Raw genomic sequence first — 72,089 nt, forward strand, 5'->3', positions numbered from 1 at the left:
GAGTAAGCAATTACTGCCCAGAAACAAAGGTATTATGAAATAATCTTCAAATCTCCCTTCCTTGAAGATTCATTTCTAAAATAACTTCCCAATGACACTTGTCCTTCAAAACTCAGAAGAAACCACAAGCTCAACTCTGAATGTGATCTTCAATTACATATTTCTTATTATTTCAATCACCTGTTTTAAGTTTCAATCATATAAGCTGATTGCGTTGCAAGCAGAGTCAAGGAACACTTGTAGAATCAAAAACGCATAAGTGGTATAAACGGGCCATGTAGATTTTTCTCTTCCCTTACCAGAGATACAACCATATCAGAAATGTCTCCTCTGCTAGAAATCCTCCTGGGAAAATGGCTAGGAAGCTCACCAAAGTTCACACCTTGTTCACCAGAAGCTTTGCATAGAGGAGTCCCATCTTTTCTTTTCAGCACCTGCTACCTAGTCCAGGGGAAAGAAAGTGCTGAAGGGACAATTCCCACAGCATCAGGTCATTTCAGTAAATGCTTCCAGAAACACAGCACCCACCTCCTCTCTGCTACAAACACCCATTCACAAAATCCGAGAGAACTACAAGTCGTCCCTGATTCCTCGGAAATGTAGTTAGACTGATGTTGAAACACACCCTCCTTCCCTTCAGTGTATAATTATTTGTGGGTGGAGAGCCACCACGGAGGGTAATAGAAGAGGAAAGAGAAAAGGGGGAAAAAAAAAAGTAAAAGCAGGCTCTGTTTGACCTGACTTCTAAAAATCTTTCTGTTCATCTCTCGTCCCCCCTCTCTCATTTTTCTAATCCAGAGAATGATGGAGTTACAAGGCAAGGAAATGAATCCGGAAACAGAGATACGACGCTTGCCTAGAAATTATTTGGGTGAATTATTTAAAGTTAAATACTCCTGGTCCTAGGAAGCCAGCATAATTCATATTTAAAGGAGGTTATCTTTTCTCGATCATGACATAAACAGTTTCCTCCAAGGCTTAAAAAACCCGGTTCCAGAGCGCGTTCTTGCTGTCCTCTAAACTGCAGACTGAGGAGAGGTGGAAAGCGCTGATAACCCGTGCAAGTGCAAAGACTCTCACGCCTGTGGCCAAGTTCCCACCGGCCAGAGCTCTTCCCTCCTAGCCCTCATCATTCGTGACTCTGCAAGACACAAGGACTCAGACGCGTGTGAGTGCGTGTGAGCGAGACAGGCGAGAGGAGAGTGCGCTTTCCACATGTGGAACCCTGCGCCTCCCTCTCATAGCTTGCATCCATTCACATGCATGCGGTGGTTAAATATTTGATCAAAGGTGGAATAGTTATACTGATCGGTTGTATTTTTAATAGAGGGTCCGTACATTGCAAGTGTGAAGAGATTCTGAGGATGGTCCCTGTGCCTCTAACCCTTTCTACTCTTCCCTCCCCCGTCTCCACTCCCCCCCAAAAAGGGAAAGCTTGCAGCAGATTGTAGAAGGATTTGAGTCTGCAGCTCAGAGAAGGGGATTAGGGCCAGAGCGGTGCAAGTTAAATTGTGCTGCAAATAAAAAATGGGCGGATTGGTCTCTAGATTCAGAGGCTGGTACCACCTTCCTTTCTAAAATAAAATCTCTCTGGCATGAAGTCACCGCCTATTTCACATCCGGTTTGCCCTGGGACGTATTACTACTGTCTTGGTAAAGAAAAATCTTTTGTTGTATAGCTGCAGATTGGAATATTGGGAAGCAAATTCGGGTGTGAAATCTTCAGCAGAGGAGCACGCAGAGTCCATGATGGCTCAGCCCGCTCAGACCGAGTGAGTGAGCGGCGGAGCGAGGACGCCTCTCCGCTGCCGGCGCGCCCGGACTCGCGGACTCGCGCCGGCTCCCAGCTCTCCACGATTTTCTCTCGCAGACTTTTCCCGGGTCTGGAGCGATCCTGTGCCCAGAGGGGGCCCGAGGTAAGTGCGGCTTCGGACCGCAGCACGCAGGGCTTTGAACGTGCCTTTTCCTTGCTGGAGAGACCAGAATGCAATAGGGAAAAGAGAAAGGGAACAGGACAAGAACCTGATCCCACAGCAGGTAGACACAACGAATGTTTTTCTATCAGGGTTAAAACCGCAGCGGTCTAGGAGCATTATCGTCATTATTATTATTTTCTCCGTCTTTCTTTTCTTTCCTTCCTTTGGGGGGCAGATTTGAATGTATTCCGCGGGGTGGGTGGTGACATGTTGTTTTGGTCTCTCTTTTTTTTTTTTTTGGCAAAAGGGAGCTGAGGTGAAGTGGGGAGGGGCGTTGGGGGTGGGGGGCATCCTCTAAAGTTAAGACGCTGGTATAGAAAACCTGTCTCAACGTTGCATATCTTAGGGAAGGCACTCTCCTTCTGGGTGCAAAAAAAAAAAAAAAAAAAAAAAAAAAGCCTCTTTTCTCCTTTCCGGTGGACGCTGCTGAAATGCCCTCTGGTGTAGGGGTCTCTCCCATTCTGAACACGAAGAAAAAAAAACTCAAGTTCTCATTTGATGTGAGTGGCATGGGATATGGGTGTTTGGAGTGTATGTTTGATGAGGTGAGGTTGAAGGTGGAAAAGGGTTACGAGACAGCTTAGCGTTTCTCTTAAACTATTATGTTTGTATTTGCAAGAAACTTTCTTACTCAACAACTCAAGTGCCATGATAGGTTTGTTTTCCTCTTTTTAAAATGTCAGAGGAGGACAGAAAGCAATGGTATCTTGCTTTGGGGTTTTGTTTTGTTTCATTTATTCCTTTGGGAATTACCCTTTTTTTATAAAGATCAACAAATATTAATAGGGTAGGGGAAGTTGTTTTTCCTTCATAACAGATGTTGAAGATTAATAAAAGATTAATATAATTATGCAATTTAGATGCAATATTTTAACATGAGGATATTTATCCAATATTCCTCGTCCTATTCAACTCTTCTATGTTAAAAGCAGTCACTAATTTAGGGAAAAACTGTGAATCTCACAGTTCTTATCTCTAGATCTAGACTGTCCACTGTAAGCACCTTAATTATGTTTCATTGCTTACATTGCCATTTGGAATGATTTTTACTGATATAAATGATTCCAGAGAGTGCGGAAAGCATTTGTGTATATGTATTTAAAGGCATACCACATTAAACTATAGAATGTCTCATGAAAAATATGCTTTAAAAGACTTGCAGTCCATTAATCACTGAGGGATTCAGGGAAGTGCTAACAAATTTTACCTTGAATATTCTCATAACTGGAATCAATTATAGCACATTCAAATAAAGTGTTACCATATCTTCTCCTTCTCCAGGTAGTGTACTTATTTTTAAAAACTAACTGCACAAATAGATAATTTTAAAAATTCTCTAAGCTTTCCAGACTCCTCCATCCCTCCAGCATCCCACTACCTAAGTCTAAATTCAACAACCAGACGGTGATTGATTGCACTTTACCTAAGAGGGAAAAAAGATTCCCTTATTCATGCAAAGCAAAGCACTCCAGTTTCCATCTGTTTGAGATGAAACATTTTCTAGCAGCAATCCAGCAGAATCCAAGAGGGCTTAAAAGATATGTGTAGGCATGTTTGTGTGCATTTATGTGAGTGTGGTTTGTGTGTGAGAGACCAGCACATGGACTGACTATAAAGTGTGTCCTTTAGCCCCACAGAAGCATTAGTGAGCATATTTAACAAGGCAATCACAGGCAGAGAATTACAAGCACGACTTCAGGATTCAATAGCACATCTCATGATTTTTTTTTTTTAAGATAAATAGCAGTTGCTTCTGAAATCAAGGTGTATCCAGAACCCCAAGATGAATTCAGTTATCAAAGCATAATAACCTACCCCATCACAGCCCCCGAACAGGCTCTCTCCATTGTAGACACCAGCTGAAGATATTTAATGCACAGTGCAGTTGTGGGAACTCAAATCAGAAAGGTCAAATTTATCAGATGATAAACAAGAGGACAGTAATTCAAACTATACTGGAAATATAAAGCCTAGAGAAAAAAACAACTCACAATTGTATGTTGAGCAATCTTATCACCTGAGAGCATTTCAACTTGTATTCTTTTACAGGAGAAATTAAGACACTGATATTTCTGAATGGAGAAATGGAAGGGAAAGTGGAGAATGGATGGTCCAGGTTTCCATTGCTTCCAATGAGGTGTCATATCCCAGTGAGGTCATTTCCTGACTTCAAAGCATTTATCTGAACTGCCTCAGTCAGCCCTAGTGGTTATAACCTGATGTTTCTTGCAAGAGACATTGATCTCTACTTGTTCTACTTTTCAGCTGCACAAGCCCGCAATGAAGAAAAGTCCGGGTCTCTCTGATTACCTTTGGGCCTGGACCCTCTTTCTGACCACACTGACTGGAAGAAGGTGGGGACCCTTTATTTTAAATCTGCATGAGAATTTCTGTAACTTTTCATTTATTCTTTCAGAGTGAAGAAAATTAACCTTGGATAAATTCATGACTAAGGGGATTAAAAAAACTTAACTGCAATAAAATTCCCGCTAATAAAGTAGAACAGTATGAAAAAATAATCATCTTATTTGCATGTTAGTTAGAATACACTTAACACGCTTTTGGTAAGGAATGTGTTAATTCACCATTTAATTCTTAAATTGAACTTTTCACTGCTCAGTTGTAACTGAACAAAACATGCAGTTTCCTAATTCATAAAAAAGTTACCCCAATTAATATCTGCATACTATGTAAGTTGGTTTTCCAACAAGAAAATTTCTAACTAGTTGCAAAGATCATAGAGTAACTTCTGACTATGTGCAAGTAGAAACTTTAGAATAATATTTTTAATTTGAATGTTATATGTTTTTATAAATGCATGTGCATTTTGCTTTGAAACTATTACTTATAACTAATAGAAGTAGAGTATACAAGACACATTTAAGAACGGTAGATAAAACTGAACTTCTCTATTTAAGTTTACTGTGGAGACAAGTTATGAGAAAAATGTAATAATGTGATTAACTATATTCAAAATATTAGTTAATGATCCCATCAAGTTTATAGATACATTATAATAGCAGAGATATAAATGACCAAGTATTTCAGATTCTCCTTTATCTGCTTTTATATTTCTAGTATAATCTATTCCTGTGGCCAAAGTAAATATCTAAGATTCTCCATAATGTAACGAAAAGTAAACCCTTACAAGTTAAGGCAAAGAGATGGAATAGTCTGGAAATGTAAGGATTTAGGAGGATTTTTTTCAATTGAGAAGTTGTCCATTTTTAATGTTTGTTATTGTGCATGGTGAATAATGACTGCCAGATGAACAGGAAATGCATTATTGTCAGATACTCTTAATCTGAGGAGTAAAAGGTTCCTCACTGCTTTTGAAAAATTATATGAAGTGTTACTATTGTGATGACCTGTAGATGGAGTTAGTGCACAGTGTTTTATTATATAGTGGCTCATACGGAATCAAAATCAAGTACTGTAACTGACATTTCTCTACAAATTATAAATTATATATTCAGTTTAGGAGACATTACATTGGCATGAGTGTTTAATAGCAAATAAATAATCTTGATCTTTATCTTAGGCTTATTCTCTGACAATTACATAGTAAATGAGAATTAAAGATGAAGCATAACCTGATTATGAAAATCACATAAAAGAATGATTATCATTCCAGTTGGCAGAGCAGAAATGGTTTGCTGGGAGGGAGGGAAAAGACTCTTTTGGCATTTGTATTCCAATGCAAACAACTGGTGAGAACAACATTTATAAAATCAAACCAGGGGGAGAAAAGCCTTTCCTGAATTTGATATATGCTATAAAAACAAAGGAAATGCAGGTAAAGGTAACAGACCACTCCATTTTGGGGGAACCATATTCACAATCTAATATGCTCTGTCATGTCACTTCATCTCATCATTTCTCCCTTCTTATTTTAGTGCTTCTTCCTTAGAATACTTGATCAGGCCCTATTTACAACTCCAAGTGTGCTAGCATTTCTTTTCCACCTTTATCAAGATGACCTTCTAGTATCCTTGAAAGATGCATGCATGGCAGTAGGTTTTGTGACAATGAGTTTTTAAAAATAATTGCCTTCAGAAAACTATTTTTGCTTTACTGCTGTCATCTGCTAGTGAGACATCCTGGAAGACACAGAGCTTGTTGAAAATTTGATTTCGGAAACCAGGGAGATCTTTCATTTTGCCAAAAGAGAGGAAACCCTCAATCTGCATGGTATTAATATTGAATTTATGATACTGTAAAACTGTTTCAAAGAGGTACATTTAATATATTTCATATTCATGAATAGATTTTCATTATAATAGCTTATTAAAATTTTATCAGAAAAGTTTTGCATTTTACCAATATAACATTAATTACCTAAACAATAGTGTTTCTTTTTTAATTGATACTTGATTATATTTCTTGCTTTTGTCAAATAAGTGAATCCTGGTTTCAACTGTTACTATATTTCTTAGATTAATCAGTAATATAAACACACAAGTGAGAAGCCAAAAGCATATTACGTAGAAAGTATGAGAGTGATATTTTTATGTCAGTTTTTTAGTTTACACTCTACATTCATTTTTTTCTCAAGTTCAGAGCTATCAATGAAATGTCTCAGTAAGTGTGATCTATCCTAAAATAGAATCCTCTTCTCCCAAAGGATTTTGGAAGTGTCATCTTAACCATTACATAAAATATGACTTAAGGAGCATAGATAATAATGTGATTGATATAATAAATATACAATATTTGAACTGTGGTTATTACATGATCAAAATTCAAAGACTAGTAATGATAAGGGGTTAAAAACTAGATATTCATATAGAAAGAATTAAACAGGAATAATTACTCTGATATAGAAGAATGAAAATAATGTTTTAGACTAAAAGTTAAAGAAAACTAGATTCTAGTTCAAACTCTGCTCACAAATAGCTGTGCTGTCTTAAAACAGTAATCTTGCATTATTGCTTAGTAAAACCATAAATTTAGAATATTGGACCTTACCTTTTCCAGGGTATATTTTACTTCTAAGACCAATAAGGACAAAAATTCAATTAATTAGAGGTTTGAATAGACAAATTATAAAAAGTTTTGGTTTATTGGTTCATAACCCTTAATGGAAATAGAAATTACACACTGATGTGAACAAATAATTATCATAAGTAACAAGTTCTATCTATTTTTTTCATTTAAACACCTGAAAGAACATCAAAAACCACAAAAGAAACATAGGAAGTGGATGAAGGAAGGCATGTTGGTAGATGCAATTTTAGGATTATTCTACATATTCAATGAAAACAAAGCTAATAATTACTTTGGTAGTTCATAAATACATTTTTTTAATTTGGGAAGAAGTTTCCCAGATTTCGGTTTTTCAGTAGTGTGCATTAATGTTCTTGCTTCACCAGAGAACACATGCATTACAACTTTGTACACACACAGAATTATAAATGTAAAGAGACAACTCATGTCGTATAATTTTCCTTCCATAGTTAGAAATATTAGAATATAGAGCATATCATCTATGAGAACAAATATGAGAAAATGTTAATTAAGCTATGATTTTTCTTTTTTTTTTACTTTATCAGAAGGAATTTTCAAATTAAGACTCAATAGAAAGGAATTTGAAAAAACTGCAGAAGGCTTTATTTGGAAAAAGGTTTTAGTCAAAATGTATAATTTAGCTATTGCCTCTGATATTTCAGCTATGGACAACCCTCATTACAAGATGAACTTAAAGACAACACCACTGTCTTCACCAGGATTTTGGACCGACTCCTAGATGGTTATGACAATCGCCTGAGACCGGGATTAGGAGGTGAGTAGCATTATTGTGTTTTATTTTAGAGAACAATATTAAGCCTTTACTATTAAAACATTGTTTCCCTCTACATGGTAAAATAAGAAGAATGACAGCATGTAGTGTAATGACTCATCCTATTCTCAATAGATTGCCCAATGCTAATTCAATTTTCCATGGTCATCCCATGCACATACCCAAACATGATAAAAGGCAATTCAAACTTCTTATAATGTCATGAAAGTAATGTTACATTTACTTGACATTCATAATCGTTTGCAAGTATGATTTGATTTTACAAGGGAGAAAGGCAGGTAATATTCTTCCTTCCAGCCCAAAGACTGCATTGCTATTTCATTCCACATTGCTTTGTTTGCATTGGATTCAACTAGAATATCTCTGAATCTGTTGCTGTAAACATTTCTTGTGGAATATTACAGACTGATCCACTATTTCATGTTAGATTAACCCCATCTCTGGGACGAAAGGTGAATGAGATAGATGGTAGTATTTTTTATCACGGTGCATTTAAACTTAAACTGTAATTTTCTGTAGTAAAAATGTATTTTTCTTTGTATACCAGTTAATTGGTTTACTAATGAATTTCTACTCAGGAAGAAGATAGCACTTAATAACACAATATTTATAACAATAAAAGCAAATAGTACAAGACATTACACACTTATTTAAATAGCCTTTGAATAAGATAGCCAACCTATTTTATTTAGTTAAGCAAAGAATAATAAAGTCAAAACAAAATATTGATCTCAGAGTAAAACAAATGAGGCAAAGAAATGAATTATTGTTCAAAGTCACATAAGAAACTAAGGTTAGAATCTATGACTCCAAACTATAGTTTATGCTGTACTTTATCCAGAGCATTTGTTGAAACTATGTAATAGAAATATTTAAATTACTATGAAATGGCAGTTTTAAGAAATTCATCTCTTCTCCATCTAGACAGCAAAGATATGCAAAGAATAAGAAGCTTAAGAATTCAGTTTGTGATTTTAAAACAGAATGGTAACATGGATTTAGAATCTTCATTTTAATACTTTAGGTAGTGTGATCACAAGGCTACGGGTCGTAGGTCTGCTTTGAGACCGCCAAATGCCATTAGTGTCTCAGAGGTTTAAGGGAAACTCCTTTGTCAAAGGCGCAATTCAGAAATATGTCAAAGGTCTTACCAGGTGTCCCTTCCTATCAATCTCAAGCATTCATTCTAGGACATGCTATACAAATTCCCCCAGGTTTGTTGTATTCCACTTGGTTTCCCCTTACTAAGTTCTTTGAAAAAGTATTAAGGAATAAAATGTATCGGTCACAAAATAGAGTGCATAAATATGTGTGTGCTGTATTAACGTAAAATCTGTGTATATCTAAACATCTAGAGCAGTTTCAGGAAAATTGTTCTTAGTTTATCAAATTTGAAGTAAATTGCAAAGACCACAGGTAGGGGAGGAACGGATAAAAAGAGTCAGAATAGTGATAATAACGTTTACGAATGGGCATGCATCTGATTTGTTTACTTATTCATCTTCCTTCTCCATATCAATCCATAGAAAGTCTGCAGAGTTTTATAATATATCTAGAAAATCTTATCCTCATTCTAGTTTAGGAAATTGCATTTAATACTTTAGCATGTGAATATGAGTATCCTCTTTTAAGTTCTGTGCATAGTTTTAAGTCTGTTAAACAATTTTACACACACACACACACACACATACACCTTCTTTAATAATCAGCTATGTGGTCATATTGTTATTTGGAGTACAGGTAACACACCCATGACTGCTCATTTAAATTTAATTATGTATAATAACTTCAATAAATGTATATGTTAATTCTTTAATCAAATATAGTATAAGCAGGAAGCATTTCACCTACTCCTCATATGCATACCTAAGTCTTGGAGAGCCACAAACCTCGAAGATACATAATACAGACTCAGAATGAGTTTAAAAGCTACTCTTTCAAGACTCAGGATAATAGTGAATTTATTATACAGAAACAACTACATTAATTCAGGCAGCAATTTTCATGGAATCTAATATATTATCTACTTAACCCCCTCAGAATAACAGATAGTTATGTAAAGAACAGAGTAGTGGTAGGCTAAATATAGATAAGATATATTCTTTTTAATTGAAGTGAATATAATGTCCTCTACCATAGTAAAGGATTCAAGGGCTCAGGAAAAAGTTTTAAAATGGGTCTGCTTTATTCTTTTTAAAGAGGATTTTCTGATATTTGTGATTTCTGGAAATGGTGATTTTGAGGTTATGATAGACATGAAAACAAATTTTAAAGTAGCCTAAATAATTTCCTTTATTTCTATTTTATCTGTCATCCTAGAACATACTGCAATTAAATCTGATGGATTTGAGATTTATGAAAAAGTTTTAACACTATCTTAATTTTTGTCATTTTTTGGAGTGCGTTTTCAGTTTTAAGGGATATAATGGGATGTGTTTATTACCTATCTCATTTACCTGTTTAAGTACATTTTAAGAATGTTTATCTGTCTTTAGAAAAATACATCCTTAAATATTAAACACAGTTTTTAGATATTTTATAAAGATAATGAGCTACAGAATTAGAGAAAAATGTTAAAATCATGCATGATTTTTGGATGCTATAAATTGAAATTATCTATTACATACATTTCTACAGAATTATTTAATTCTATGTCTTTACCATAGATTTCTGGTAAGCTAAGTTTAACATGCATTCTAGTAGCTCTCCATTGTAAAAATCAAGTTTTTACATGATTCATTTGCTTTTCAATGCAAAAACTATGTAGAGGCAATACTTGAAAGATTATCATTAGCTTATAAAGGGGGTAAAAATTTCCTCATAGTGGGTTCATGATTGCAGCTGGAATAATCTTTTCTTGCAAGAGAAAGGAGCCCACTGTCTCATTATGATAAAAGTCTGGTTTTATAAAAATAACAACATTGTGCAGAAGGCAGGGATATTTTGTTCTGAATGTCTTGATAAAATATAGAAATGTGATAAGCTAAGACTTGAGACTGATGTAAGAAACTCTAGTACGTGCAGTTTCATCATGACCTGTCTTTTAGAAACACACACAGCATCCAAAGGTGTAACACCACTCTTTGGAAATGTACACCTTAGATCCAAAAATTAAAAAACAAATTTAAGGACAACATAAAAAATTATATCCTGGAAGTCTATCTCAATTTAAAAAAGATAACACTAAAAAGGATAGTGTGTGGAATTCTATAATATCCTCTATTCAGGGACATAAAGAGAAAAACGTTTGGCAAATTCATATTTTAAGTACAAAATTAAGGAAGGAAGCTTTAAATAGACTTGAAGTGAAATAATCTGTAGCCAGAAAATAGAAATCAAAATTTTCAGTGATTGTTGAGTTCATTCTCATCTAATATTGCCTTCCTTGAGGGCATGGTGTAGAGGGCTCCTTCTTCCTTGCAACCAGGGACCAAAGAATGTTTTTGAAAGGCTCTTGCCTAAAGCATGGTTACCACAGAAGAATAAAATGGTTGAGGAAGGAGAGGAGGTAAAATCCAGAAAAAAGAAAAAAAAAAAGAAAGGCAAGATAAGAAAGGAAAGGTTAGAGCAGAAAGGAGAGCAAGAGGGTATTGAAAGAGGGTATTGAAAATAAGGAGAAAGAATAGAGGAAAGTGAGAGAGCTGGAGAAGGCAGAGGAGAACAACTAGAGAAGCTGGTACGGGAGAGGCATCTGGGTTACGAGGCTGGCTAGGCTCAGGTGTTCCTTGATTAATCAAGATTCCTTTTTCATTTTAAATCAAGACAAACCAAACACCTTCTGAGGAAATCTGTTTTCTCAAGGTTTCTCCTTATTGGCTGTGAATCTAAAACTAAAGAAGCCTAAATTTTCTCCAACTTTCTAAAACATTAAATGATGCTCTCCCCCAAATTACACCTATCTGGGTAAAATTTCAGCCACCATCGCATTGGCTTTCCCTGCACTCTAGGAGTCGGGGTAAGAACAATCCAGAAACAAAGATCCAAAACTGCATTCTGAAGAAAGTTTTCAGGTTTTTAAGGAGAAGCAGTGTGCTTCCAGTAACATCTTTCCCGCCCTCTCTGCCCCACCATTTAGACAGGCTGCGTCTCTCTTTGCAGTGAAAGAGTACCCGTGTGTACTCATCATGCGACAAACCCAGATGGATGGGAGAAGTAAATAGGTAGGTAGGAATGTAGGGAGAGAATTGACTTTATTCCTGATATTTTTTTAATCACTGAGTCGTGTCTGACTCTTTTGCAACCCCATGGGCTGTCCATGGAATTTTCCAGGCAAGAATACTGAAGTGGGTTGCTATTTTCCACTCGAGGGGATCTTCCTGACCTAGGAAGCAAACCCGAGGTTCCTGCCACATCTCCTGCATTACAGGCGGGTTCTTTATGACTGAACCACCAGTGAAACTACTTATTTATTCCTTCTATATACTTAACATATTTAGTTAAGATTTTCTTCTTTTTCCTGTGTTAGAGAATTGGGTTGTTGTTGTTTTAGATTTTACTTAATTGAAGCTATCAGTTGGATAAGTATTTATAACTGGAATGTAGCTGGGATTTTCTCTCAAGGTATTTGAGCACTGACATACTATCTGATAAACAATCTATGCCTCAAAGCATACTCCTTATCTTCTTGATTTTCCCAATTTTTGATTTTTTTATGCCTGTATGAGACCTTTCAGACTTCAAATAACTGCAAGAGATCTCAGCTTTAAGATAACAATTATCTCCCACCAGGCAAGGAGACTGGGCTGGTTATGAGTGCTGCTGGCAAAGTGGTATTGGCTCCTTGGGGAATTAACTTGGCATCTTGGGTTATGTTTCTTTATGTCAAAATAATTCAAGGTGGAACACTAAAGAGTGCTCTGAGGAAAAAAAAAAAATCAGATTAACTTCTGTGAAATTTTGTGCAACTTTACAAACTTTAGGACACTTCATCTCAAGATGAAATCTGATATTCATGTGATCTTTTTTATGTTTTTATATGCTTTTTGATGTTGAAATCAGAGGCAATCATTTTATTTATGTTCACCTAACTTAAAGCACACATTTTGTATTTATATTAAAAAGCCAGAATTTCAAAAATTTAGAGGACAAGATATTATGTCACAATATATTCACTTTCAATAAAAAAAGATCCTGAATTACTGACAGTACCCCAAAACAATTTAAAACATTAGACTTCTCCAATATTTGTTATTGCTGTTGATATATTTACTTTACCAATTAATAGCTTGTCATATAAACTTCTGAAATTCTACTCTAGAATTCTTCTTTTTGAATTTGCGATAGCTTTGTCTGGTGCTTTTAATGCAAGGTGTGGAGCAGATGCTCAGACTTTGGCTTAATGTAGTCTATTTCCACTGAAATACTATATCTAGACAGTCCATAATTCAGTTGAATTTTAGAAGAAAAGCAGTTACCAAAGACACAAGAAAAACTGTTAAAAAGAACAGAGAACATCTTTTAACCTTTACTGGCTAAGAGATCCAGTCAGCTCATGAAACCAGCTTGTCTAGTGAATCCAAATGAGATGCCCAGGGGAATGTTTTAGCATGTTTAAGAACTTCCTGCTTCCATTTTTCCTTTTTGTGTATAGATCATTGTGCCAAGCATGTCCTAAAATAAAATGTAGCCTCTGAGACTATGCTCAGGTTATAAAGGCCAAATTATTAGTAAACAACTGCAGTTTATATTTTGTGCAGTTACTTTTGACCTTTTTATATATTTAACATTTTCTCTCTTGATACTAGAGCCAATGTGAACTATTAAATATATGTGTGTCTGTGTGTGTGTGTATAAATATATTCTTTAGATGGTCGGTGTTTTACAGCCTGAACTTGAGTTCTTAATTTGACCTTTTAAAGTATATGGAGGTTTGTTAAAACTACTAAAATTGTTGAAAAGTAATGTTATAATAAAACTGGACAATTATAATAGAAAAAAAAAAAAGAAAAATCATGTTTGTAGTGTTTCTGAGTTAAGAATCTTATTGTTCATAGTTACAGACTCTGCCATTTTGAAAACGTGAAACCGAGTCCTAAGTGGATGGCATATCCCTCCAAGATTATTATTCTCATATAATAATCATTAAATTATTAAATCATTACATCTCATTAAAATTACATAATGGGAATAGAAAGTATGATGCCTCAAAGCTATTGCATATTGGGCAATTTTGATCAAGACTTATACAGACTGAAAGAAACCCATTTCTCCGATACAGCAATTACATCCTTTTCTAAAGCTTTGCCCTCTCCCAATAGAAATGCCATGATATAAAGAGTGAAGGAGGGACATTCTCAATGGAGGAGAGATGAGTATCTGCTGTAATATCTTTACCTTTTTTCCCTGGGAGATGCTTATATCATCTGAGTTCTGGAAATCTGAAAACACAAAAGGACCAGGTATTGGCTAGACATCTCAAAATGTGATTTTCTACTCCATATCCAGATTTAGCAGTTGCATCACGAACTTTAAGTTGCTCTACTTTAGCAGGTAGGGGAAAACGGTAAAGAATTAAGGGAATGGAAATGAAGGACAAGGAGCAAAAACGCTGCTCCAGGCAGATTGGCAGGGAGCTGAAACATTGTCTAATGCTGCTGCTGCTGCTAAGTCACTTCAGTCGTGTCTGACTCTGTGCGACCCCACAGATGGTAGGAGTATAAATTGATGGTTATGTAGTGAGCTCAAGATATTTTCAATTTCTAAACAGGACAATTTCAAAGTGGGGTTTTAAGAAATACTTTATTATAATGACTGATGCTAGCCAATTCAGACCCCATATAGTGACTGCCTCTGTGAATTAACAGCAGCAAAGTAGCTTGCAGGAGGCAATAAACCTCCTTCATAAGTTACAAGCACACAGAACTGGGCCCAGTGAATATTCTTCTGAGTTCCTATTATTCTGAGTTCCTTAGTAGACAGCATTTCCATTGAAAATATGGCCAGTGCCATATTAAATTGTTGTAATAGGAATCCCTAACAAAATACCACCTATAATTCTTCACTACTGATTCCCTCTTCCATTTTTTAAAAACATTAGTCACTCTTACATTCCACTCTTTACAAAGAATCAGTTGTCTTCTTAAACCACAAGAAACATTATTTCACTTCATTACCCCAAAGCTTCCTATTACATTAGAACAAAGGTCACCTGCTTCTATAAAGAGCTCTTTAAATGTGGACCCTCTTACCTCTGCAGTTCAGTTCAGTTCAGTCACTCAGTCGTGTCCGACTCTTTGCGACCCCATGAATCTCAGCACGCCAGGCCTCCCTGTCCATCACCAACTTCCGGAGTTTACTCAAACTCATGCCCATTGAGTCGGTGATGCCATCCAGCCATCTCATCCTCTGTTGTCCCCTTCTCCTCCTGCCCCCAATCCTTCCCAGCATCAGGGTCTCTTGCAGTGTCATCTTATACCATGATCATCGGCATCACCAAGTTCCAGATGTATGGGCTTTCTTAAACAAAGTGCATTTATTCTCATCTTTGCTTTATTCTTTCTTTTATGCTTTAGATCTTTGCTTTATTCTTTCCTCTCCTTGAAATGTCTTTGCCTGGATCTGTTCATCCTTGAATTTTTCTCACCTTTTAGGTCACAAGTCAAATGCCATCTCTTCTCTCAGAGCATTTATAATGATCTGACATTAACTAGTGTAATTCGTGCATATGTGCTTATACACAGTTATGTATATAATTCTGTTTATCTACCTACCTGTTTACCTATCTATGTTTCTAACCTATTTACCTAAAATATGTGTTACCTGAGACTATGAGACATACTGCCGAAGAACAGGAACAATTGTACTTTTGTTAACCAGTGTATTACTGTTATCTAGAAAAGTGCCTTCCTAGCACATAGAAAGCTCTCAATAAACATTTGTTGACTAATGTACCCAGAAAATACATCTATTTGACTCTCAATCCAATAGAATGGAGTTGATTGTGCAGGTATTATTTCTTCACTGAGGAAGTAATAAAATAGTCTAAGAGACACTAAAGAATTGTCCTAAAATCGCATAGCTTGTTCTCTAGGAAAATCGGAGTTAAAATCCAAGTGTTTTGACTCTTAATCCCATGTGCTTACTACTTACTATACTACACTGCTTTTCTGATTTTTGCCTCAAGCGCTAATCATCTTTTTGAATTATCACTTCAAAACATCTGTTACTTCAATACTTATCAGCAGGATATCAGCATTGTAGGAAATCCCTAGTAAAAACAGATCTACTGCTGTCTAGCTGTTACAGAGGTTATAATAGTGTATGTACATATGTGTATACATATATGTGTGTTTGTGAATATATGTGTGTGCACATATATGTAATATAAATAATATATATATGTTGTATGTGAAACATATCTTTGAAGGGTGTGCTTGTTTAAAAAATAATTTTAATCATCATAAACTTAATTTACATTGATGTACTGTCTTAGATATCCTTAATCACTGTAATAATAACCACCATCATAATTTCATTTTACATAACTCTACTCCATCTTTATCCTTTGAAAACTTGAACATGTGTATACAGTTAGTACTAATTCTAAAGAATCTTGATTATTTTACACTGGACAGAGGATTATTGTGACAAAAATATTGGATTGGAAAAAAAATTAATTGCTGATTAATCTAGTCTCTGAACATTTCTTCCAACCAAGTTATTTTAATTGATTTCCACTTGCAGACAGTTTCCTCATTATATAAGAGGTTAATTCATGTATAACTTTGGTTAGGTGTGTAATCTTCCTAGCTAAACTTCATTAGAAGTTTCTGCCTCATGTTGTATGCTCTCAAATAGAATATTTCAAAGCATAAAATTCTTTACTTTTCCCATGAGATACATAGAAAGGCCTTGAATACTTTCTAGATATTTCTAATAACTTCAGAGTCTAATGCTAAGTCAAGAAAGTCTGGTATTAGAGCATGCGATTTAAATTCTATTGTTCCTTAAATAATAAATTATATATATATATATATGTATAAATATAAAATTCTTGCTGGAGGGGAGAGGGGGGAAATGACAACATTTTTCCAGAATTGGGAAAAAGAAGGTTCCACAACCATTGCCTTAGCTTTCAGCCAAAACACATGAGTATGAGTGCATTTTCAATTTAAGCCTGGTTGATCTGAAGAGGACTGGATTTCAAACCACCATTATTTTGTCAAAAAAGCAAGTTAACCATGACACTATTTATAATTTGGCTGAAGTTCCTTCACAATGACCCTCTATCTTGAACCTTTGCAATCCAGATTATAAAATGTTCATCTTAAAGCAGAATGACTTCACATGCCACTTAAGGACTCCCTGGTGAGCTGAAGTGAAGGACACTTTTGGTCAAAGGATTCTCTTCTTTGCCACTGAAATGATACTCAACTGAGTGAGAATGTGGTTTGAGGATAATCATTAAGTATATATTTTAATAGAAAAAACTATGTAAGGGAATACACCAAGATATTAACAGTGGATTTATGTGGAAGGTGATATTTCAGGGAATTTAAATTTTTAAAATATTTTTCTGAAGCGTCTCAACTTAAATTATGACCTTATATTTTTTATTAAATTTCTTTTTTTTGTAAATGACATAATATGTTATATTGGGCTTACGCTTACTCTAAAGCTTTTGTAATGTTTTAGAGTAGCGTTCCCAAGTGATTTTCGGAAACACAGGGGTAGATGATGTTGACCACGTTCATTTAAAACATGGTTTCTTGTAGAAATGAGCATGGTACTGTCCAAGACATATCTTTCAGCAGCATACATAATAAGCAGTTTGACAGCAATGGTAACTTCTTTTTCCACCATATATTCACTGATGACAAATAAAACCACTTGAACATGTGACAAGGGAGCTATATTAGAAGGGAAAGTATAGAAAGTGAGTCTTCTGATTATCTTGCTTCCCTCAGGTTGCAGATGAAATCATCTTCTAACAATCTAAAAACAGCAGAGAAAAATATTCCATATAATTGGCAAGTTCACTTCTTCAGAGCATTTTAATGATAGATAGAACAGAGTTTCAGAAAAATTTTATTGGAGTATAGTTGATTTATAATGTTGTGTTAGTTTCCGATGTACAGCAAAGTGAATCAGTTGTGCATAGACATATACCACTCTGTTTTAGATTATTTTCTCATATAGGCCATTACAGACTATTGAGTAGGGTTCCCTATGCTATATAATACTTATCAGTTATCTTATTAGTTATCTATTTTATATATAGTAGTATGTATATGTCAATCCCAATCTCCCAATTCAGCCCATACCTCCTTACCCCCCTGGTAACCATGTTTATTTTCTACATCTGTAACTTTATTTCTGTTTTGTAGATAAGTTCATTTGTATTCTTTTTTTAGATTCCAATATAAGTGGTATCATATGATATTTGTCTTTCTCTGACAGACTTCACTCAGCATGATGACTTCTGGGTCCATTCATGTTGCTGTGAATGGCATTATTTTGTCCTTTCTATGGCTAATATTCCATTGTATATGTGTACCACTTGTTTTCTATTCATTCCTCTGTTGATGGACATTTAGGTTGCTTCCATGTTCTGGCTATTGTACATAGTGCTACAATGAACACTGGGGTGCATATATCTTTTCAAATTATGATCTTCTCTGGATATATGCCCAAGAGTTGGATTGCTGGATCATATGGTAGCTCTATTTTTAGTTTTTTACAGAATATCCATACTGTTCTCCATAGTGGCTGCACTAATTTACGTTCCCACCAGCAGTGTAGGAGGGTTCCCTTTTCTCCACATCCTCCTCAGCATTTAAGAAAAAAGCATATTGGTTGCCCCTAAAACATCTGGTAAGCCAAGCTTTGAAAAGCTAGCTACCTCGAGGAGTATTTTCTCCTCACACTCCCAAAATAGATAATACTAATAAAGGAGTCCAAGAGAATTGTCCCACGCCACGAAGCATTTGCAAGTGTGAAAACAGGGACACTTATTTCCCCAAGTAAATGTGCATTTAACGATAGGTCCCTACCATAAACATAGAAATGGAACAAAGGACATAATCCTACTTCCATAAGTGTCACTCAAAGCCATAAAATATTCATCATAAACCTTATAGCTTGTAATCTCGAGAGAACCAAAACTCAACTTCAACAACAAAATGAGTTGTTTTACTTGATCTATAAAGGGAAATCTTGAAAGAGAAAGGACAAAAATAAGCTCAATGAATAGATGAATTCCAGCTTTTGTGACTAGATAGTGTGTTTTCATTGTATTATGATTTTTAATTGAAAGTCATTCTGACATTCTAATAAAGTGTGAGCTCTTGCTGGACTCTTAAGAAACAAAAGGTATACAAATATATATTTCCATATATGTATATATGGAAATAAATGTGCAGTAGACAGAGAGATGTATGTATTGGGGAATGACTGCTGGAAGAGGTGAGAAGAGGGACATGGTATGAGAGGCAAGTGGTTAATACATCTGAGACTTAGTGCTGACGGCTATTCTCTTAAGCTCCGCAGTTGCTACAGGATGTTGGATGTTAAAGTTGAGGTTGGAAATGAGTTCTAAAAACACAACTCTATTCTCTTTGTCTCAAGCTATGTTCTTTATTTTGAAACATTGAACAGTACATCCCACATAATTATTATGTCAGCAGGCTCATTTAAGCATTTTGGAGCCAATGAAATTGTTGGGGGTGGGGGACAAAACCTAAAAAATAATGGATTGTTTATGGAGGGGAGTATCTCCACCTCAAAATTATTCTATCATTTGAGATACACATTATGTGTATAACATGACTTCCATGAGCCAAATTTATACTGAACATTTAACTCTTTACAAGTGAATTGCTAGGGGATAAAATTTTTGATTTTCAAACGAATTCATTATTGCATGTATTGGGTCAACTTTTTAATATACTACACCAAAGATACAAATGTCCTGGTCAATGAAATGAATTGTTTAAAATACTGGACTGTTATGTCTCAGAGCTAAAGTTGAAAATTACAAAGTCATCTTTTTCATTCTTACCTCTCAAGAAAGGTTTCCTTTTATACAAGCAACATTTAAAAAAAATATATCTGTGTTGGATTGTCACCAAACTACATAAGTTTTATTGGTTGATATACATGCCTCAGAGCCACTAACATAAAATTACATTGAGCTTGAAATGGAACCTATTAAATGAACTTTTGCTGTATCATATGTGCTTCTTGTCCTCAAAATTGAAGATACTTGCATAGGTTGTCAGATTTTTTTCCCAGGGAGAAATTTGGATAATCTACTTATGATTTAATGCCAGGAAGCAATCATTTATAAAACATACCCTTGAGTCCTTAAACAGTTAATAAAGCTTGCTACAGTGCACTATATACGTCCCAAGAGTAGCCTAAATACCTGGAGAATCTGGCAAGCTGTGTAAGAATAGTTCAGCTTAAATCATACCCATATGCTAACATATTTTTTATTACAACATGAAATGGCTTGGTATCATTCAGGAAGTGTGTCCATTCTTACAGAATCCATTAAGAATCATCTGACCTCTCCATAAAATCTGTCTCCCAGAGTGGCATATTTAGGCTCCCATCTCCATTGAAAAATATTCACTGTGAAATTTCATGTGTAAGCAGTAAATTATCAGGACTACACAGTGGAGCAATTTTAGAAATAGCTAATCAAAGCCAATAAATTTCCCATTTGGGTGTGAGTATGTGGTGGTGAGATCTAATAAGGGCTGTTGATAGACATTCACTGTCCCAATTTCCTGCTTCATCAGAGCGTGTAACTGAAGTGAAGACTGACATCTTCGTCACCAGTTTCGGACCCGTTTCAGACCATGATATGGTAAGTGACTCTGCAATTTTGGTTTTCCTGGAGTATTTCCTAAATTTAACTTTTGAAAGGAAAAATATGGATTAGGTTTTTAGGAAGTAATTTGCAGTGCCCTGGCTATATCTTTGTGTTTCTCTGTGTGCATAATAAGTAATATATCATATATATGTGATATATGTATATATAATATTTACATAATGGAAAATACCCATTTACTTTTCAGGCCAGGCCTGTTTATAGTTATCAACCACTGCAGTCTTCTTTTGTTCCATCACTGACATTATTCCTTTGCCTTGGTCTACGTTCTGTGATTCAAATAGTGTGAATTACCTTATATTTTAGTTAAGAGGACATATTGATTGAAGAATGTTCGCTTTCTGGATGGCTAGGACTGTTATAGAATAGCTGTAAACACCTCAATTTCTGAATTATTTTTGGTTAAAAAGGAGAAATATGTATAAAAGCTGAGCAAATACTTGACCAGAATTAGACTGAGAATGAAATAACACCTGTGGGAAAGGTTCAGCTTCACTGCAAAAGGTAATCATTAAATTATTACCAAGAGTGAGAATACAATGAATACATACCTGTTCTCTCTTTCCCCAGTCCAAATGAACATGATTTTCTCTTCTATCTGATGGGAGTTGGTAAGTCTGTAGAGCTCTGCAGATATTATATAATATTTCTGAACTCTTGACAGCCAAACTCCTATAGAAGCAAAAAATCATAAAGAGGCCATGAGACACATCATTACAGCTATTTTGAAGATACATTAATTAAATATTATTTTTGAAGTATCTTTTTGTTTACACGATCCTAAAAGTCTTCTGATTTCCTAATAGCTCAGATGATTCAGAGTAAATGTTAGAGAAAATAACAGTTTAGGCCAACATTTTCCAAAGTGTGGAAATTCACAAGGCACCCAGATGGGCAGGGTTAGAGCTCTGACCAGTCCCGCCCGAGGTAAGGTAAACTGTTGAACTACACTTAATCTAGTGTGTTCCAATCATATTTGCCCCAAATCCTTTTCTTCAAGTGATGCTTGTTGACATTCTATGACTCAAACATTGGGCAATGCTGACTTAGGATCATTAGATTTTGTTGTTTTTGTTTAGTCTCTGAGTCATGCCCAGCTCTCTTGCTACTCCATAGACTGTAGACCACCAGGCATCACTGTCCATGGGGTTTCCCAAGCAAGAATACTGGAGTAGATTGTCATTTCCAGCTCCAGGGGATCTTCCCAACCCAGGGAATGGACCCATGTCTCCAGCATTGACAAGTGGATTCTTTACCACTGATCCACCAGTGAAGCCCCAGGATAATTAGATACTTTACACCTAAGACAGGTTATGAATGTAACCTGTACAGATTAGAGTCAGTGGAGCATAGGAGAGATAAGCAGAGTGGTAGGTAAGAATACAAATTTCTGAACCAGAATGCCTGGGTTTATAATACCAGACCTTCTACTAGTATGTCTCTGCCTCGGCTTATTCATGTGTGAAATGGGGGTAATAATGATAACTCATGGAGCTATCACAAGTATTAAATGAATTAATACATGAAAAGCACTTAAAAATCATTGGCATATCCTAAGCACTCAATAAATGTCAACCATTATCACTATGTAAGAAAAAGAAATATTAAAGTTAGCCAAAATGGTGGATTTATTCCTCTGGTAATTCATTTTGCCATTGTGGTCAGTCTATAGACCACTTTATTGAAATACTGTGCAATGTAATAATTTTTACAAACTTGATTGTGGTCTGAAAACTATTGTGATTCTCCCACATCGTGACTCAGTGTTCCCACAAAACTATTATTCTCTCATGCTGCTTTTCTAATTAAGAAACTTGAATATATCCCAGTTCAGTTTAAGGTCAAATTTAAGCTCCTCTACCTGTATCCCGTAATAACCATACATGATTTTACCGCTCGTCCTCACTTGTTCCCATTGACTGTTTATGATTTGCATAAGTATTACTTTCTGTGAGGCATACCCTTGGGGGTTGGAACGACTGACTCTAGGATTCAGCCTTGCTGAATTCAAATTCATCACTGGCAGCAGAGAGACCTTGGAGCAAATCAGTCTTTAAGGCTCAAAGCCTCTGAAGTTGATATATTATCACAGTTACCTGTCCTTGTAAGACTTCAACAACAGCATCCTTGTAGGACTGTTAGGAATTTTAAATGAGATACATAAATAAGGGTCTATAGATAGTGCTCAATAAATACTATTATTATTTTTGTCTCTGAACCTGTTATGATGGCATGCACCCTTTGTAGAAGTTTCCTCTGATCTCTATCCATTTAAATTTTGTATTTCCCCAAAAGTCCAAATCAAGACCCAAATGCTTGATGAAAACTTTTCTTTTATTCATCCAATAACAAATTAACTTTCCCTTTCTGCACATTCAATCACATTAATTGCCTGTAAAATACAATTTAGCTTTTGGTCTCATATATAGCATTGTTTTGTTAAGTTACTTATATTAGTATCTTATTTTCCTAAAGTGATGCCAAATGACATTAAGGCAAGCTTGTTTCACATCTCTTATACTATCAATGCATTGCTGTTTTACAGTAAATGTTTAATTTCGACTTGGTAAAAGGTTTATGAGTCTACATTGACTTTTAAAAATTAAGGTCTTCGGGGACTCAGTAAATAACACCCTGTTTCCTACCTGAGGTTCTGATTGTTTTGAGAAATAAGATAGCAGAGTAAAGGACATGAAAAAGGAGGATATCATCTTTATTACTAATAATGGTGGTATTCTGAAAGGTGGCTTGTATCTGCAGAGAAGTGGTTTCCAGAGAGTAAACATCAGGATCAGCCAGAGTCACCCACCCGTCAGCAGGCAGCGTTGGCTTCCTTCTGCAAGGGTGGAGACCGTTCACATAAAACGTGTAGCATGGAGGAACACAATAGCATTTGTGAGTCTAATGGACAACCAGTATCAAAAATGGAGAAGACAAGAGGAAGTTGTTGAGCTAGGCAAGATTAATTTCTCCTTCCACATTCTTCTGTCAAGTCTTGTCCTCTCTCCCCTCTCTGAATTGAAGAGTGTGAGAGAAAGGAGAACTTTCAGAAGTTTTGCACTGGTGAAGCTTTCTTCTCATAGATGGACACACCATGAGAGGGGCTAAAGCATTACAGATAGTGCACACTGATAAAGATATTACTCCTTCTCCTCATAATAATAAGGCTCTGTGCTTAGTTGCTTAGTCATGTCTGACTCTTGGTGACCTCATGGACTGTGGCTCACCAGGCTCCTCTGTCCATGAGATTCTCCAGGCAAGAATACTGGAGTGGGTTGCCATGCCTTCCTCCAGAGGATCTTCCTGACCCAGGGATTGAACCCAGGTCTCCTGCATTGCAGGTGGATTCTTTACTGTTTGAGCCATCAGGGAAGCCCGATAATAATAATAAATGACTATTCTGTGTCTCTGGCACCTAGCATGATGTCTCATGAGTAGATGCTCAATAGAAATTATTGAGGGACAGTGCCCAAATAAAGCCATATGCAGTCAAACACTTTTATCTTGAAAAATATTTTGAACAGTGATGTCTTTTCTCTTAGACAAAAGATTCTCACTAGGATTTTGGATACACTATAAACCCTAAGAGTACCATATATTACTTTTTACACATGGGCCTTTGGTCAAATAATCAGTTAAGAAGAAGGGAACAGAGTCTAAACCAGTGACACTGTTTTGCCTAAAACTCTTAAACAAGCCAACATTTGAATTGTTCTGTCAAAGAAGCAAATTAGCCATAAGTCTGCAACTGATTTCCTAAGTGACTAGTGGGAACTGTACCTAACCACTTTTGAGAAGATTAATATTTAAACTATATTATGGGAGAATGATCCATAAGAAAGAGTGGTATGATTTAGAGGGTATCAAAATTAAAAGGCAGAATGACAAAGCTATTTTTCAAGACAGGAAATGTAGTTTTTAAACTGAGTATTAATAAAGAACTAAATAATAATAACCATAACAACATTAAACACTATCAAATGCTTATGTTAGGCATTGTGCTGAGGGTTTTATAGATCATATATCTTTTAATCCCCATGCCAAAATTTTTGATACATGTTATTATTATCCACATTTTCCAGAGTAGAAAAGTAACCCAGCTAGGTAGCAACTTGAACTCAGGCTGTCTGTCCTTAGAGATTCCATAGATCCCAAAGTATCTGACTTCATCTGGAATAGAAAACAAAATTAGGACAACTCCTTAACTTTATTTTAAAAACCATTAATTGGCAATCAAACTGCACATTCCCAGGGCACAAGGTTCTGACAAAAATATCCAGGCGGCACAATCAGAAAGCCCTGTTTTCCATAGTGCTTAAAATGTATTAAATCACGGCACACACAGATGGTAATAAATTGTGCAAGTGGGAACACTTCAGTACAATATTTATTTAGGAACATAACGGATGTTGTGTCCCTGTCTTCAGAATAAGGCTCATATTCTCCAGGGACCTGCTGTATTGAAAAGGGGAACTGGGAGAGAATTTTCTCTTGAGTGGTGGAGGCTGGAACACTGAACCCTGAAGGAAGTATTCACCAACACTTCTTATTTGTCCAGACACTTTTCTGTGGAGTCTTCTCTTTTGCATTCTCTTTTTGTTTTACTTAGTTATGACCACTTTCTCACTTTCTTCATTTCCTGTCCTACCACCCTTCCAAAGAAATAGCACTTTTTCATTCCCTGATACCTTGAAATCTAATACAAATCTGTGTTGATAAAAAAAATAAAATGGGAGACTAATAGTAACTTTTAACGTTTACTGAGAACTTCTGAGCTCTAGACCTTCTTGCAAGTTGTTCACTTGTGTTGGCTCACTTCTGACCACAGGCAAGTGGAATGAGTATTGCAATGATCCCTACTTTATTGGCAGCAAGAGCATTAGAGTAAATAAGAAAATGGCCTAAGGCCGTTCATCTGGAAGAAGGACAATTCAGTTCTAGTTAGCAGATTTATAATTTACATTTGTAAGCTTTATGCCATGGCTCTACCTTCTCCTTCTTGTTCTGACTTCCTAAAGAAGGAGCTCTGGCACATCTTGGTCTAGTGAATTTCGATCATGGGGAGAGGTCAGGCTATACAAGTAGCTACTTGGAGCTGCCTGCAGCTACCATGGCAATACTGCAGGGGCCATTCCCAAAACATGGGAAACCAAATATTTCATCCTTGATTAGGCAAGAAGTGTTCACGATCAACTGCTTTTATATCAGTTTTAATTTGTAATTCTAACAGAGGAAAACACAGAAATTAAAGCTTATTTAATTTTGCTCTTTGTGCATGTGTATGCATGTGTGTGCACATGCATGCTTGTGTAACGAGAACGATATTTGAAGAGAGTATCTTAAATAAATTTGGGATTTCATTGTCCACCATTAACACAGGGAAATAAAGCTAGCTCTAAATATGTTAAACTGTAAGCCTTAGGAGCTTGGCAAGTTTTGACATTTTTTTGGAATCTTAGCCTTTGGGTTACATCTTGTCAAAGACTTGATGATAAATATTTTTTATCTTATAGGTAACATTTATTTTATATTCAAAAACCTCCTTGGAGCAAGCAAACAAGTGAAAAAATGTTTTAGATTCATGGTAATATGGTCAGCTTAGACATCCTTGGAGCCTTGATTTACAAATGACCCTTGCCTCCACTGTTGACCAGGCTAAAGTTTTGCAGCCTAATAAAGTATAGAGCTTATGTGGCTGACTCCTGAGTAATAGACATAGATAGCATCATTGTCAGAGCCCTGACTGACAAGTTTGTCTGTTTTCCAGAGAAGAGAACATGCTCAGCCCAGACTAAACCCATCCATTCCGCTTCCCTGGCAAGCACTCCTACTCTGGATCCCTTCCTAATGCAATCCACAGGCACTCTCCTCATTTCTCTCCCCATGAAAAACACTATTCTAAGCCCATCCCACTCCTCCACGAGTTTCTCCTATAGCTTCCAAGTCTAAACAGTTTCTCCCTCTGTCAAATTTAACAGATGCTTAACACATGTTTCTAAATAAATTCCTACGTCACATATCCCAGTGCCTCTCATCTGACACTTCCAGACAGAAAAAAACAGTAACTTCTCTTGCCTGCAAAGATAAACTGGTGTCATGTTACACTTTTTTATTTCTTATCTCAATCAGCATTTACCACTATGCCTGGTGCATTATAGACTTGGTTGTTGTTCTTTAGTGGCTAAGTCATGCCCAACTCCTTCAGGACCACATGGACTGTAACTCACCAGACTCCTCTGTCCATGGGACTTTCCAGGCAAGAATACTGGAGTGGGTTGCCATTTTCTTCTCTAGGGGATCTTCCTAACCCAGGGATCGAACCATATCTCCTGCATTGGCAGGTGGATTCTTTACCGCTGAACCACTAGGAAAACCCCTTATTATAGACTAACCAATAATAATTTTTACTTGATCAGTAAGGGCTCAGCAATGCCAAACTAGTGCTCTGAAAATTTTCATTCAAGCTTTACCCAATTTTGCATTAACGCTCGGAAAGAAAGACGTAGTAAAATTCATCCCCAAAAAGACTGAACATAGATACTGCTTATTTTACATGCCCTACAGACAACATGTATAAGATTTAAAAAAAAAAAAAAAGAAAAAAAGCAGCTTTCTGATACATCAGGGTTAGGGGTTTAAGAAAATGGAGCATGATGTTTTTAAGTTAGCTTTCCTTCCAGTTTGGAGCATTCTAAGATTAATGGGGAATATGGTAGTCTTTATTTCAAACCACTGAGTTCCAATTTTAGTGTCAGTGTAGCAAGTCCTGCAAGAAAGATTGATATTATTACCCCTTTCAATTTTAGGAGCTGGTAAATCTCATTGCTTGTTTTCAGATTAGCAGACGTTTGTCTCTGGGTATTGCCATGAAGAATGGTGCATTTATTCAAATAAATAGATTCCCTGGCTATGAATGATGAGGAGCTTCACACCACTTCTCATGTGTCTCATACACATCAGTTCAGTTCAGTCGCTTAGTCGTGTCTGACTCTTTGCAACCCCATGGACTACAGCAGGCCAGGCCTCCCTGTCCATCGCCAACTCCCGGAGTTTACTCAAATTCATGTCCATTGAGTTAGTGATGCCATCTAACCATCTCATCCTCTGTTGTCCCCTTCTCCTCCAGCCTTTAATCTTTTCCAGCATCAGGGGCTTTTCAGATGAGTCAGTTCTTCCCATCAGGTGGCCAAAGTATTGGAGTTTCAGCTGAAACTCATACACATATATACTCACAAAAACACACTCACACACCTGCATACTCTGAATTCTTTTTTTTTTTTTTTATTTTGGAAAAGATGCAAATTACCATTGAAATGGATTTCTTGTTTTTATAATCTTCTTCATTGTGTAGAACTGAAAGTCTGTATATATTATTTGTGGGGGAAAATGTTTACTTAGCCAAAAAATATGGTTACTTAGCCAAAAAGAAGATTATTTCAACATTAGCATCATGGATGTCTTGGGATTGGGATTTTCAGAGACCATGAGAGGGTCCCTAGAATGTTATACTCCATTTTTAGAACTAAAATTGTCTAATTTAAACATTTTCATGTATGTAATAACCTGTAACATGAGTTCTGTTTTTATTTGCAATATATTCTGTCCCTTTGAGTACTGATATGATGGAGGTGGGGTGGAAGTAAGGTACTAAGTTCCTTTCACATATCTGAGAAGATATTCAGCAGAATTTTTCTGACCAAATAATATTTGACATTTTAGATATTTTTAAAGTGATTATGCCAACCAAGGATTCACTTGACACCAATAGGTTCAGGCCACCACAGATTTACTTGTAGAAATATCATCCAGCTCGTGTTTTGCTTCTAAAGTTTCAAAAAGGAGGCACTGTCTTTATAAGACATTTGCATTACAAAATACAGCACAGTGAACTCTTTGCCATTTTCCCCAATTACCTAGGAATATACAATAGATGTATTTTTCCGTCAAAGCTGGAAGGATGAAAGGTTAAAATTTAAAGGACCTATGACAGTGCTCCGATTAAATAACCTAATGGCAAGTAAAATCTGGACTCCGGATACCTTTTTCCACAACGGAAAGAAGTCGGTGGCACACAATATGACCATGCCGAACAAGCTCCTGCGCATCACGGAGGACGGCACGTTGCTGTACACCATGAGGTACGGGGGCTGCGCGCCCCGGGCTTCTCTAGACCTTCGCTTCCACGTTAGCATCAAGCTGATGGGCCGTTCTAGAACATCCGGTTTCCCGTTTGCCCTGTTTGCCAAGTTTAATACTTACTCTGCTATGAAAACTAAGCAGGCTGAGATATTATGCAAGTCAAAGTGTTAAGTAAAATGATTAGACAAAAATGAAGAAGATGTTTACAATGTATGTTAACTAATGCAGTTTATAGCTCCAATTTATTCTAATTCAATAGAGAAACTTCTCTCTACTATTACTTCATGGCTTCCTGCCTTACAGTATGGTGTAGATTAAATTTCTAGAAGCTATCTCAAGGTATAGATCTGAAAATGTTTCTATTTAAAAAGAAGTGGGGAAAAAATGGAAAATAGAAAAAGTTCAAAATTTTTCAACATAAATTCATGTGGCAGTATACATATTGAAGTGTATTAATTCACAATGATGTTGTTAATGAGAAAGAATATAAATATTACCAATTTTGCTTAAACTGAAGACTGCATGTATATTTTTACTTTATAAATATTTCCCCCATTTTGAGATTACTGGACAGCTCAGCATCTGAACCAATCGTTCATTTATGGTTAGATGAAAGAAGCATGAATCAAAAAAAAAGTTTTAAATATTTTTAGATTTTTTTTTTTATTTATGAGAAACTCATTGAGGACTCATAAATGAGGACTTATTCTTAAAGGCACCTGTTATTTCATATCCAAATGACTTGTTGAAATATTGTTTTTGTAGATCTGGCCAGCACTTGCTAATTTAGGCCATTCAGTTATTCCTTTGGTATGAAAAGGTAATGAAGGGAACTCCTAGACTTGGAGGATTCCGTTTAGAATGAAAGTAGAGTGATATTTTGCCTTTAGAGAAAGCTTCCAAAATTTCTAGCTTTTTATACCCAAATATCCAAATGAGAAACAAATAAAACATGCTTCAGGTGCCACTGGAGATAGATGTTGGACTCAACTAGTAAAAGTGTAATAGGACTGAAAGAATGAAAAATCCAGAAAAGAGAGAAAGAAAATAGAGGATCAGTGGAAAGGTATGTTGAGAACTTTCCAGATCTTCCAAGCAGGATCTGTTTGTATTTGAAATTGGAAATATTTTTCCCTTGTAAAATTTCCTACACTTGTTTTGAGCCTAAACTTAGCATGTATGTCTACTAGCTGGCAGTTACCTGAGGAGGGATTTGTACATACTAAGAAGTTTATCTATTAAAGGTTCCTGATGTGTCTAATATTCTTTATCAGGAACTAACATAATCCCCTTCTCTGAAATGTCTCACCACCTTTGCTAATTTGTTACCACTTTCCTTAATAGTTTGACTTAAGGATATGAGTTTAATTATTAATTTAAACATTTCCTATTTGCTTTAATTAATATTATAATGACTACATGATTTTACTGGTTGCAAAGACACCTTATCACATTTCTTGAGTTACCTAATAATATAGATAAAGATATTTTCTGAAACTTATGTGAGGAATTTAGGTACAAATTTTCCATAGTTCCACCAAATGAGATCAAATATATTTCAGTGAATTCCTTTCTTGACTACCCTTTTAAAACATAAATAGAATTCATGTTCCCAGAACACAGGGACTAAAAAGAAGTTCTGCAGAGTCCTGGCTTCCGTTAGGCAGTGGGTTTGTAAATAAAACTAAACAGTTGGAATAGAGTGAAATCACATATAAAGGAGTCTAAGTGACTCTCAGCTTCACAAAGTCTGAGGATAGCTCCTCCCTCACCTATCCCTTTGTTGTTTAATGCATTTGGTGCTATTTTAGGGAATGACGTGGGGAACTAGATGGTCCCAGAGACCAGCACTGAAACGCAGACATTACCATATGTGAAATATGTACGTGCAGGGAGCTCAAGCCCCAGAGCTCCGTGTAATTCTTTTCAGATCCTTTGACTATTAACAACTCAGGATGACACTGCTGTTTGTGCTTTTCTCTCCTGCTTTCTTAATATATTTGCTATAGGTAATAACATCCCAATCAGGCTGATCAGAAAGTATCTAATCTACCCTATATTTCTCTTAATTTCTAAGACTGACAGTGAGAGCCGAGTGTCCAATGCATTTGGAGGATTTCCCTATGGATGCACATGCCTGCCCACTAAAATTTGGAAGCTGTGAGTAAAGTTATTTTATTTTTGATTCTTATGAGAGCATGTCTTTAACCAAACAACCTCCAATTCATTATGAACGTTAGAGAGACAGATAAGGAGTATCAAGAAAACTTAAACAGTGATTTATTGCAAGTGCTTTCTATAAGTAACCATCTTTGACTTCACTTTTTAATATCATTTCTGGAAGGGGTTATTCCCTATCCTCTGGAGTAGAAAGAATGAATTTAACTATTTAGTAGAAAAATTCCATTTTCGTTCAAGTTGTATTCATAGAAAACCAAATGGAGTATGGATGTGTATGCCTCATAGATACCATCTTCTTTCCAAAAAATGGAGGTCATTGTGTTTATTTTATATCATTACTGACATTTGTTTATTCTTAATAATTTGACTTGTTTATCAGATGGAAATATTGGTAGATGACAAAGGACAATAATTAGGTTTTCTTAATAATGAAACCTTAACCTAAAGATGATGCCAGAAAAGAAGTTAATTATAGTCTTAAAATAGTTTTAGATCTGTTTGGATAGCTCATGAAATTTAGTTACATATTATTGCTTCTGAAGACATCTTAGATAAATTCACTTTGTAATAACTTTCAAGGTTTCTACATCTTTAAAATATGCAGGTACACATTAGAGAAGCTCAGAGAACAGTGGCCAGCAGGTTAGTCTCTCTGGTCTTCCCGTTTTTCTGCCTTTGATTAGCGTGCATGCATATAGTGAGGAGGAATAATGTATTCCTGGCTTCCTGCAGGGGAGTTACATATAAGGACTGACTCAACTTCTGGACTAACCTAACCAGCTTTCTGTTCTCACTAGTCAGGCAATCTGAGCAACTATTTTGGTGAAGATATGATTCATAGAAGAAAAATAGTGGTAGTGTAGGAAGACAGCAAGCAAAGAAAATAGCAAAGGGCCTTCAGGCTCCTAAAAGTACTAATCATGGAGAGACAACTTTCTCTATTTATAAATCTCATTCTATACTAAAACCCAAGGATAAACTACCTACTTCAAAAACTGTCAGCCACACAGGCCATTGGTGATAACTATCCCCTCTCAATCCTTTTCCCAATGTAATGTATGTTCTATGCCATGACCTATTACATTTCTTTTTTCTGATTACCAGTTCCATTTTTAATGATAATATTTTGTATTATGTGTTACTTATATGCCAGGCAGTGTATTAAATATTTGTATATGAATCAACTCAGCTAATCCACAAAATAACCTTATAGTTCAAGATATCATACAAAATCAGTACTGTTTTTGCCTGAAATGGTACTGATTTATATCTAAAATCCTAGTATAACTAATAGAATCCCCTTTTGTCTTCAGAGATATCTTGTTTTAGAGATTTAACTATATGTTTACTATACTGACCAGGAATACTTTTAAGCAGTGAGTAGAGCTTAAAAAAAGGAGTCTAAATTTTCATACAAGATATATGAAGGTAAGTGATTATTGGTTAACTGCTGGTTAATTTAGCATCTTAATAAGGATGATGTTTTAAGATATTCTTAGAAGTTCTTCCTGATGACAGAATGTTTGCTGCTACTCCAGCCATTGCCTCCACTTTCAAAATAAAGAAAAATAGGGAGCAGAGAAGAAAGGAGTAGTGCCTGTATCAAAAAAAATCTTTCCCTAAAATCCTAACAGACATCGTCTCACATCTCATTAATCAAAGCTGTATCACATGACCAATGCTAAATACAAAGGAGGCTGGAGAAACTAGGCACATTTAGCTAGGCACACTGTCATCCTGAAGAAAATGGATGAGTGGAACACAAATAGTGTCTTATATAAGAAAACTGAAATTTAAAGACAAGTAAGCTGTTTTCTACCTCAGAGCCTTAGCATATGCTCTTTTCTCTGTCGCAGTTACGTTTCCTTGTTTCTTAGCATAGTTGGTTTTATTTATCCCTTACATCTCAGTGTAAATATTAGTTTCTAGGACCTTTCAAAATGTGTATGTAGTCCCATCAGTCTTCTTGATCATAATACACATTTATTTTATAACATTTATCACCGAGATAATTGTTAGTTTTAACATTGTTATTATCTGGAGACTGTAAACTCTTTGAGAGCAAAGTCTATTTTGTTCTGCATTTTCTAGCACAGAGCGTAATAAAATGTAGGCACTCAGAAAGTATTTATTGAATGGGTAAAGAATATAATCAGGTTTTAAATATCTATTCAGTATTTAAGCCTCAGAAAAGAGAATTTAGGGACTGTGGAGATTTAAAGCTCAACAGAGAAGACATATATTGAATAGTAGGCTCAGATGGCATATGCTTGGTGGGAAAGAGGACCATGGTGAACTGCTGTGCCTGCCAGCGGTGTGGGAAATGGCAATGGTTGTACACTTATTGTGTAGTCATTTCTCTAACCTGGCCTACCCAGCATATTTCAGAGACGAAGAAGTTAAGGCAAAGTGATCTGGAAATGTTTTGACTCAACTTTTAAAGGAAACACCTTGCCAAAATCTCAGAGAAGAGAATAAGGAAGAGATAAGCAAGATGATTTTGTGATAATTTATTAAAGCACTATGTAGTAAAAGTTTTTAAAGTACCTGAAGTAACTTCATGCACATGTTGATAAGAACCAAACTTGGAAAAGCAGATGACTTCCTTACCACTCTCCATGAGATTCTGAATGTCAGTGCTACATTATACTTTCTGCTTGTTAGGGATAACACCCTTTGTATAAGGCCAGATAACTCAAAGATAATATACGGAGGCAGCTGACATCTTTTAACTGATTTCTGAGGAATATACAGTATAAGGCTTTGATTCTAGAAAAAGTGATTCAGATTATATTTGGATAATAAGATCTAGGCAAGTGCTAGATGTAGTCAGGATTTAATAAATGATCATTTCCTGACTGATTACCAAGCACTGTCTTATAAACAAGAAGAGAGGGAAAGAATTATGAATAATAAGTAATTTTAGAAATTATTTAGTGGACCTGCCTCATGCAAATGAAAAAACAAAGGCTCATAAAACCTAAGTGACAGTGTCAATTAGCAGGTGCCCTTTCGATACTGTCTATGCTGTCTTTGTTTTTCTTTCTTTTTTTTTTTTTTTAGTTTATTTAAAAGTGTTTGTTGAATTTGTTACAGCATTGCTTCTGTTTTTGCTGTTGTTCAGTTGCTAAGTCATGTCTGCTTCTTTGCCACCCCGTGTACTGCAGCATGCAAGGCTTCCCTGTTATTCACTATCTCCCTCACTTTGCTCAAACTCATGTCCACTGAGTCAGTGATGCCATCCAACCATCTCGTCCTCCCGCCCTCAGTCCTTCCCAACATCAGGGTCTTTTCCAGTGAGTCAGCTCTTCGCATTAGATGACCGCAGTATTGGAGCTCCAGCTTCAGCACCAGGCCTTACAATTCTTCTGCACTCAGCCTTCTTTATGGTCCAGCTCTCACATCCATACATGACTACTGGAAAACCCATAACTTTTGTTTTACCTTTTGGTTTTTCGCCCTTGAGGCATGCAGTCTTAGCTCCCTGATCAGGGATCAAAGCCGCAACCCATGCATTGGAAGGCTGTCTGAACCACTGGACCCACCACGGTAGTCCCTTCTCCTATCATTTAAAATTTTTTTCTGGGTCATTTGGCAGTTCTATTTCCAGTTTTTTAAGAAATCTCCACACTGTTTTCCATAGCGGCTGTACTAGTTTGCATTCCCACCAACAGTGTAAGAGGGTTCCCTTTTCTCCACACCCTCTCCAGCATTTATTGCTTGTAGACTTTTGGATAGCAGCCATCCTGACTGGCGTGTAATGGTACCTCATTGTGGTTTTGATTTGCATTTCTCTAATAATGAGTGATGTTGAGCATCTTTTCATGTGTTTGTTAGCCATCTGTATGTCTTCTTTGGAGAAATGTCTGTTTAGTTCTTTGGCCCATTTTTTGATTGGGTCATTTATTTTTCTGGAATTGAGCTGCAGGAGTTGCTTGTATATTTTTGAGATTAATCCTTTGTCTGTTGCTTAATTTGCTATTATTTTCTCCCAATCTGAGGGCTGTCTTTTCACCTTACTTATAGTTTCCTTTGTAGTGCAAAAGCTTTTAAGTTTCATTAGGTCCCATTTGTTTAGTTTTGCTTTTATTTCCAATATTCTGGGAGGTGGGTCATAGAGGATCTTGCTGTGATTTGTGTCGGAGAGTGTTTTGCCTATGTTCTCCTCTAGGAGTTTTATAGTTTCTGGTCTTACATTTAGATCTTTAATCCATTTTGAGTTTATTTTTGTGTATGGTGTTAGAAAGTGTTCACACACTGAGGAAACCAGATCTGAAAGAGACACGTGCACCCCAATGTTCACCGCAGCACTGTTTATAATAGCCAGGACATGGAAGCAACCTAGATGCCCATCAGCAGACGAATGGATAAGGATGCTGTGGTACATATACACCATGGAATATTACTCAGCCATTAAAAAGAATTCATTTGAACCAGTCCTAATGAGATGGATGAAGCTGGAGCCCCTTATACAGAGTGAAGTAAGCCAGAAAGATAAAGAACATTACAGCATACTAACACATATATATGGAATTTAGAAAGATGGTAACGATAACCCTATATGCAAAACAGAAAAAGAGACACAGAAATACAGAACAGACTTTTGAACTCTGTGGGAGAATGTGAGGGTGGGATATTTCAAAAGAACAGCATGTATACTATCTATGGTGAAACAGATCACCAGCCCAGGTGGGATGCATGAGACAAGTGCTCCGGCCTGGTGCACTGGGAAGACCCAGAGGAATCGGGTGGAGAGGGAGGTGGGAGCAGGGATTGGGATGGGGAATACGTGTAAATCCATGGCTGATTCATATCAATGTATGACAAAACCCACTGAAATGTTGTGAAGTGATTGGCCTCCAACTAATAAAAAATAAAATTAAATTAAAAAAAAAAAAAAAAAGACTGACATGCAAAAGAAAAAAAAAATTTTTTTTCTTATCTACTGATTTATTTGAAATGTGAGCTTAACATTTTTGGCTAAGTGATTGAAGACTTTCTAATCTTTTATCTAGGATGAAGAGTGTCAAATCAAAAAAGTTTTTATAGGTCCTACTTCTCAAATACTGACACAAAGGAATAATAAGATGTATCACCTATTGTGGAGCTTTAGGTTGAGGCTTTAGGTGTATCTGTCTTCTATATTTAAAACAAGAAATTTCATCATGTGAATTTACTCTACATTTTGGAAGATTTCTATTAAGAGATAAAGGCAATGAGTAACCACCACTTTGACAACAATAGCATATTTGTGGTGGATTTCATACACAATGGAGTTTCTAAGAAATTGCAAGGAATGAGATACTGAATCATTTGATATAAGTTGATAGTAACACTTTTTGTTTCCCTCTACAACTGTAGTAGCAGCCCATTGGCAATGCATGACAAAGTATAAAAAGACAGATCTAGGCACTGTTGCTAATGACAGTGCAACAAAGTCATAAGAGCTCCAATTTGTCAAGAAAGGACAGGGGTCTAGAATAGGCTTCATCATTACTTACATGACCACCAGTTATCTTTGCCTAGCTTTTGAGCGTATAGTAGATATTTTTTTCTCTAGAAAATTCTTGGCAGCAGTGGAGTAGAATGAATAGCATTCTATATTCTTATATTGGTTACCCTACTAAATAACTGTGGTGGTGTAGTCTGGCTTTCCCACAAATTAACTGTGGTGGTGGTTGAGTCTCTTAAATTGTGTCCTACTCTGCAATCCCTTGGGCGATACCTCACCAGGCTCCTCTGTCCATGGGATTTCCCAGGCAAGAATACTGGAGTGGGTTGCCATTTCCTTCTGCACAGGATCTTCCTGACCCAGGGATTGAACCCAAGTCTCCTGTGTCTCCTGCTTGGCAGGCGATTCTTTATCACTGAGCCACTTAAACAAAAGGAGATAAACAATGTGACTCTAAAGTCCTTCCACATTAACATTCAATGATTCCAGGTACCATAAGACCAGGATGTCCTCTTTGGTAAGACCCTTCCATTTGACAAACAAGTTTGTCAAAAGAGTGGCAAAACATATGGACCATTTTCCATTCTTCCCTTTTAGATGCTTATACAAGAGCAGAAGTTGTTTATGAGTGGACCAGAGAGCCAGCACGCTCAGTGGTTGTAGCAGAAGATGGCTCACGCCTAAACCAGTACGATCTTCTTGGACAAACAGTAGATTCTGGAATTGTTCAGTCTAGTACAGGTAAGTGCTATTTGGTAACTTTAGGTAGGAAAGAAGGAGCTGAAAAACTTTTTGTAGACACTTGCAAATTCAGTTAAGTCCTTCAATAACAAAAGTAAGGAGAGTGAAAAATTACACTAAACTGGGAACAGTTAGACTGGGAACTAGTTTAACCTCTATAGACCTGTGATCTTGAATTTGACATGTCATGCCTTTTGATCTCTGGTTTTTCATTTGTTTGTTTGTTTATTTACAAACTAAAGAATTGGTTCTCTGTGATCAGGGTAGCACTGTATTTAGATATGTGAACTCTTAGAGAAGAATATATGGGTTGAATACTTCTCCAAGTTGCCAGTTAATTGCGGTCACCTCATAGGGTTGTTGGAAGGAATAAATTATATCCATGAAGAGTAAACTATCACACTTTGGGCACATTAAAAAAAAAAAACTCTTGATAAATGTTAGCTATTAATATCATTTAGGACCTTTTTATTGTCATGATCAATAAATCTTGGTAAATTTGTAACAGTAGTCATTACACATAGGATGCCCAAACACCTTCCCCACCTCTCTGCCTCCACACCTAACTTCATTTATAACTCTAGCCAGGAACCTTCCACAGCTAAAACCTACACTGATCACTCTATTTTGGAATTAAAAGTGGATGGACCGCCATCTCTCTTGGTGTTGTAACTGTTTTATCAATGAAATACTCAGAATTAGATCAGATTTTCTATCAAGCAGTCAAATCCAAAATTTTAAACTTTTGAAGTTGTTTCAAGAAATAAGATGAGTTTAGTTATTCAGGTATCCCTTTTGTGACTAACTGATATGTGATCATAGGGCCAGATAATTGCAGATAAAATTTGTATCCTAAATATTAGGAAAACTTACTCCCTCAATCCCAATTTTTTAAATTATGTTCAATTACTAAAAGCTTAGCAAGGGTCAACAATTTTGCAACTGTCTTTTAATTTTGAAATTCATTCATTAACTTTGATTTGCAATTTCTTTAAAAAAAAAAAAAAAGAAAAGAAAGAAAGTTAAATGAAAGTTAAATGATAAGTAAGGGCACAATTGCTCTTTATCTCAGAAAATTTTCTCCCTTAAATTTCAAACTTTATATTAGGACCATGGTCATAATCTGATCGTTCTAAATTCAAGTGATAGGTCAATATATCTTACTCTGATTATTGGATAACCACGGCTTAATAGGACTGATCTTTTGCTTACTTTATAGCACCCTTGGTTACTCTAGAAGTTGAAACGTTTATGTGTCTTGTTTTGAAAAATGAAAATATTGTTCTCCATTGTGCTTTGCCTACCTTAGAAATGCACATGGCATACTGGGAATGTGTTAGGCTTTGCAGTGAGAAAGATGTGGGCTCAAGTCCTAGTCCTGCCACTCAGAAGCCTGGTGACATTGAGACGTTCACTTATCTAATTAGAAACTGTTCTCTTCTAAGAATGGGGAGCCTCTAATTTTGTATTAAAGATAAGATAATATCAAATGTTAAGCAGAGTGTTATACAGTAGATGCTCAAAATGGTAAGTTGTAGTTGTTGTTATTGTCCTAAAGATATCCTAGAACATGCAAGATACTGAAAATTTTTCTTTTCTCACCAAGTTATATTGGAAAAGATACTAAAATGAGCAGTGTTTACTTTTAAAAATTGAATGCTGTAATTGACTGGATATTGTGACAGGCACTACAGTCAATGATAGACAAGACATATATCTTGCTTTCATAAAATCTGAAGTCTAAGGGAAGACAAACACATAAACTATAATTATCAAAATGGGTGTTAAGTGCTGTGATTAACATTTTTGGGAGGGCAAGTCCTTCCCGTCTTCTGTGTCCCTATGATTTACTATAGTATCTGAAACAGAAGAGGCATCAAGTAAATATTTTTGAACTAATGAATAAAAAATTAGTGAATCCAGCCTGGGATAATCAAGGAAGGATTGCTTCAGGGGCTGACTTTCATTTTGTTAATATGCATTTGTTGAGTCAAATAATCGCTATTCTAGGCCAAGGCATTCAGAATAATAGAACTAGAACTTCCCCTCAAGAAATTCTCTCCCTACTATCATTAGAATGGAGGTTGGATGATGTTCAGGAAACAGTATTTCAAGTGCAGTAGCAACAGGACAAGTATATATGAAGGTTGTTGGGAGGAAGGGATGCTTCCACTCTATTCTAGTGCCAATCACCTTGATACGGCACAGGATCCCTCTTTATGTTCTAGTTCCTATGTCTGCAAAATAAGTGGCTTAGTCTGATGAACTTGGAGACCTTTTCCCTTCTGGTTTTCTAAGCCAGCCTACCTACACTCTTGTTACTCAGAAAAGATAGAGAGTCACAAAAGGACACCAGGTGAGAAAGAAGGGTCCAATTCACCACCACCAAGCTGGCTGGACCTCATAAGTTAGGTCCATTAAAAGTCATCATTCTGTGTTGGAGCAGCAAGTTTATCTGTACAAAATAAGAGTGTGTCCTTGTCATTTCTATAGAATATGGAGGGAGGAGGAGGAGAATAATGAGCACATTCTCAAATGTAGGAACTCAGTTTGATGTGGTTTTCCACTCCACAATAAAACCCTGAACTACACTTCCTTTGGTTCTACATTTGCACCTCAAAAATCCACCTTAAAAGATTTCCGTGGGAAGAAACAAAGATCTTTTGTAAGGCCTTCAACCCCATATTCACATCTCCTATGAGGCAGCTTGTGGCTTTGAGTTTGGTACCATAAAACATGGATGACAGCACACTCAGAGAGGTCTGTATTTTGGCCCTCATGTCCTTCTAACAGGAGACCAGATATAGTCACACACACAGTGGAAGTGGGTTAAACACACAGCTCCCTGGATATGATCAGCTATGCACTTGAAGCCTTGAGAATGCAAAGATCATGACAAACCAAAGGCACAGATAATCTAGCAGCTTAGCTTCTTCCCACTAGTCCTTTTCATAATTGACCGTATTTAGCAAAATGGACCAATTTGAATGTCCATTAGTAAAAGTGTCATTAGGGCAGCAGTCAGTTTTTTACTAAGAGAAAGAGCAGGGAGCTGATACTTGCCATGTTGCACACAACTATGAATTTTGCATCCTTGATGTTATTTCAATTTTTGTCACAATATCCACTGCTACTGGGCTTCTCAGGTGACTCAGTGGTAAAGACTCCACAAAGCCAGTGCAGGAGACATGGGTTCAGGCCCTGAGTTTGGACGATCCCCTGGAGAAGGAGATGGCAACCCACTCTAGTATCCTTGCCTGGGAAATCCCATAGACAGAGGAGCCTGATGGGCTACAGTCCATGGGGTCACAAAAAGTCAGACACGACTGAGCAACTAAACAACATGGAGCCTTGACAACATTAAGATAAAAGACATTGAGTGTTATTATCTCCCTGTTTCTCCCAGAAGACTAGGAAGGGTGACAGATAAGTGCACATATATTGAGAATCATTAAGTAAAGAACAGCTTCTGCTACCTTAAAATTCTCTGTGAGGAGAGAAGCAATTCAGGTCACCTTCTAGAAGGTGTTGGCCTGCAACCAGCACACACATGAACACACACTCGCAACATTACCACTGACCCCTTTCATGTCAAATACCTCTAGATCACTTCAGTGCCATAGGGGGGAAAAGATGAGGCTCAATCTAGTATTTGTACTTGTTTCAGTGCAAACATATTAGAAAGACAGTCCACTCATTGGAATCTGCCATCAGTCTGTGGGGGGAAATGAGTCAAAGACTTGGTCTGAAGTGCACTCATTCACCTGGCAGAACAAACTTGTTTCAAGGACACAGAAGGATGAGTCTAGTCAACTTTCAAATCTGATGCAGTTCTCTATTATCTACTCATTTATTCCTTCAACAATTTTCTCCTTTACTGTGTTTAACACTGTGAATGACCTAGAGAAAAGAGATGAGGGACACATACTTCCTGCTCTCAAGAAGCTCATGGTTGGGACTTCTTTGATGGTCAAGTGGATAAGAATCCACCTGCCAAAGCAGGGAACACAGGTTTAATCCCTGGCCCAGGAAGATCCTACATGCCTTGGGGCAACTAACCCGTGCCCACAACTGCTGAGCCTGTGTTCTAAAGCCTGTGCTCCACAGCTAGAGAGTAGCCCCTGCTTTCCACAGCTAAAGAAAGCCTGTGCATAGCTACAAAGACCCAGCACAGCCAAATTAAATAAATAAATGAGTAAATCAATAAATAATTGGGAAAAAAATGAAGTTCAGGGTTGAGTGATTTAAGTAACTAACATTCATTGAATGGTCTAATCCTTACAACAGTCCTAGGATGTATGTATTATCATTTTCTCCATTTTGAAGATGGTATATAATTGAGGCCCAGAGAGGTTTAATAATTTTTCCAAGGTCACACAGCCAGGCAGTGGCAGAACTGGGATTTGAACTCGGGAAATCTCACTATAGCATGTATGTTCTCAACCATATGAAACACTAGTAACAGGCAGGATAGACAAGTGTAAAAAGGCAACAATATGGTATGTCATGGAGCATAAGAGATGGATTCTGGAGTATATTGGGAGGTTTTGAATGCTGGTTTTACAATGAATTAACTGCATGACCTTTGTTCATCTTTTCTCTTGTACTTTGGAGATAATCAGAGGATCTACTTCTTTGGGGTACTGTGAGATTGAAATGAGAAAAATGCATGTAAACTGATTAGCAGAGTTTCTGACATGCACAAATCATGTAATAAATATTGGCTATTACTATTAATAATGATGAAGTTAATATAAGAAGTCTATATGATGACACTTAAGAACTCATATCTGCTTGAAATATCAGGGAAGGTAGTTTGAAACTAGATCCCATGCATGGCCCCCTATCTCATTCTACTAAACCATGTTTTGCTTCCTAAGTATTTCTTTAAGGAAAGCCCACATAAAAATTGTAATTAAAGGGCATGGCAATGTAACTTATATAGATAAGCAAAATTGTTAAATTAGTCATTAGGTATAAGAATAATATCACAGCTATAAAATAAGAAGATGTAATAAAAATGCTTTTTCAAAATGCAACAATGATGACTAGAAAGTCATATTTACCTAAGTCAATAGATACTATTGTGATCAAAGGAAACATAGGTGAGATTTGTCTAATAAGAATGTCTCTTCTTTGTGAAAGACTATTATTTATCCTTAGAACAGATGACTAAGAGAAACTGTAGGATCCTATTTCCTAGAGACAGTCTTCACTGGATGAGTTAAGGATGCCTTGGCAGGGTCAAAATGAATGAGGAAAGCAACTGTTTTCACTTACCAGGGAGCAAAAGTGGTGATGGACTTTCTTCAAAGGGGCCTCACGGCCCCTATTTTTGCAGCTTAGTACATGATCTCCAGAGAAATAATATAACTATAAAATGTGAGAACAAATTCATAGAAGGGAAGGTAGAGAGGGAGAAGACCTATACAGTTGTCTGGTCAACCTAATCATATTTCAGATGAGGAAACAAGTCTAGAGATGTAAGTGGCCTAGGACTATAACCATTGTTTCATTATTGCTATTTAAGTATTCTCTGAAGCAGATAGTTTAATATCTATGAGCCCCTCCCTCAATGATATTTTTGATTCCTCATCCCTTTGAAAAAGGTAGCATCTTTGGAAAACACAAAAGTTTAGAACACTTGAAAAGCTTTACAAGGAATCAGTGTCCACTACAATTTTGTTAAAGAAATGAATGGTGGATTTCTTCAACTAGAGAGAGAATATATTTCTATCTGATTTACCTTTACACTATAAATCTGGCTGTGACTCAGAATTTTTTAGAATAATTTTCACATCTGTTATTTCATATCATCCTCAGAGAATCCTATGAAACAACAAGCACACTATCATTTCTATTCAACAAGTGAGAAACTAAAGTCAAAGTTAAGCAAGGGATGTACTCTAAGGAACTAACATTTGGGAAAAAAAAAGTTGGAAGCCAGATTTAAAAAAAAAAAAAAGTTGGAAGCCAGATATAAAGAAATCTGCAGTGTTGCTCTACAGAATTATATTCCTGCTTCTTTTTTTCTCTCTCCTTAATTTCATATTGTAATGCATCAAAAATGTTGTCTCATCTAATTTACAAGCTTCCCTTGGGGTTACATGATGTGCAAGGATATTTGAATTACAATTCTTCTTGACTGTTGAATCAGAGGGAAATAATTTGACATGCTTAGTGCATAAGTACTTGATGTTTAGAGATACTCTTTCAATCCAATTTAGGTGACTTTTTTATTGCAATTTTCTTTCATTTTTAAACTATTACAGTGTGATTCTGATTTTGTCACTTTTCCTTTTCTTATTTAAATGTTACTGATGGAAATAATAAATAACAATCTACAATAGAGATAAAGAAGAGTTTATTTTAACCAAACCATGGACTATAGCCTGGGAGACACAGATCCAAGAAGTACTTGAATTGTGTTCTGCCAGGCTGCAAAATGGGGGATGCTTGTAAAGAGGAGAACCACAATATTACATAAGTTGTTTTCAAAAACTATAATTGGAGCTGGCAAGAAGTAAGGGTGCTTGTTAAGCTAGTATTGGTTAGGGTCTGAAATGTTACATGGGGAAAACTTGAAGCTGTAATGTTGCAACTGGCCACTGCTGGTAGATATTGTTTTGAGAATAGCAAGGTGGTGTCTTTAAGTCTGATAGAGTTCAGAAAAGTCAGGTTTTCAGTGATATGAGAATGTATGTAAAACCACATCCACAGTAGCCAACCAGATCCATTTTGGTTGTATGAACCTCAGTTATTCCATTTAAATTTTTAAATGTATTCTTTTCTTTAATGGTTAAAGTAGATGTACAATGTATGTTTGATAGGCCACAAGGCAGGCTGTTCTAGTTAGCATCATGTATAAACCAAATCATGTATAAGCCAGAATGACTTCCCCATACCTCACTATGTGGAAATTTCTTCCATCAACATGTTATACCATAACTTCTTAAATTTTATTTAATTTAGGAAGGTGATTTCAATAGATTTGAAGTTTTCCTCTACTTTCTCTAGTTTGTTAGAGAGGAAGTGGTTTATAAAATAAACACAAAGTCAAATAACAGCTCATCCAAAAAATATTCTTTGCAGAATCTTCCCAAAATGTCACACTGTGAACAACAAAAGATAATAATGGAATATATATAGACACTCATTTTTATGGCATTACATGAGAGATGGATTTTTTTCCTTTGAGCTGGTGACATTTTTCAGGCTACAATTGAATGAATGATTAGGAATAATAATGCCTACTCCTAGAAGGTGAGGTGTAACCTGTGTCTACCCAAGACTACATTTTAGCAGTCTCAGGAAAAAAATGTTTTTTGGTTTGTTTTTGCTCTTTTTCTTAAATTTGAATCACTTATTTCTTTCAGATGACCTTGGAGACATTATCCAAGTTATCTACAGAAAAATATAAATAAATTAGATAGCGTTTTATTTACCTTTCAAAAAAGAGATGCTAGTAGGTGTTAACTAGAGTGAGTGTTCTTAAATCTCATGCATCCCTTTTCATCATAGGCAAGTACTGAATATTTAGGATATGTAAAGCCATGCCATAAGGACTTCCCTGGTGGTCTAGTGGCTATGACTCTGTGCTCCCAATGCAGGGGACCTGGCTTTGATCCCTGGTCAGGAAACTAGATCCCACATGCCACAGCTCAGAGTTCGCATGACACAACTAAGATCTACTTTTCCAAATAAATAAATATTTTTTTTTAAAGCCCATGCTATATGTAAAGAACTGTCTCTCTTCTTAACTATCTTTAAGTTTGGTGGAAGGGTATAAGCATATAAGTAGCTAAAATAAAATGCATACAATATAAATGTAAACAGAAGCTGTAAATAAATTTGAAGTTACTTAATATTAATCAGTAAATGGCAGTAAGGATTGTTATCCTTAATAACAATCATGAAAGCACAAATGAATGCACTACTATAGTGAATATAGGGAGCATTTCTTCTATCAATACTTCCACCAATTCCAACTGGAGAAAGGGGAGAAAAAAATGGAGAAAGGAACTCAAAGTGTTTTAAAACTCTAATGTAGCATGATCTTCACGAGAGCCCTCATTGTTTATTCTCCCCGCAATATACTTATCACTATCTTATAAACAGAGAAATTGAGGATCAGAGAGTTTAAGGCTACACAACAGGAAAGTAGTATAGCTGGGTTTTGAACCCAAATTCATTTGCTTCCAAAGCTAACAAACTCTCCTCTACAGTAACTTGCTTCCTACTCTACTACGGACTGAATCCCACCCATAGATAAAGAAAATATTCAGCTATAGAAGAGGTCAAAATGAGAAATTTTTAGGTCCAAATACTGAGATATAAAAATGTGTGGTGAGACACAAGATGGAATACTGAAATGCGATCAGAGCTAGGATGTGGAGAGTCTTGAATGCTGGTTAGGGAGGTGCTTGTTAGTGCGTAGTACTGGAGACATTGATTGTCACAGGGAAGGGAGAGAGAATTGTAATGGCATCTAGGGGCAAAGAGGCAAGGTATGTGACTACCTGTCCTACTTTACACAAGACAGTGCCCACAGTATATCGTTAGTGCTTCTGAAATGTTCTGGAAAGAGCTGAGGTTGAGAAACCTGATGTAGATAGTGGGAATCCATTATGGTATTTTAAGATATGTATATATACTTTAAAATGATCATTCTGATCCCAGAACTTACAGAAAGTTGGATTGGACACCAACAAGGCAGTTCACAGACGATTGCAGATTTACACTGTAAATCTCTAAAGAGGTAAGTGTTGACCATGAGATAAGAGAGAGACTGAGAGATAGTGCACAGGTGAAATTAAAATTGTGATGAGCAGCTGATTTGTTTCTCTCTCTCTTGGAAGCCTTACTTAACACCCAATGATTAATTCCAGGTTTTTAGACTGAGTGGATAGACAGATGAGTGTGCCATGAATTTAGAAATGGATGCTCAGTGGAAAAGAAGCCCTGCTATATGCCAGTCATTATTTTTTATGAAAAGGTTTAAAATAATATCACTTATAAACATATTTAGTTGGTGATAACAATGAAAAATCACTATCTATGAGTTATCCAGTAGATATTTAGAAATGCAGTGATTTTGAAAGCAGTGTCACTTAGAGACGTAGATTCCCACAGCCATCTGGATCAAAATGACATTAGGAGCAGGGGTGAGAAAGAAAATTTCTTATCAGAGTCAAGAAAAAGACAGAAATGACAGCTGAAGACAGAACTATACCAGGAACTTCTGCATTTGCTTTGCAGAAAGATGAAGACCAGTGCCAGAAAGACAGGAAGAACTCAGTACTCTATGGCTGAAATAACCAGTGAGTTATCAAAAGAAACTGAAAATGAGAGAGAAAAGGAGAATGTGACTCTACAGAGTACTATCAAGATGGTAGGCGCATTCAGCATTGCTCAATTTTTAATACTACAAAGAAGGTGGTGGTGGACTTGAAGACTGAGATCTCCTTTCAGATTGAGATGTTCAGTTATGGATACTAAGATCATGGGCAGTTTTAACCATATTATAGCAGCTGAAGCTGGATGGTCATGAGCTGAGACATAAATCATAGGATGAAGAGAGAAAAGTTTTGAGTTGAAGACAAGGAGGGAAATAGAAAGATGTGAATACCAAAGAAATGTTTTCTTAGTAAGAATATACCTAGTTCTCTCCTACCTATACATAGATAACTGAGTATACATTTAGAGTGAATAAAATGAAAAACTTCAAAGATTTGTAATTAAGGAACTATAGCATCAACTTAGAAAAAAGCACCTCCTACAATTTGAGTTGTGTGTTCATTTTTTTGGGCCTCTAATCAAATCAGACTTTTCAAAAGCTAGTGACAAATATGGGTTTTCCTGCCTCCACCGTAAAGGATGATTTGTGTATTTAGGTGGGACCTGAAGAATTGCATGTTTCAAAACCTTTTCAGGTAATTCTGGTGAAGATATTCCTTAAAACAAATTTTGAGAATTCTGTCCTACAGTCCTCATTTCAGAGATCAGACTAAGCCGAATTCAAGGTCAGACAGCTAAGGAAAGAAAGGGCTGGAGCTGGAATTCAGCTCCCCCGACTTGAACACCAAAGCTCCTTCATTAGATAACCTGACTCTTTCCTGCAGTGGACATACTGGTGATCTGGTGTCTTCTGATGCATTGGTGTCTGTCATCAAGATCTAATTCATTACCTTCAGGGTTACGAGTGCCAGTCTGTAAATATATGCTCAGATTTGTCTCTTCAATGTATCAGTCACCAGGATTATGACATAATATCAGTGAGACGTCAGGCACCTCAGTCTCATCCTCAGTGCCTTTTTGGTGTGTTTTATTTTTAAACTAGAATTTTTTTTTAAGTTTATTTGTTATTATTTTTGATGTGGACCACTGTTACAGTTTTTACTGAATTCATTACAATATTGCTTCTGTTTTACATTTTGGTTTTTTGACCTCCAGGCATGTAGAATCTTAGCATGTAGACCAGGGATTGAACCCACAGCCCTGCAGTAGAAGGCGAAGTCTTAACCATTGGACCACCATGGAAGCCCCAGTGTGTTCTGCAAATGTCTTTTTCTTTCCTGGATAACAGCTATTCTCTCCAGGAACCCGATGTTACGTGGAGAAAGGCTATGTCTAACCTCCAGGTTCTCTACTGACAGAAAAACTGAGAGATTTCTTTTCAAGGTCAAATTGCTCACCTTATTGTCTGTTTTACCCTCTAGGAGAGTATGTTGTTATGACCACTCATTTCCACCTGAAGAGAAAGATCGGATATTTTGTTATTCAAACATACCTGCCGTGCATAATGACAGTTATTCTTTCCCAAGTCTCATTCTGGCTCAACAGAGAGTCTGTACCAGCGAGGACTGTCTTTGGTAAGCGCCAGTCAAGAAACACATGCAAGGGTCACTTGCAAGGGCAAGTTTTTTCATACCTGTGACATTGCAGATAGAATGAAAAAAATAATTATACACTAAATCTGAAGTTACTACAACAGAAAGGTTCAAGGTATTGCCATTTTCATTATGACATGATTGTAAAAAATTATTTTTTAAAATAGCAAGCTGTTTTAGTGCATGTTAGTTGATGGGATTAATGAACACTTGATTTGCTGTTTTAAGAGAGAAATGTAATGAAGCAGGCATAAAATGCTTTGTGATAGATTAAAATATACACATAGGAACACTTATACCTAAACCATACATTTAGAATACATAATCAAGTGTCAGTATATTTTTTGAGAATCTGAGAAAATATCAGCAGAACTACTTCCTTAATATATGAAAGCAGGGATTCTTTATATAGAAATAACTTAGTGATGACCATTATACCAGTAAAGGAATATCTCAGTTTTACTAATGTGTGTACTTCTGAAGAGTTACAAATATTTCTTTCTATGAAAATATTCTAAATGCCTTAGATATTTTGAGTTAAATCAATCTAATGCAAAATTATTTAAAGGGTAATAACTTTTTACTAATAGGAAAACTCATGCCTAATTCATTGTTTTAGAAGTGTGTATTTCATATAAAGAGCTCCTGCCTGTATTATAGTACACTGTCTTAAGTATACTTTTCAGAATAATAAACACAAGATTTCATTAACAAAAACTTGATGATTCACTCATTTAGTCATTGACGTTTTTTTGAAATCTATCATGAGGTCCTACTGTGTTCTAATGTAGCTGTCACCATAACACTATCCGCTCCTCTCATAAATTTGGGAGTTTAAAATTTGAATAGCAGTAAAATCTTGCAGAATACTTACTGAGTGTTTTAATATCACTCTCTGTTCTATGATATAATTCCCTACTCTGTTATTTAACACTAGAAAAATTCTCTGTAATATTACTCCTGTGTTTTAGACAAGAAAGCTAAGGGACAAGATATTAAGTAGTGGGTTAGCCAACATGTTCATAAAGCTTGAATGAACTTTTTGGCCAACCCAATAACTTGCCCGAGGTCAGAAGCTATGAGGTGAAGGAATCTGGAATAAGATCCAGTCTCTTAGCTTTAAAGCCTGTGTACTTAATGATGATGAGGTACCATCCCCATGTACTACCTGTTCCTTGACAAGGCGTGGAATGGGGTTGTTGTAGGCAGCATAATTCATTTGGAAATAACAACCACATATTCAATTGGTGAAAGGTACGGGTTCATTCCAGAAATATCAAGGTTCATCCCAAGGTTCATTCAAATATATAACAGGCACATGCTATGTTTACAACCCTTTACTACAGAACAAAAGGCTTCAGATGCTTACAGTCTATTCTGAGGATTGTTCTTGTGCAAAGACCCCTATGGCATCATGGCTTTATCCCAGGAAAACAGCAAGACTCTGCTACCAGGGCCCAGAAAAGAATCTGGGCAAGTTGTTTCTGGGTTGGGAACCACCAAATCTTTGTTGTGACATCAGCCTAAGAGCCCTAATCAGCTAAATCAAGACCCAAAATTATTCCAGCCACCAGGCGGAAGAGTAGTTCATTTAAAACTCTTTTTTTCCCTTATCACAATTTGTAAATATTAACTAGTTAGAACTGAAGATTGAACTCTTGTCAGATGCTCACTTCTATATATGTATGTAGTTTGAGCCCTTTATTCATTTGAATGTTTTAATTAGAACAAATGAGATATTTCCTTTATGTTTTATGTTTATTTTTATAGAATGAGCCCAGCACTATAGTAAAAATGATTTTTTTAAAAGCTCACTTTCTGCCCCCTCTATCCCCAACAAATCCTACTCTTCCTTTTTGGAAATCCTATAAAGCACTTCATAATGTTTTATAAGTCAAAAATCTTGCTCTTAATAGTTTCAACAGTCTGCTCTCCTAGCCAACTCATGCCCTTTTGGTGAACATAATTACATATTTGTAAATACAACCATGGCAAGTATTTCTGTGTATCAAGTTATATATTTCTAGTGTTTTAAGCTCAATAAAATCACAAATGCAATTTTCCAAGACCTTTAGCCTTTTAAAATTTATTTAATACACATGTCTCTATTCTTTTTAGTTTGTACTCAGCACATTCCTCTGAGCTATGGGGGATGACTAAGAGGATCACAGGTATTTGAAGAAAAAATATCAAAAGGAAAAGGAAAGCAAAAGCTATATTTTGCAACAGTTTATTAAATGGCATCCAGAATGCAACAAAGCTGAAGCCATTTTATGTCTTAAAACATCATCTTGTTGACCCTTCCTGCTCTTTCTTATTTGAAGACAGTGTGGTCATGTGATTTTGATTCCAGATACACCACGTTTTTGGTTCAATCTTGTCTTTTAAGTATTGGTTACTTATAAAATGAGAGTATAATTAAAATGAAACAGTGCCATTTAAAAGATTAGGTGAGGAAAATAAAATAAAATTTGTATATTGCCAGCCTCAGTACTTGGAACTTAATAGATGCTCAACACATTTTAATTTTTTTCCCTTTCTCTATAGCCAGATTTTAATACAACATCACACACACACACACACACACACACAGAGCATGCCCTTCTTTATGCTTTTCTTAACTGTTTTTAATTTATGGATACATAAACCACATAAACCAAAATTTAAAAAAAAATGGAATTCACTTTAGCAGGGATTTATCCAAAAGGAGTGAAGCTGTCAATAATAAGTTATTAACTTTGCCCTTAGTAAGTATCAGGCTCAATACTTTATTACATTATTTTATTTAATACTCACAATAGCCCTCTGAGTTCGACTTATTCAAATTAAATTACAAGGGAATAATTACAAAAAAAAACTCCAGAAGTTCAAACTTGTGAGACAGTCTTCCCAAGGTTACTCAGCAATTACAGAGCTGAGGTTTGAAACTGGGTTGCTCTGTTCCCCAAATACTGACATTTAATTACTTTGCTCTTTGCTCAAGTTAATATGTAAATTTGGGGGCTTTTTCCCGGCTAATATTCCTTCAACCAGTTGTTGGTTATGTAATATGGATAATGCCCCAAAATATCCTGCAACACCTCCAAAGCTCATAGTAAGTCTATTCCCTACAATTGTGACCATGTATCAACAATATGACTTACTGAAAATCTCAGTGTTTCTTCTTAGTCCTATCACTTCCTAATAGAGTTGCAAAGATAAGTTACCTTGAAATTCATGGAAAACTGGGAATATTGGATGGTTTAAAGTACCTTAGAAGATTTAGCCGCCTACCAGCTACATGACCCTACTGATTCTCTAAAATTAATCAAAAGAGGAATCATAGGTATGAGTTTTAGACAGATAGGATGACAATATCTTCTGTGGCAATAATTGACTTATCTTTAAAATGCTTCTACATATTATTATATTTAATCCTCTAATCTTATGAATGTGTAAAAGTTTTCCTTTCTTAGAATTTCAACCATGATATATACCAATCAAGGGAATGAAGTGTAAGTCACCACATTTACAGTTACGGAAACTGAGGTCCCTAGGAGCTAACTCACTGCTCAAGGCTATAGAGTTAATAAATAGTGAGGGACTAGCTACTGGAAGAGGTTAAGATTTTTTCCACACCATGCAGCCTAAGTTATTGGGTTCCTGTGATGTTTTTTTCTATAAATTTTCAAATGGTTTAAAAGGAGACTTACAGTATTCTAACTCATAGATTGCATCACATATAGTAGGTTGAAAATATTAACTTGTTAAATGGATATTATTGAATGTCATCATCCAATACAAACTCCTATAACTGGGCTCCGTGGTAAAAGAATCTGCCTGCAATGCAGGAGATTCAGGAGACATGGGTTCGATCCCTGGGTTGGGAATATCCCCAGGAAGAGGCTATGGCAACCCATTCCAGCATGCTTGCCTAAAAAATCTAATAGAGGAGTCTGGCGGGCTACTATTCACAGGGTCACAGAATCAAGACAGGCCTGAAGCGACTGAGCACACAAGCAAACTGAAAGCAACTGACTTGAAAACTGCTTTGAATAGAGGTGATTTTAATCAGCTGGGATAGATTCATAGATTAGGGAAGATATATAGCAGCATTAGCAGAAAGAGTAAGACTTTGGACATCTGAATCAGATGAATGTATTCAAATTTGGTTTTGCCATTTCTGCACTATGTGACCTCAAACAAGTCACCTGAGACTTATTTCAGTAATTTCTTCAGAAGAGCAGCTATTTCAAGAATCAGAAACAAATAGTATAAAAGACAAAGAGTTAATAACATAACAAAACATGATCCTAAGATAATTTAGTTATCTGTCAATGATCAATTATCAAAAAATTATTGGTTTTATGGTTTATATATTCAAGAGTTGTTCAGTCACTCAGTAGTGTCTGACCCTTTGCGACCCCATGGACTGCAGCAGGCAGGCTTCCCTGTCCTTCACTATCTCTGTAGAATATTAAACAGAGCTGAGGATCCAGTGATTACTCATGGATCCTGGACAGTGACAATCTCTGCTTTCTTTTTCCTAGAGTTGGTGACAGTGAAGGAATATTATTTCCTTTCCTACCCAGGGCACTGTGTTCAAATGCCTATTTAAGGGAGTTCACTATCTTATTCACAGCTTCTCAATAGCAGAGCAGTTTATCCCTCCAAGAACTGCCCTTCAGTACTGCCATACCATGAACTACAAACTACACCGGGATTTAATTAAAACTCATCCATCCCAGACCAAACGGGATGAACTTGAAAACATACTCTGCCTATGTTTCATTTTACACAAGTCGGGTGACTTCAGTGATGGGAGTTTGTAGTATGAACCTAAAAATTCACTTTCTTTCTTTGCAGGAGTCACAACTGTGCTCACCATGACAACTTTGAGTATCAGTGCCAGAAATTCCCTCCCTAAGGTGGCTTACGCAACTGCTATGGATTGGTTTATTGCAGTGTGCTATGCCTTTGTATTCTCAGCTCTGATCGAGTTTGCCACAGTAAACTATTTCACCAAGAGAGGTTATGCATGGGATGGGAAAAGTGTGGTTCCAGAAAAGGTAAATGCTTTAATATCTCCTGTGATATAGCACCATTATGTCTTTTTAAACCTGTAAGATGGAATCTGTGAGCTTGGGGGAATGGCTGAAGGATGCAGAGAGAGGATAAAGAAGATTGTTTTTTTCTTATGTCATAAATGATTAAGTGCTCTGAGAATTTCCTCACTGCTAAGGAAGGAGTTTGTTTCCGTGGATAGGTGTGCAAAGTCAAGGGAAGGAAATAAAGGAGAAACACAAAGGTAAACATTTCTATTCAAATATGGTTTCCTATGGTCCCCATTAATGTGAGAACAGTTTTAACAAACTTGATATTGGGAGCAATTACACCATTATAATTTTTGTGACTTGAAAATCATAGTCTTTTGGGTGTTTTCTGAACCTAATAACTTTGGTCCTAAATGTTATTACTTTAATGACTCAACTGAATTGAGCTTGCAAAATGCATTATCTCTAATTTTCACTAAAGTAAAGGTCAGGAAACATATTTTCTTTTTCCAAAAGATTTCCAAAAGATTGCTCTAAGAATCAAAACACATTCACAAAATTTCTACATTGTAGAAAATTATCAAGGCAAGGATATCACTGTTCTTCTCAGTTAGAACCTATTTTGGAGTGACTTTTAAAGCACAGTTGGGGAGGATATTTCTAATTCTGGGCTTTGAAAGAAAAATATGTTAAAAGGCAAGAAAGTCTTGGGATGGTGGAAAGAAAGGCAAAGTCAGAATTCCAGAGGTTCTAAGACATCTAGGAGTAATCTAGGAGGAATTTCCTACAGCAAATGAAGAGTACTAATGTCCTGAATCGGTTTCTAAAAATACAGTTATGTTGCCAAACACACTTACAGAATTCTGAAAACTGTCAAAGAGTCACAGTATATTAGACAGACTGAGAGGGTCTACAGTAAAGAAATTCATTTAATGATGTTTTTCCTACAGCTCCATGGATATACTAGAAAAGAGGGTCCTTTGTAGAAACATCTACTGCATTTAATAGAATCTATAGTGTTACTGATTCTAAGATGTACCAGTAATTTATGTGTACATAAGAAAGAAAATATGCTGCCACGTAAAAACTCTTTGAGATTTACCATTCAGCCACAGGTGGATCTATTGAATACTCCAGTGATCTCCTACACAACTCAAAGCAAAGGAAGTTCTGTATGGGGTATGCTATAGCAACCAAAATGGACCAGATCCAGGTCCTCAAAATTCACCTTGCTTTGACACATCCTCACTTAGTATAAGAAACATATCTGAATTTCCAAACCAAGACTCTTGTCTCAGGATCAGCAGGGAGGAAACAAGACAAAAGAAACTGTAGTTACCAGATGGAGAAAGACGTGAGAGAGTGGAGACAGTTTTTGTCCAATACTTACTTTAGCCATTGATGGCCTCCATTTGTCCTAGAACAGAAGGGCAACCCCAAAGGAAAGAGCACTGAGCCTGAAGATGTGTGATCATAAGACACTACAAATTGTGAGACACAGCCCAGAACTTTAGCTGTAGACATTTTTAAAATCCACATCTTAGAACTACTGGTACACTCTACCAAAGTTCTTCAGAATTAATGATACACAAATGTTAGTGATATGCAACTGAAAAATGAAATGCAAACATTGGGAAAAGTTGCTTTTCTATCCTAATCCTTTCTTTGCATGCTGCAAGAAGTCAGTGTCTTTCTGACTATGGCTTGTCAGTTGCAGTTGTTAATGAATTGTTAGATTAATTGAACTTGATCAGGAAAGCACAGAATTTGGGTTGAGGTATTGGTGATCTCATAATTGAATTTAGATTTCTTTCTGTGTACTAGTCTTTAAGTGCTGTCTCAAATAAAATATTTCAATCTCTATCAATCCACAGTGTACATATATAGATATAGCTATAGTCATATGTACATAGACATCTACATATACATAAACAATACATTTATTCCCATATCTGGCATCTTATTAAGAAAGAGAATATTTTCTATAATGTATTTTTGTCTCTGTAAAAATCTTCCCCAGGGCTTTGCCAGTTTGATTTGCTTAAAACAGGGCATGTGAACACAATGTGATCCAGATCTCACCCTGACATTTAGAGAGGATACCTTTTTTTTTTTTTTCTGTAACTAGGTAAGTGTTTTCAGGAGAGTTAAAGTTTTGATCTCTGACATGGTATAACTTGAAAATAAAAAGAAAATCCCAATAGGGCATCACATTTTCAAGTGAATATATAGTGGCCTTCTTAAGATCCACCCTCATACGGTTAACTGCTAAATTAAATACTAACTTCTTAGAGAATATGCAACTATATCAGACCACATAGCTCTGAACAATTACCTACTTTATTTTTGAGAAGTGTCTATGTGACAGCAACTAAGAAAAGCTGCAGTTATCAATTACCACACAGATAACATCAGTGAGCAGGTAACATTGAGCAAAAGTCGAATCCAGGATATCCTGACTAACCCTGCTTTGTCATTTATGCACTGGAAGCCGGAGGAGAAGGAGCAAATAATAATTGGCTCATCAATTTTGTATCACTGCAAAACAAACTGCCCCAAAATTTCGTGACCTAAAGCAAGAACCAAGCATTTTGGGCTGGGAAAAACCTGATATTATTTCTGTTAGTTGAATATGGGCTCACTGACATAGTTCCTGCACCAGGGCAAGAAAATCTACAATGGCCTTTCTCCTGTATATGGAGCCTGATGCTGGCTGGATCTCTCACTGGACATGGTCTCTGGTCCCTCAGTGTCTAATCCAGGCTTCATGCTTCTGTGGCATGCTTCCAGAGAGTAAAGAGTGAGGCTGCAAAGCTTCCTGAGGATAGGGTCCTAAGCTGGCACAGCATCACTCTGCCAGAGTCACAAGTATAGATGTAATAAGTGGGGAAATATTTCTATTCCCATTTTTTTTTATTGGAAAGCCTGGAAAATGTTTATCTGAAATTTTCTCTAGCCTTATTGAAAGATAATTGACAAATAGCATTGTGTAAGTTTAAGCTGTACAATGTAATTAATTAGATATATTGTATATGATGAATTGGTTACCACCAGAGTATTAGCTACCATCTCTAACTGGTCACATAGTCCTTTTCGTGGTGAAAACATTTAAGATTTAGTCTCAGCAATATTAAAGTATATGATACAGTATTGTTATCTATAGTCATCATGGTTTAGTATATTAGGTGCTGTCCAAAATGTCCATAAGGCATTTGGACCATGGAAACCAACCCCGAATATTGGGAAGACTGATGCTGAAGCTGAAGCTCCAATACTTTGATCACCTGATGTGAAGAGATGACTCATTGGAAAAAGACCCTGATGTTGGAAAAGATTGGATGCAGGAGGAGAAGGGGGTGACAGAGGATGAGATGGTTGGATGGCGTCACTGACTCAATGGACATGAGTTTGAGCAAACTCTAGGAGATAGTGAACAACAGGGAAGACTGGCATGCTGCAGTTCATGGGGTCACAAAGAGTTGGACACAATTTAGCAACTGAACAACAACAACAAAGGACTTTTATATTTGGTCCTGCCCAAAACATTTGTCATGGATCCAGTATGTTCATAGACATTTTGGATAGGACCAAATTGCAAGGACCATTGGCGTAAACCAAATGTCTTACAGATCAACTGTCTTATGGACATTTTGGACCAAATGTCCCACCAGGTCACTTGTCAATCTTACAGTTAGACCTTAGTGTTTGTGTTTTTCATTTATTCCCAAAATGCTGTCATAAATTCCATTCCTTAGATATTAAATAAAGCACGTGTTTGAGTTCTAAAGTAAAGGTCACTTTGCTCAAGAACTTATAAACTTGCTTCCCACAATTTACTAAACAAAATACTTTAACTCTTTCCTTTACAGCCAAAGAAAGTGAAGGACCCTCTTATTAAGAAAAACAACACCTATGCTCCAACAGCAACCAGCTACACCCCTAATCTGGCCAGGGGTGACCCCGGCTTAGCCACCATTGCTAAAAGTGCAACCATAGAACCAAAAGAAGTCAAGCCGGAAACAAAACCACCAGAACCGAAGAAAACCTTTAACAGTGTCAGCAAAATTGACCGACTGTCAAGAATAGCCTTCCCACTGTTATTTGGAATCTTTAACTTGGTCTATTGGGCAACATATTTAAACAGAGAGCCTCAGCTAAAAGCCCCCACCCCCCATCAATAGGTCCTGTCATTCACATTCTGTTGCTCAGTCCTTTGCACTGGGAATTGCTTTCTGTTCTCAACGTGGTAATTCCCATCTGCTTTATTGCCTCTGTCTTAGAGAATTTGAAGGTTTCCTTATTTCCATAATTCATATAAGAACAACAGGCCCCTGTCTGGCTGTCCAGAGCAGAACAGAGCATACAGCTGAGAGACAGGATTCTGAGAGAGGGAGCCACAGAGCAAAATCATGACAGAAGGAGACAGAAGGGAAGAGAGAGAAAAGGAGGGGGAAGTAGATCCAAAGATGGGAGGAAAAGTAGAAGAAAAATCCAACTTAACTCCAGGTCATTTGTAGATATATATTTCCAAATATTCTAGGAAAAAAAAGATACTGTATATGTCAAAAATATTTTTATGTGAAGGTGTTTAAAAGAATATAAATGTTTAATGAAGAAACATTTTAAAAAATCTATGTCTTTATTGCACAAATGACGATGTGTTTCTCACATTTCTGTTTTGTTTCTTAAACCTATGTATAGCTTTAACAGTTTGTTTCCAAAGCTCAAGATTCCCATTCTTTCTCTTTTAAGAAATGCCTAGGGCATTATTTTGTTGTTAGATGCTATTTTAAAATTCATGGAAATTGCATAGGCAAAGGTGCAGTGTCTCACTGTAAGAGCACATTTAGTCCAATGGAGACAAATGCTTTAAATAGGCTGCTTTACTGTCATCTGAGCTTTTACCAGTAGACTCAATGAGGAATCATTCTAACAGATATATACACTCAATAAAACTAAAGAAAAAAATAATTATAAATTTAGATAGAACAATTTTAAAAGATTTATTTTCCACCCTCTCTCTATCCAGATAACACATGCATCCAGTAATCACGTGATTTTCATTCTGAAGATGTTTTTAGAGGGGCAAAAATATTTTGCAAGCTCTAGAATTGTTGAATGTATTATTTTATATAACAGTACATTAAAAGCTTTAGATTGAAATTTATGACTAATAAACAAATATAGAATATATAAATTATATATGTAAATATGCAGCATGAGATTGTACATTTTTTTACTTTTTTAAAAGTTGTGTTCTTAAAATATTGTGTAGGACTCACCGCTCTTAGCTGTTAGAATGTTGTTAAATACTATGGAAATACTTTTAGAGCCTGCATTTAAGACCAGAACAGTCTGAAGGAATCAGATGGAATTTACAATATGTGGTATAAAATCTACTTATGTAGGGAAAGCTTGTAATTCAAACTGTTGTCCCGTGTACAGTAGTGAATCAGTTGTTATCCACTCTAGTCATCCCACTTTTCCCTATTTTAGGCTCTTATAATATAGAAAGAAAGTGGAAAAGCATTAGTGGGAGCTAGAAAATCAACTGTATATTACTGCTATCTTTGCTGATACCAACTATTTCAATAAGTGTTGTACCATATGTAGCATTAAATATAAAAATACATTAAAGAATGTACAGGAACTAGCTTTTATTGAGTAATATTACATTTCATTTATACTGTAGCAATACATTTGTAGGCATACTACGTAAGGGCTTTAATGACAAGAGGTCCATTCATACTCCCTATGAAAATTCTAGTCTCTTTCATTACTTCCCAGATATTTTAGAGATAAATATTTATGAAGAAGGTATTTTTGAAGTCTCCTTTTGTCTGACAGAATTTCAGAGATATTTAAAATTAGCATCCAGAATCCACAGGTCATGGGCTAACCACATTTAGAATACTATGACATAAACCTGTTGTCATAATTACCAAATAAGACAGTTGGGATCCATACCCAAGTTTTGAGCAATGTTTGTCTCAAAAAGCTGCTATCCAGTAACACAGGAAAATACAGTTTGTGTTTTCCTAAACAAACTCTGGTATTTTTAAATGTGCTTTATTGTTTGATTTGGTCCTGCCTAAATTCAATGAGCTAGGCCAATAAAGGCTGAACCAAGGATATTTCATTCTTTGGTATCATGTGTAGATATCATGTATAGAAAATAAAGTAAAATATGGCTCTAATTTCTGTGTTGCTGTTAATCTTGGTTTTTCTTTTTTCTTTTTTTCTTTTTAGCGTTAATCTAAGTGTTTATTAAGAGTATTTTATCTTCCAGACTCCTCATGACTAACATTTGGTCTGTATTTTGCTCATTAGATGTGTATATTTCTTATTAGTCTGCTTTATGCTATGCAATGACTGCATTTCTATCGTTTTTTAGTTCGTTAGTATGTATGGACAGTATTCTATTGTATAAATTGATTGCACAACTTATCAAAGACAAATGATTCTATGTAGCTTTTCTACAGTGCTTTGCTAAACCATGTAACACTAGTTAAGTCTTCCTTGAAAATAGAGATACACTCTTATAGAGGACAGTTCCTGTTAACTCCCAGGAAAAAATTTTAACAGATGACATTGAATGTTTATGGCACCTCAGTGCAGTGAAGTGGCAATAAAACCTAACATGAATCGAGGTTGTTTATGGCAGATGCATGTATTGCTTTACAGAGTTTAGCAAAAGCTCTTAATTTTATGTCATACTGTATTCTATTATAATAATAAAGTTAACATTATTCAATAACAAAATGGAATGCTTGACTCTCTTTTCCTATTATCAGTACCATTACCTGTTTCAAAACATTTTCAAGTAGGAGCACCTAAAAGTGCCAAGTGCTAACATGAATCTAGGCTACTCAGAAGATTTTTGAAGAGGTGTCAACAGTATGATCCTAAACTGTGATTTTAAATGAGTCACTTTCAGAAAGAGAAATTCTTAAAAACCTAATATCTGTTGTCACCAGTAGCACCAAAACTCAAAATTTATAAAACACAGATAGAAAAGAATCAACATACTGAATCAATAGTAGTTTGTTCATATCTATTGTTAATACAGTAGATTTGTCTTCTGACCTACTCCTGGGAGACTGGTTTAATAGTTTTAGGGAAGAATCTGAGCATTATGTTTTTAAAAGCTCCTCCAGAGCTATTATGTCCCTTAATGCTTCTATAAGCAAAAAGTTAACAAAATACACTCACTTGAATAACAATGGAGAAATCATTTCAACAATAGACATAAAACTGCGCCTGGTTCCTACAGACAAGATCATGTGAGGCAAAATCTTTCTGTGTCTTTTTTTATATTTCTACAAATGGAACATGTATCTTCTTAAAAAATGATTCAGGATTTAGAAAAATTAATACTTTAAAATCACTCAATGAAATGACTTACTAAAGTCAAATAAAGTTGCCCATGTAAACTAGGTGAACAATCACACTCATTGATTTCTTGGCTCTCATAAAAATGAATGTAGTGAATGATGATTATTTTGGCTATCAAACTACATCCATGTTAAGGCTCACCATAGTAATTATCTAAGGAATCAAAGTAAGAATGGACTTGGCATTATGACTAACCATCTGTTTGAATTTAATTATACCTGTTCATTAAGACCTTCTGTTCGAGTTTTCTAACATCCATCCCACTCTTGTGACCAACAAGAACAGTCAGCTGATGTGATTACATTACAGCCATGATTTATTCAAATAGATTAACTCTGAATGTTAATTTAACTAAATTCTACTAACATTTGCTGAATCTCTACCCTGTGTTAAGTATTGTGCTAATTGATAGAGATGTAGAGATAAATATCTCATGTTCTTTATCCTTAAGGAAATAAAAGCTATGATAGGGGAAGAAAACAAAGAATTAGGCAAAAATAATAATAAAAATATTATAAGAAAAGTAAAGGATGCTATGAAACACAGAACAGGGGCATCTTGCCACTCTTCATAAGGCTAGCTCATTGACTCTATAGGAACTAATAATGTCTAAGATGAAATATAAGAGGAATTGAAGTGGTCCTGCACTATAAGACAGTGGCCTTGGACCTAATACCAACCTGTGAGTTGTTAACCACTTAACCACTGACTAAACAGTTGGGACACCCTAGAATCCCTCAGTTACTATGGTGCGTACTGAGATTACAGAGATGAAGATAACCGCATGCTCTTGGAAAGCTCATCATTTAATAGAGAATGCAAGTGAACTCCAAGTTGTAACACTAAAAATGATGTACAATTACGAATGAATGGGCCCGGCAGAGGGAGTTTATACTTGGAAAGTGGTATGAGGAAGGTCTTCAGATGAAAGCGTTAGCTGAGCTAGGTTTTCTTTTTTTTTTTTCATTTATTTTTATTAGTTGGAGGCTAATTACTTTACAATATTGTAGTGGTTTTGAATCCGTTCTAATGAGATGGATGAAACTGGAGCCCATTATACAGAGTGGAGTAAGCCAGAAAGATAAAGACCAATACAGTATACTAACACATATATATGGAATTTAGAAAGATGGTAATAATAACCCTATATGCAAAACAGAAAAAGAGACACAGAAGTAAAGAACAGACTTTTGGACTCTGTGGGAGAGGGCGAGGGTGGGGTGTTTGGTGAGCTAGGTTTTGAAAGATAATTCAACATTTATCAGACACTTTAGTCTTGAGGGCTTTCCTGGTGGCTCAGATGGTAAAGCGTCTGCCTGCAATGCAGGAGACCTGGGTTCGATCCCTGGGTTGGGAAGATCCCCTGGAGAAGGAAATGGCAATCCACTCCAGTACTCTTGCCTGGAAAACCCCATGGATGGAGGAGCCTGGTAGGCTAAAGTCCATGTGGTCGCAAAGGGTTGGACATGACTGAGCAACTTCACTTTCTTTCACTTTAGTCTTGGGGAGGCTGCCTGTGATAAGGGACATATTTTTTATTCAATGATGATAACACATTAAAACTTAGTCACAAAGCCTACTGCCAGGGAACTAAACATGTGTGTGTAAAGTAGAACATCACATTAAGGGACGCAATGGGAACTATGGAAAACAGCACACGTCCAGTTTCTTTAGCCTCAGCTCCAGATATTCAGTGCCTTGTGGGGAAAGGAGCCTCACATTACTATGTATTCCAATGTAACAACAACAAAAAGCCAAAGATTTGATTTTGAATTTCCTTTCAATTCTTATTCTGAAACTACTGCTTGTCACATGTCAATGTGTCAGCCAGTCGAACTTGTAATTCAGCTGAATAGTGAGCTCTTTTTTTCGGAGTATCTGTACAAATCCACACACTCATTTGGTAATCATTACTTAAGCGGCTATATTACGTTTGGTGTTAAGATTTCACAGAGAAATGGAAGGCTGTCCTTCTCTGCATTAGTTGTTGTTGTTCAGTCACTAAGTTGTGTCCGACTCTTTGTGACCTCATGGACTGCAGCAAGCCAGGATTCCCTGTCCTTCACTATCTCCCAGGGCTTGCTCAAACTCATTTCCATTGAGTCGGTGATTCCATCCAACCATCTCATCCTCTGTCACTCTCTTCTCCTCCTGCCCTCAATCTTTTCCAGCATCAGGGTTTTTGCATCAATGAGTTGGCTCTTTGCATCAGGGGGCCAAAATGTTGGAGCCTCAGCTCCAGCATCAGTCCTTCCAATGAATATTTAAGGTTGATTTCCTTTGGGATTGACTAGTTTGATCTCCTACCTGTGCAAGGGACTCTTCTCAAGAGTCCTGTATTAGTTAGCAAATGTCAAAACTCTATGTGAAAGAATGCTGATGTACTACATTTTCAAAAGCCACATTATTTTTCAATAAAACATTTATAATTTAAAAAGAGGTCAAAGTTTCCATGGGATTGTAAAATATAAAGATTCTTTTTGTTCTGATTGATAATTTACCTGCCTTTCTCTATAACATGTAGTATGTGTTATTATAGAAAAGATGATGTCCTAATTAACAGTCCATCAAAATATAACTTACACATATTACCTTCTTTGATCTTACCATAGGCTAGTTATAAAAGAAGAAATTCGTATAAGTCAATTGATTTGTTTAAAACACTGTGTGAGTGGTTTTGTCAGATTAAGAAAGTAATTTGAACTTAATCTTAAAGATAATTTCAAAACTCATCTTTTAAAAAACTTACATTGGATCTCCTTGTCTAGTAGTCTATGTTTTATTTGAAAAGTTAATCATCATATAAAGAAAAAAACATGAAAAAAATTGGCCTTTCAGGTCAAAGGAAAAGTCATCTGAAAAAAGTTAGAGGTGATGAGTGTGGTCAGCACACTCTTTGTTATCCATTGTAACAGAAAAAAACATGACCACTGGGGTCAGGGATCCCACCATAAATACTGACTTGACCCATTGCACGGTTCCTTCTGAGCTTCAGTTATGAAGAAAACAGGATTAACACTAGTCAATGTGGACATTTCTAGAGTGACACAGTAAGGATCTGAGCAGTCCCACTCCTCAAGGTCAATAGTAAAACTTGATAAATTTTCTGAAGCAATAATTTCAAGATTCTAGAAATGAACAACAAAGTAAGGAGTATTTATTAAAAAAAAAAAAAAAAAAACTACTGAAGCTTTTGTAAGAATGTTTATATGTAATGTTTCAAAATTTGCAATTGCACTCATGGCCTCTTTAGCTCCATTTTCACAATAATGTTACCAGTGAAGGAGGAGCTGTGTATATAAGCATTGTTACCACTGGGGCAGGGGTGGGGTAAGTGTCTTACTTAAACTGGAAAAAAGTATGCAAAAGTTGTATACCCACGAAATTAGTAGTAATCTGTAGGCAAATGAACAGGAAGGCCAATACTGAGGGTAACCAGAAGTTACAATCCTTATTAAAGCAAACAAATAACTGGAAGAAGAGCCAGAAAAGAAAATTTAACAAGGGAAAAAGACCATTTATAGTGGGCTGATTTCAAACCAGTATAAAAATGTGTTAAAAGATGAAAAATGTGGTGTTCAAATAATAATAAGGAAAAATATTATAACAATGATACATTAAGTGCAGAATCTCTGACTTCCCTTGTGATGTAGTGTATAGAAAGCTACCTGCCAAGGCAGAGGACATGGGTTTGATCCCTGGTCTGGGAAGGTCTCCTATGCCACAGGGCAACTAAGCTGGTGTGCTGCAACCACTAAGGCCACACACCTTAGAGCCTGTGCTCTGCCACAAGAGTAAGCAACCACAATGAGGAGCCTCGAGGAAGAATGAGTCCCTGCTCACCACAGCTAGAGAAAGCCCAAGCGCATCAGCGAAGACCCAGTGCAACCAAAATAGATACATTTAAAAAAAAAAAATTCCATTAAATATGGACTCTCAGCAGAGAGATAAATATCATTAGAAAAGTAAATCTAAAGGAAAAATCTGGATTTGGAAATAAGAATAATTGAAGTGAGTAAGTTTTACTAGAGGAGCTCAAAAGCAGATTTGAGATTTCATTTAGTTATTTGCATAAGGTTTCAACATTACCCACATCCTATGTTTATGGACTCATTGGTTTTACATAAGAAACTAAAGTAACAATACTTGCAAGCGAGAAAGGAGGGAGGACTGGAGATATAAACAGTAAGCTGTAGCATTACTAGGGAAAGGCTATACATTTTACTGACAATGATAAGGAGTTCAAAGTTTCATTAAAATAAATCTTGGAGATTTTCTCTTATTCAGTATAAAACCAGTAACTATAATAAATTTCCCACATAAAAGGAAGAATGAGTACAAGTTCAACGAAAAAATAAAATTCAATGAGCCTGTTAAATCAGAGGGTTTTTCATTTATGTAAAACTCAAATATTTTGGAAAGTTAAATTGCTTTGTCCTTTAAAGAGGGAACTCAATTTCAGACATCATAAATGAGACTATACTCTCCCCCTACAGTACAGCACAGCAATTCGTAGGTCAAGCAGAAACATTCATTCCTGCTGTTTGTAGCTGTCTTGACTTTGGCCACCAGCTCTAGTTTTACAACTGATAGAAGAGCAGGGAAAACTCTGTGGATATTATAATTATTATAAATTTGTATAATCTTGAAAGATGAAGTATAGTTTCAGCTCAGAATGGTCTAGTTTTAGAACTGGCATGCAATAACAAAAACACTGCCTAGACATTTATAACACTGATGGCTACAAAACTACATTATTGAATATAATTTGGATTTCTGGCATCACAATTATCTCAAGGTGAGGGGTGCATTAGGGTCTTTTACTCAAAATATTGTTGAGTACTCATTAGGGTCTGGTACTCAGGCTATTGTTGAGTATTTCTCTTTAGCAAAGATATTCAACTATTAAAAGGTATGCATTTAAAATTGTTTTTGTTAATATTGGTGAGTCTCTGCTCCTCATAAACCTCATTTCTGCACAGACCACCACTGGGAGCTGGTATATTAGCCATGTGGAAACTGAACCCACAAATCTGTATGTCAGTTGTCCACATAAATTCAGTTTTATTTTTTCATGGCCACCACTAAAACAGAAACAGTTTTTAAGTTCAAGGCCAAAGTAGTACTCTTTAAAGAAGTATTCTCAAGAACATTTGTGATTCAAAAATTTTTTCTTAATTAAAGAATCATTCAAAAGTAAGATTAATGTGCTATGTGATCCAAAGAAAAGGGATTTTTCTCCCCAACAAATTTTGGGTGCTGTGCCCCTAAAAAGTTAAATCTTGATATTCATTCACATCTATGTATTCTGTGGATCCTAAAGAAAACTTTCCATGGGAAAATAAACTAATTTATAGCTCCCAATAATGTATTGCTGACAGATAAATAGAAGATGTGGAACATAAACACAATGGAATATTACTCAGTCATTAAAAGGAACGAAACTGGGTCATTTGTAGTGAGGTGGATGAACCTAGAGTCTGTCATACAGAATGAAGCTAAGTTAGAAAGAGAAAAAAAAATATTGTATATCAATGAGTATATATGGGATCTAGAAAAATGGTACTGATGAACCTTTGTGCAGGGCAAGAATAAAGACACAGAGGTAGAGAATGAACTTACAGACACCAGGGAGTGAGGAGAAGGAGAAGGTGGGCTGAATTGAAAGAGTATCACTGACATATATACACCACCATGTGTACCACAGATAGCTAGTGAGAAGCTGTCTCCTAGCACAGCAAAGTCAGTACAGTGTTCTGTGATGACCTAGAGGGGAGGGATGGGGGAGGTGGGAGGGAGGCTTATGAGGGAGGGGATTGTGTGTACATATAGCTGATTCATGTTGTACAGCAGAAAGTAACACAACATGTAAAGCAATTATACTCTAACTAGAAAAAGTAAAAAAATACTATATTGCTGTCATAGTGACAAGAATTACACTATATCATTTTCACATATTATTTTATTTAATTCTCATATTTCTGTGATATTGTAATGAAAATCCCATTTTACAGATGAGAAAGCTGAGGTTTTAAAACATGAATGAACTAACCCACTGCTGTGTAGCTATAATATGCCAAGTGAGTGAGTGAAGTCACTCAGTCGTGTCCGACTCTTTGTGACCCCGTGGACTGTAGCCTACCAGGCTCCTCTGTCCATGGGATTTTCCAGGCAAGAATACTGGAGTGGGTTGCCATTTCCTTCTCCAGGGGATCTTCCCGACCCAGGGATCAAACCCAGGTCTCCCGCATTGTAGGCAGATGCTTTTACCGTCTGAGCCACCAGGGAAGTCCATATAATATGCCAAACCAGGATTCAAAACAGGATTGAAACTAGATCACTTTTTATGAACTTGAAGGACTTAAAAGGTTATATAAATTAATTATTTTACTTTATAAATAATAAATAGTGAAAGTCATAATGGATAAACTCCCTGCTAAAGGTAGATTCAAGATTATAGTGCACATTTTTTTAATGACACCTTGAAAAAAACAAAAAAAGCCTATTTTTCCAGTTTGAAAAACTCAACAATGAGATTATTGTGTCTGACTATGAAATCTAATTTTTCCTGGAACAATAACTTAACCAGTATGTCTTCTGTTTAGGTATGTTTTACCATGTGAATTTTATTCATTTCCTATTGGTTGTCTAATGTCAGGAGATGGGTGTAAGTGGTGAGAAGGGAAATAGATATATGGAAAATTGTAGGTACAGATTGTAATTTGTTATAAACTTAGTCTTTCTTAGAAAAAAACTGCCAACAGTGAATTAGGAAGGGCCAGCAGTGGAAGTGAGACCAAGATGATGGACTAGAAAACCCTGAGCTAAACCTTGCCCCACAAACATATCAAAACTATAATCACACATGGAGCCACTTTCTGTGAGAACAAAAACAGCTCTTCTACAACCAAAGTTATAAAGAAAGAACCACAGAGAGCCTGGTAGGAGGAAAGAAGCAATCTAGTCTAGACCCACATCCTTGCTGGGTGACCCAGAAGAGAAGGAGCATATCACAGGTTAAGGAGTCCTGCCTAAAAGGCAAGGAGGCCAAGTTCCATATCGGGTGACCCAGCCTTGGGGTCTGGCACTGAGAAGATGAGCTGGCTGGTTTGAAAACCAGTGGGGCTTACCAGAGGGTTGTAGGAAATTGAGACTCAGCTTCATTCACTGAGATTATCTTTCTCAACTTTATAGGCACTTGGGGGCCCCTGGACTATAAAACTCCACATTTCAATGGAAACAGCTGTTAGACTTTTGCATGCAGTGCCCTCTTCAATTACCTAGGATTTTTAACTTCCTTGTTCTCACATTTTGGGGAAATAATACATATGTATGTGTACTTGTACATGTGTCATGCAGTGTGTGTGTCTATTTGTATTTCTCCCCCTCTTTCCATTTGTAGCCAGATAAATACAGAAGGAGAAAGATAAAAAGAGATGCACACACAAACACATATACATATGTAGTTATTACCTCCCCAAATATTTCCTCCTATTTGCAGAATTTGGTGAAGAGAGGGTAAAAAGCATAAAGAAGATGGTGATCACATGCTGGTTTATTTTTTTTTTTAATCTAGAAATATAGCAACCCCATAGGAGATCTAGATTCTAAATGAACTTTCCCAAGAGCCAATGACTTCGTGCGGTACAATGACACCTGCATTTTTTAAAATGAAGAGCAAACTCTCTACATTGGCATCCTTGGTTTTCAGATACCTGTTTGCTTTTGTTGTTGCCAAAAGGTTATTGGGACAAAGCAGAAATGACAGATTGTCTGGAGACCATAAGGCTGCGAGCAGCCTGTGGCAGTCCAGGCAGCACCAGGCAGCAGCCTTCCACAGACTGCCAGGCCCTGTGCTCTTTAATCAGGACTGCTAAACGATGCAGGTGGTGTGGAGATCGGGGCGTCCTAGTATAACACGGGGGGAGTAAGTGAATATTCCCTTTCCACCTGTTCCATTTGGCCTTTTTTCATTCCATACAAATGTCCCCAGGAGCAAAGGGGACCTGCTTTTAAGGACAAGTCAAACACTTCCTTTTTTTTTATTTGTAAGAATAGGGCTTCTCAGGTGGCTCACTGGTAAAGAATCTGCCTGCCAATGCAGGAGATGTGGGTTCAATCTCTGGGTTGGGAAGATCCCCTGGAGTAGGAAATGGCTACCCACTCCAGTTTTCTTGCCTGGAAAATTCCATGGACAGAGAAAGCTGGTAGGCTACATAGTCCATGGGGTCGCAAAGAGTTGGATACTGCTGAGGGACTGAGCACGTATGTATTTGTAAGAAATAAATAAATAAATACAAACCTAAAAGGGAAATTAAACAAAACAACAAAAAGAGCCTGTTTGTCAGAAGCTGAAAAGGGCAGAGAATCACAAGGTCAAAGATTTTCTATAGCTCTTACAAACAGAATGTGTGGTTTTCACACATTTTCCTGCCCTGGAGAGGACTGCCTCCTGCATGGGCTTGGTTAAGTCTCTGGACTGAACTTAACCTTCCTATGAGTATCTGAATTAAAGGTTACACTTCAACCACCCGAAATTCTCCCTCAACCTCTGTGGCAGGAATTTTGTTTTAGAAAGATTTCTAACTCTTACTCCGTCCCATGTAATTGCAAGTTTGTCTTTCACTTTCCTCCTTCTCTTTGCTGACAACCCAGCCTTCACGTGCCTTGCTAGCACCCACAGCCTCACTACCTGCTCACGCCTCCACCCATCCCAGGATCTTGGGACTGCTCCTGTCCCAGCGACTCCCCAGGGAGGGATCCAACATGTAAAGGGATCCAACATTAACCAAAAGACCAAGCTAGTGTGCTTTGAGTCAATGACAAACTCAACTCCCATTTATCCAAAGACTCTGCTCTTATCCTCAACAGAATTTTACTAAAACCACAAGGACTAAATGGAAGAGACAAAATGCACTGTGAGATCAGATGTAAGTAGAGCCCTTTGAGCTCACAACATCAGGGAAGAATGTTCCTTCTTCCCAAGTGGCGAGGTTAGGTTTGAATAAGTAAATCAGAAGTAATGAAGATCGCAAAAAGGATTGCACAAGGACAAATGTACCAAGTTAGAAACAGCTGGGGCATATTATGAGAACATTGAGAAAAATGGGAGAGCAAGAGTGAAACCTACATTGTGAGATCCTGTTCTAAAGTCATGTGTCTTGATGTTTGTATTATTTCCATTCATGAAGGGATACAGTAAAACAAAATGCTTATGGGTATGGACACTACATTAGAGAAACCAAAATTCAAATGTCCTCTGGCACTAACTACCTGTGTGAACAATGGTAAACTCTGTATCTTCTCTAGGCCTAGGTATTCTGATTCAGGGTAGATATAGTATTTAAATTCCAGATTGACTAGAAAAATTGAATGAGGTAATATATGGAAAAATTAAGTACACTGCCCAGCTCATAGAATTATTCAGGAATTATTGTTAATTTTTTAGTCATGTAATACATTTTTGGAGAATCTATTAGGCTCTCTTTGATGTGCTGCGCACTAGGGATAGAAGTAGAATGAAACAACAACTTAAAGAATGGGAGTAAATGTTTGCAAATGATGTGACCAACAAGAGATTAATTTCCAAAATATAAACGGCTCATACAACTCAATATAAAAAAAAAAAAAACTCAATTGAAAAATGGGAAGAAGATCTAAATAGACATTACTCCAAAAGGTGCATGAAAAGATGCTCAACATTGCTAAATATTAGAAAAAATGCAAATTAAAACCACAATGAGGTATGACCTCACACTGGTCAGAGTGACCATGATTAACAAGTCTATAACAATAAATGCTAGAGAGGGTACGGAGAAGAAGGAATGCTCCTACACTGATGGTGGGGATGTAAATTGGTACAGCCACTCTGTATCAAGGAGAACCATATCAATATTTCTTAAAACACTAAAAATAGAGCTACCATATGATTCTGCAATCCCACTCCTGGGAAAATAACTGAAGAAAACCATAATTCAGAAAGATGCATGCACCCCAATGATCATTCCAGCACTATTTACAATAGCCACAACCATTGAAGTTGGACATTTAGGTTGTTCATCCATTTAGATGAATGGATAAAGAAGAAGTTATATCTATCTATCTATATATATGTATATGCACATACATACACATAATGGAATATTATTCATCCATGAAAAAGAATGAAATAATGCCCTTTGCAGGAACATACATGGACCTACAGATTATCATACTAAGAGAAGTAAACTAGATAAATACAAATACATGATATTGCTTATATGTGGAAACTAAGATAAATGGTACAAAGGAAACATATGCAAAACAGAAATATATCCACAGATATAGTAAGCTAACTTATGGTTACCAAAAGGTAAAGGCTGGGGAGAGGGATAAATTTGGAGTTTGAGATTAACATATACACACTACTATACATAAAATACTTATATAACCAACAAGACCTACTGTATATTACAGGTGATTGTATTCAATAATTTATAATAATTTACAAGGGAAAGTATCTAAAAAATGTTTATGTATGTCTCAATCATTTTTCTATACACACAAAACTAACACAATACCGTAAATCAATTATACTTCAATTTTTAAAAAGCAGAATAAAATTGATTCCTATTCTCATTTCATTACCTATGGAAGAAAGTGGGAAGTTAGGCAACAAATTCAAAACCCTTTCACACAAAATGTGACTAAGGTTAAGTACAAAGGCCCTGGATCTGCTCAGGTGGAGTGAGCAGCCCCTGGGGCTGAGGTGTTGAAGAGCTTACCTGATTCATACCTGGGAGGTCAGGTAAGCTTTCCAAAATATAGAAATAACAAAGAGGGCAAGATGGAGGAGGGATCTTCCCAGCAGAAGGAACAGCAGGTGCCAAGGCTTCACATGGTTCATAGCAGCCCAGCCAACTGATGTACCTGGAGTACACCCAGCCAGGACAGGAGCTGAGACTGGAGGGTTTCCCAAGGATCTGCCTTTTGTTCCACCCTGATTACTGTGTGGATGGTGCACTCAAACATTACCTTCTGTCTGCAAATCATAAAGAGAAAGAAGAGGGAGGTACGGGGCTTGATTCAGTCTGCTGTGATGGTTCAAAGTGTGGACTTTGGAGACACAAAGCTTCTGTATTTTTACACTTGGTTGTTGCAAGTTAACTGTGGCAAATTTAATTTTACTTATCCATAAAATGGATACCATATTTCTCATAGAGTTACTGTGGTATATTTAACTAAAATAATATAAATAAACATTAGGTCAGTGCCTGAACTATACTCAGGACTCTCTGTTGCCTAACTCTGTTAATCACTATTTTCCTAAGGATAATAACTTTGGCTTCAGACTCCTGGGCAGAGTTTCAAAGCCATGCCTGCTACTGTCACCGCCTCTGCTTGCACAAATGAAAGTGTAATAATCCATAAAATTTATATTCAGAAAAGGAAAGCTTAACCTTGAACGTAGAACACCAGATTACAAAAGAGATGAGATTAGAGAAAACCTGGCTTACAATATCATACATGGCACTCTGGTCTCTCCACGGTTTCTCTTTGTATAGACATTCTATCCCTCAGTTTTCCTTTCCACTTTCCCCTCTATAACCCAAGTCCCAGCTACACTTTCTTAGACTGTCTTCATCACTGCACTTTATGAAGTAAAGGAA

The 72,089-nt window shown here is 36.3% G+C and overlaps 1 protein-coding gene across 1 annotated transcript; it reads left to right on the plus strand.

Moving 5' to 3' along the window:
* Positions 1-4,256: 4,256 nt before the first annotated feature.
* On the plus strand, positions 4,257-57,297 carry GABRA1 (gamma-aminobutyric acid type A receptor subunit alpha1). The gene is made up of 9 exons (XM_061149484.1): positions 4,257-4,330; positions 7,646-7,758; positions 20,520-20,587; positions 28,529-28,749; positions 30,828-30,910; positions 36,981-37,124; positions 47,843-47,995; positions 52,859-53,061; positions 56,916-57,297. Exons 1-9 carry the CDS (start codon positions 4,257-4,259, stop codon positions 57,225-57,227), a joined length of 1,371 nt encoding a protein of 456 aa, XP_061005467.1. The 3' UTR covers positions 57,228-57,297.
* Positions 57,298-72,089: the final 14,792 nt, after the last annotated feature.

Source organism: Dama dama, chromosome 9 (genome assembly GCF_033118175.1).
Source record: "Dama dama isolate Ldn47 chromosome 9, ASM3311817v1, whole genome shotgun sequence".
NCBI classification, from domain to species: Eukaryota; Metazoa; Chordata; class Mammalia; order Artiodactyla; family Cervidae; genus Dama; species Dama dama.

What these genes read in the sequence shown, in the direction of transcription:
- GABRA1 (XM_061149484.1), top strand. Translation starts at nt 4,257, where the DNA reads ATGAAGAAAAGTCCGGGTCTCTCTGATTACCTTTGGGCCTGGACCCTC. An exon ending in CCTGAGACCGGGATTAGGAG is followed by an intron (nt 7,759 to 20,519) that starts GTGAGTAGCATT and finishes CTGCTTCATCAG; the next exon opens with AGCGTGTAACTGAAGTGAAG. An exon ending in AAAGTGTGGTTCCAGAAAAG is followed by an intron (nt 53,062 to 56,915) that starts GTAAATGCTTTA and finishes TTTCCTTTACAG; the next exon opens with CCAAAGAAAGTGAAGGACCC.